The sequence below is a fragment of the Camellia sinensis genome, chromosome 12, assembly GCF_055761805.1.
Source record: "Camellia sinensis isolate YWXY chromosome 12, ASM5576180v1, whole genome shotgun sequence".
In the NCBI taxonomy this organism is placed as follows: domain Eukaryota; kingdom Viridiplantae; phylum Streptophyta; class Magnoliopsida; order Ericales; family Theaceae; genus Camellia; species Camellia sinensis.
In genome coordinates, this window is record NC_138972.1 from 51,123,295 (window position 1) to 51,195,383 (window position 72,089).

Here is a 72,089-nt window from a genome sequence, read left to right on the forward strand (position 1 = left end):
AAACACCGGGATACGTCCCTACGTTTCTCTCTCATTCTGAAACACCGGGATACGTCCTTACGTTTCTCTCTCATTCTGAAACACCGGGATACGTCCCTACGTTTCTCTCTTTTTGAAACATCGGGATACGTCCCTACGTTTCACACCTCCTTTTCCGAGACACTGGGATACGTCCTTATGTTTCTCTCCCTTTTCCGAAACACCGGGATATGTCCCTACGTTTCTTTCTCCTTTTCTGAAACACCGGGATACGTCCCTATGTTTCTTCTCCTTTTTCTAATCTTTGGGATACGTCCCTAACCTCTGGGATACGTCCCTAACTTTTGGGATACGTCCCTAATCTTTGGGATACGTCCCTAACTTTTGGGATACGTCCCTAACCTCTGGGATACGTCCCTAACCTCTGGGATACGTCCCTAACCTTTGGGATACGTCCCTAATCCTTGGGATACGTCCCTAACCTTTGGGATACGTCCCTAATCCTTGGGATACGTCCTTAATCCTCGAGACACGTCCCTATGTCTCTCCCTTTTCGGTTAAAAGCGTTCGGAATACGTTCCAAAGCTCACACCATTCCGAAGCACCGGGATATGTCCCTTTGTTTCTCCCTGTCCCATTTCCCCACACGATTTCAGTGTGTTTGGAATTCATCTTAGGTTGTATTGTCATGCACACCTCTTCACTTGCGTTGTCACGCACATTCCACTTGCATTGTTTTATCAAACCGGCTTCGCGAAAGCGTATAAGTCCAATTACAAACCGGCTTTGCGTAGCATATAAGTCCAACGTTCAAACCGGCTTCGCGTAGCGTATAAGTCCAATTATCAAAGTCTTCCTGCATATCATTTGCATCCTGCCCCTGAACTACGCTGGTTTGATTCCTTGCAAAGGGATACGTAGGCAGCCCGCGGGCACAACCATTCATTCATTTGTATTTTGTTTGTTTGTCCAAGTCTTCGGCCTCATCAAAAATGGGTCGTCTCTGGGCTTTGACCTTCACTCACGTCGTTTCATGACTCATGAGTTCTGTCAAAGAGGGGCAACTGTAGACACCCAATTTTTGACCGCCCTTAAGACTTTGGCGTTACTGATGGTTTACTTGGTGGAGAGAGGTGTGCAAGGTGAAGGTTCAGTTTCTTCGGCAAGAAGAGAGACAAATCTCAACTTCACATCCCATTTTGGACCAAAGTTATTTTGGATGGTTTTTAGACCTTAAAACCCTCTCTTTCAAAATATTTTTGAAATAAAGTTTCTACAATGTTCCGAGGCTCACATTTTGTCAAATGATGCGCTTTTCGATAAACCGAGTAAGGACAAAGTGGAAATGAATGAAAGAGAGATGAAATCTTTGAAAAATCTTTTAAAACACCTTGTTTAGGGGTTTAGAGTTGAAGAAAAGAGGAGAAGATGAGAAGAAACCAAGTTGGAGAAGAAGATAGGCAAGAATCGCTAAGAAAGGGACGAGCAGTGCTCGCTAAACCAAGCTTATCAGTCTATACACTTGGAGTTAATCTATGAGGCCACCACCGTTGGAAATAAGACTTCCGGGGCTTCATTTTTCATTCAAGAATCTCTTAAATCCGAGTCCGGAGGGCGGAGATATGATTGGTTGAAGTTGGGCATCATCCCGGTTGGACCGAAACTGAGCAGCTTTCACCCAAACACGCATAACTTTTTGCACAGTTGGAATTTTGATGCACGGCTGGTGCCATTGGAAAGATTACTTCCGGGGTTTCAATTTTGACACAAGATTGACCTAAAAATGATTCCATATGAAGAAGTTATGCCCATTTGAAGTTGGACCTGCAGAGCAGATTTTTCCTGCCGACCGACCAAATAGATGGCCGACCGGCCAGAACAGATGGCCGACCGGCAAAATAGATTGCCGACCAGCTAGTTAAAGTAGCCGACCGGCCAATTTTGCTAGCCGACGACCTTCCGGAGTATTCTACAGATTGAATGGATTCCAGCTGTATATCTGTTTTCCCCCCAAAAACCTGGATCCGGGGGACAACTTTTGGGGGGAAACTTGATCCATTTTCCCCCCACTTTTTCCCTCCATTTCTCCCCCATTTTTTGTCTATATAACAGAGCCTCCAGCTCTGTCTTGAGGGTTGGAAGATTTCCCTAAGAGCCTCTTGCATTATATCCCTCCATCTCTCTCATTTCCTTCAAAAAACCTTCAAACCCTACACCATTTTACACTACACCACCAAGCCTCACACCACCACTTCCATTTCCAGCAGCTTGGAGGTCTTTCCAGCAGCTAGGAGGCATCACTTCTCAAGCCAAGAAGCAACCAAGGGTTGGTCTTCAAGGGTAAGTGTCAATTCCCTCTTTTTGAGCTTAATTTTGCAACATTTTTCTAGCTAGTTTTCTTGCTGGTTTGAGCTCCGGCCAAAACTGAAAGTACCCTTTATTTGAGCTCTATTTCATGTTTCATTAAGGGACTTTTGTCATTTGAGGTCCCCATCTTGCACTTGCTTCATTATCCCCCTTGTATGCCATAATCTTGCATAGTATTTTTGGCCTGTGTGTGATCTGTTCTGGAGCATGATGTAAACTGTAAGTGAGCTTATTTTGAGCCCCTATTCAACATTGAAGAAGGGCTCATCACTGTTTGGGACCTCCATGTGCCACTTGTCATTATACCCCTCTTTGGTCCCCATTTTTGCATGATCTATTAGCCTATTATGCTTCTGTTTTTGGTCATTTTACAGAACTGAAAACAGTCTTATTTTGACCCCATATTCATGTTTCATTAAGGGTCTTTGGCTGTTTGATGAATTTTTTGTATACTTTGTGTTTTGACCTCTTTTGGGCCCTATCTTGCATGGCATTTTGAGCGTACTTGTATACTGATTTAGGCCTGGCCATCAACTGTAAAATATCATATTTTTGGTCTCTCTTCAGTTTTGTAGAAGAGCCTGTTTCTGTTTGGGCTTTGTATCTACCACTTGCTTCATTACCTCACATTTAGGGCCATGATTGCATGCTAGTTTCGCCCTATTTGTGTTTGCTGTTTGGCCATGCTTTGAACTGTAAAAATTCTTATTTTTGGGCTGCCTTGCTTCTTTCTTTTCATTCCATATACCAATTATGCATGCTTTGTATAGCTGTAAGCCATTTCATGTACCTAGTTTTGCATTTTGGGAGGAATTCCATGCATCGGGTGTCATTTCGCTTTGTTTCGGGGCTGTTTTCCCCCTCATTTTGCTACTGATTTTTACATATTTTCATATCATATTCCATGTCTTTGCCATGTCTCATTAGAGTGGCATTTCGGTGCCGTAGGCTCGGTCCTCGGTTTGCGTGCATATGTGCACGCATTTCGAGTGTCTCATTTTCATCTCATGGCCACTGATGTGGGTGTGGCTGAGGTCCACTCACATTGGTGTAAGTCCATCTTGCATTGTGTATGCCATGTTTCAATGCGTTGTGCATGTTATGTTGTTAGCATTGTGTGTGCCATGTAGTTGTATTGCATGTTTGTATGTTTGCTTGCATGCTTAGGTCGCATGTGCATTGTTGTGCCTTGCCTTGCCTCTTGACCAACCATGATTGAGGTTGGGTCCCTTGTATGTTTTGTGTGCATTGCATTTGATATTGAAATGCATACTTGACTCTTTGGCCATCATGCATTGAAGTGCGTGATTGGTGGCCCGAGGGTCGAGGGCCATGCTCCCTTGAGTCCATTACATGATAGGGAGTGTGTCCATGCATACATTTGCCTAAAAATTCCATGCCATACACTGCTTGCCCTCTGCTGCTGCCAATTGCAGGTTCTGCAGGAAGCTTTGGCCGGTCGGCTAAATACAGTGCCGGCCGACAATTTATCAATGACCGATAACTTCATCTGCGGCCGGTGGTCATCCTCCGAGGCCGATGGCCACCCCTCCCAGCCGGTGGTGTTCCACAGTGTGCAAAGAACATATCCTGAGACTTGTGCAGTTTTCAGAGGAGCTAGGCAGTGTAAACAGAGGCAGCAATGCTATGGCAGCGAGTTTCCGGGCAAGGCGGATCAAGCATGCATCACTCACGCATCCCAAGGCAGGGCTGCGGCCACCTTCTTGCTGCATTTATTTTGTTAATTAATTAAGGGTCTGTAATAATTAATTAGCTAGGATAGTCGATTTATTATTCGGACTATATTATTCTTTTGGTCCCTCCGAGCGAGGGCAAACTTGTAATAAGTGTGGGTGCGTGTGTGCATGTCTTCCAACCCCCACTTCTTTCTCCCTTTTATTTACCCGCTTATGATGGTAGACTAGGGCATATTTAAATTAGCATAACAGTATGATAGCATGCGTGCATCCATACATTTGTCTTATATGCACCGGGCTCGGCATATCATGCTAACTGCACTTGTATTTCAATCCCAAGTTGAGTACTTGTTAGTTGCAGCATTTCACATGCCATCTTTAGGATAGCCGAGCCTGTTTAGATTGCATCTTTGCATGTGTTGCATTAGCCATTTTTAACATGAACTAGGATCATGCATATGATTACTAACTAGTTTCTGTTTTGGCTCGGAGTACTAGGTAAGCTTTTATGCTTTAGCATATCGCATGCGTGTGAATGTTTCCATGATAGCATGATTACCATGAGGCTAGCTGCTTATGTGATATAACTGCTTGAATGCCTGTGGATGGAGGTCAAATTACCTAAATTGGAATAATGCATTAAAACTGTGAGTTTTAAGCCTACTAGATAGTGGAAAAACCATCTTTTCTAAAGCCCACTTGAGGGTGGCAAAACCTGCATTTTAGCCTACTTGCGAATAGCAAACCATTTTCAAAACAAACATGCTATGTTTCGTTCCAATTTAAGCGATTTGGTCTATACTTGTTTGCTGTGCGCATAACATAGTAATTCTAGGCTAAAAACCGGAATAAGAACACATAACGTTGTCAAAATTGGATATCATGGTTAGTAGAGGCCGATCTTCGGATCGGGCGAGAGGGGGTGCTCATAGCTGACCTTCCCCAATCGTACCCAAGTTCCCGAGCCGAGGCAACTTTGGTGATGACGGACACGTGGCCTTTGGCACCGAGTTAGGGTTTCCTAAATTCTCCCAAAATAAAATATTTAGGTGGCGACTCTGTATCTGGCAAAGCAGTCCATGTTTGGCACTTCTTTCAAAATCTGTTTTCTCAAAAACGATTTGCCGGATTTGGACTCTTTGGTTCAGATTTAGAACCGTGACAATTTGAGAGTCCGAACTGTAGTAGACCCGCAAAACGAACGGAACGGGACCTCACCCTCCCGGGGCGTTCGGGGACGTCTACAGGCGCACGCAGGCGTATGTAGATGCGCCCGTGGGCCTCATGCTACGGTTCGGACTTAAATAGTCACGATTCTGAATCTAGTCTTGTAAAGTGCAATACAAGATCGATAAATCACCAAAGAGTCCAAATCTGGCAAATCGTTTTGGAAAACAGATTTTTAGAAAGAAGTGCCAAACATGGACTCCTTTTCCAGATACAGAGTCGCCCCCTAAATGTTTTATTTTTGGGGAATTTAGGAAACCCTGACTCGTTGCCTAAGGCCACGTGTCCGTCATCACCAAAGTTGCCTCGGCTCGGGAACTTGGGTACGATTGGGGAAGGTCAGCTATAAGCACCCCCGCTCGTTCGATCAAAGATCGGCCTCTACTAACCATGATATCAATTTTTGAAAACATTATGTGCTCTTATTCCGGTTTATTAGCCTAGAATTACTACGTGATGCGCATAGAAAAACAAGTATAGACTGGATTGCCTAAGTTGGAACAAAGCATCATATATCCGTTTGCTTCGAAAAATGGATTGAAGTTTGCTACTCGCAAGTAGGCTAAAACACAGGTTTCGACGAATTATTCCAACTCAAGCAACCCAACCTTCACCCATAGGCATTCAGGCAGTTATATCGCATAAGCATATAGCCTCATGGTAAGCAAGCTATCATGGCAATCACTCACACACATGCAAGGATGCTAAAGCATGAACACTTACCGGGTACTCCGAGCCAAAACAAAAACTAGTTAGTAATCAAATGCATGATCCTAGTTTATGTTAAGATGGCTAATGCAACACATGCAAAATGCAACTAGAAATAGGCTCGGCTATTCTAAGATGTCATGTGAAATGCTACAACTAACACGTATTCAACTTGGAATTGAAATACAATGCAGTTAGTATGATACGCCGAGCCGGTGCATGCGAGACATATGAATGATGCAAACATGCATAGCATAAGGATGCTAATTGAAATATGCCCTAAATCTAACCATCGTAAGCGGTTAAATAAAAGGGAGAAAGAAATGGGGGTTGGAAGACATGCATCACACACACGCAAACTTATTACAACATCGCCCTCTCTTGGAGGGTCCGAAAGAATAATACAATTAACTAACTAACAAGCTAATTAAATATTACAAAATCGTAATTAATTAACAAATTAATTAAACTACTAAAGCAGTAAAGCTGCCTCGGTAAGAGGGTCAAATGCTTGCATGCTCGATTCGCCTCGCTCGAAAATCCATCACCATGCCACATGTTGCCTCTGTTTACACTGCTCTACGCCTCTGAAGACTACACAAGTCCTAAGGCTGCTTCTGGACCACCTTCTGAGCACTGTGGAAGGTCACCGGCCAAGAAGAATAGTCACCGACCATGGAAAAGTGGTCATCGACCAGTTGTATAGCTCTCGGTCAGAAATGAATAGCTGGCCGGCACTGAATGTGGTCAGTCGGCCAACTATTCCTGCAGAATCTTGTTTTGCAACAGCAGAGGGCAAACAGAGCATGGCAATGCATTTTCAAAGCAATGTGTGCACGACCACCCTCCTTATCATATTATGAACTCAAGGGAGGATGGTCCTCGACCCTCGGGCCACCAATCACGCATTTCCATGCATGATGGCCAAAGAGTCAAGTGTGCAACTCAATATGGAATGAAATGCACAAAACACATAAAGGGCCCCAACCTCTATCATGATTGATCAAGAGGCAAGAGATGCACACACAATGCAATGCAACCTAGGCAAGCAAGCAAGCAAGCATGCATGCAAATAATTCAAGTGTGCAACAAATCTAATGCAACATGAGCATGTTAACATGCAATAGGCAATAGGCATACAACCTAAACATGTGGACATGTATAGCATGCAACAACATGATAAGATGGACTTACACTAACATGGGTAGCTCTCAAGCATGCCAAAATCAGTGGCCAATAGTGTTGAAATGATGAAATCAAAGCAACAAGACATACACAAGCATGCACAATGCAAAGGCTCCAAGCCAAGGGCACAAGATACAACTCTCCAAGAGCATGGCAAGGACGAAACATGAGGCACAATGGCATACACTCCAGCTCTGAAATAGCATACAAAATGACTCCGAAATGATGCAACAACTTATGCAATGCATGTTGATAGGCTCAAGTATCGAAACTAGTGAAGCACATTACACTAGAGGTATGCAAAGCAATGCTCAAATGATGAAACCAACCCCAAACAGACTTGATGCAGGCCAAAATCAGTGGCAAAATGTGTTGGGATGGTGGTTCGGAATGAATTCAAATGAAGCTCATGCAATGGTCGGTAAATGAGGCATACAAGCACAACTCTCAATAGTACTTAAAGCATGGAAAACATGGGAGTATGGCACAAGTATAAGCTCTGAAATATCATACCCAATGATGCCAGAACATGTAAATAGCTCAAGTCAAGCATGCAAGGGACCCCGAAACTCAAAGCTATGCAAGGCTATTACACAACAAGTATGCATGGCAAGCATTTTTTGACCATGAGGCCACAAAACAGAGCCTAGGCAGCCTAAATCATGAACAAAATCAGTTTAAGACATGGCCAAAAAGTGCTTGAATCATAGGCTAAAATGGCATGCAATACAAGCTAGTGAAGGGGGTTTACACTACAAGTATATGAGGAAATTAAGAGGCCATCAAACCAACAAAATTCAGAGATATGACATGTCAAATAAAGCCCAAAAACCCACTGAAACATGGTCCATGCATGCAAGAATGATAGGCTCCTTCGATAGGCTATAAAGACGATTGTTCTACACATGCAAGATGGACACTTAAAATGGCAAAAAGGGCTTTGGAGAGAGCCTATGCAGGTCTTAAAACTCACTAAAAACAGCCTGAAATATGCTCAAGAAGTGTGCAAATAGGGGCTCCTTTGTAAGGCCAAAAATGCCAACAAACAAGACAACAAGGAGAGGGGATGGCCCTCTCCTTCTTAGGACCTCAAAACACCATCCCCACCACTGAAATCCATCTGGATTTCAGTGGTGAGAAGGCCAATACAAGGTGGTCCCGAAACTCACAAAAAAGGCACAAAAAAGAGGCCAAACAAGGCCTAAGAGGGGGAAAAGAACCCCGAACACAAAAGTGACCTTAAACAAAGATCAAAAGCATGCAAAATTAGAACTCTTATCAATTATACACTAAGCTCAAAACAGCATGGAAGATAGGCTAAAAGCTTGTGCAAAAATGGGGAATAAAATAGGGAAAATGAGTGTTACCCTTGTAGCCAAGAACTCCAGCAGCTCTGGACCCAAAAACCAGTCCCTTAGCCTCTGAAAATGGCCTCCAAGATGCTTAGACCGAAGGTGGAAGGGTTAGGCTAAGAGTTGTAGTGCAATGGGGCCAAGAACCTAACACTTTTGAGTTAAAATGGAGGAGATATAGAGAGAGATATATGTGTATGGAGCCTTGGCCAAAAATTTGAACCTTTTCTAATGAGGGAGAAGCTCCCTCTTATAGAGGAACAAAGGTCCAAGCTTCTCTTAGAAGCTTGGAGCAAAGGGCCAAGCTTCGTAAGGAAGCTAAAGCAAAAAGGGTCAAGCTTCTTGAGAAAGCTAGAGCAAAGGGGTCAAGCTTCCTCACGAAGCTAAGAAAGGTTCAAGCTTCTCATAGAAGCTTGGAGCAAAAGGTTCAAGCTTCTTGGAGAAGCTAGGCAAAGGTTCAAAAGGGTCAAGCCTCCCTCAAGAAGCTAAACCAAAGGTTCAAAAGGGTCAAGCCTCCTACAAGAAGCTAAACCAAAGGTTCAGAAGGGTCAAGCCTCTCCAAGAAAAGGTCTCGACCAGAAAAAGTGACCGATTGATCAAAACAATGGCCGACCGACCAAAAACAATGCCGACCAGCCAACACCTTTGGCCGGTAGCAAGAAAACAGGGCCGGTGGCCTCAGGCCATGGCCGGTGAGGTGTGGGGATGCCCAACAAGCCATTCCCTGCCCTTAGAAGCAATCACAAAAGTGTTTGGTCTACAACCAAGCACAAAACAAACAAGTCGAGAGGTCTCGAGGCAAGGTGTGCGGTCGAAACCTCTGAGAACTCAAGACGAACACGAACATGAATAATCATCGAGTGTTCAAACGATGACGTCCAAGTCTTGAGGACGGTCAAAAATGGGGTGTCTACAGCGTAAGACGACTTAAAGGCGCGTCACAAACACGATCCAGTAAGGGGAAAGCACGTGACCGAAACAGTTGAGTTATTGTGTATAACAACTCGTACGCGTGAAGGAGCTCGTGGAATTCTTGTTCTTTAAAGAGACTCATCGGCCTTAACAATGCTCTCGGCTGAGATACTTTGAGCCGGCGTACTGGAAGGAAGTACCGATATAGGTTCCGTTACCTTAGAATGCCGAGGTAATAGAACCTAGGGGGCAATTGTGGGGATATATTTTCTGAGTACCAACACGTGGCCAAGGTGACGCCGACGTGTCAGCCGAGGTGTCACGTGTCCTGGTCATGACGCCGAGGTTATCTCCGAAGATGTTGGAATCCGAGATAAGCGGATAAGGCACAAGAGTCCTAGAATGATGAGGGAACTCAGCCTGGATAAGGATAAAGCTCTTAGGGAGTTTATCTCTATCTATTGAAGAGTCCTGGATAAGCACTGAGCTAAAGTCCATTGAAGCTAGGCTTCTGTTAGGGCAAGAATTGAGTTAACTATAAAAGAAAGGCACCCCCGATGGGTCTAAGGTACGCAATTTATATTCAGAACAGTGAGTTTAGCAATTGATTATCTTTGAGAGATATACTGACTTGATCGTTGGAGTTCCCCCGGGTGGACGAACCACCGCCGGAATCTTCTCTTTCTATTGCAGGTCAGCCAGGTGTCATTTATTCTGCCAGTACTCTCCAGCTGAATACTGAGTTGGCAGTGTGGTCAGAAAATCACTCACACAGAAACAATGATGCTAATAATAATGGTGAATTTTAGTTGGTGGATTGAAATTTTGGAGTGAAAAAGAAAATAAAGAAAAAATATTTGAAACTTGAAGAAGAAGATGAAAACAGTTTAATATGAAGAATATGTATAACTAGTTTAGATATACCATAAGAAAAAAAAATATTTTATTTAAAGGTTTAATGTGTATTATCTTTGTTAATAAATTTACATTATCATACAATAAGAATTAAAATTTCAAAATTTTAAATAAATGTACAGAATTATTATTTGGGTCCTAGTAGAATCATTCTAATTCTTGTGAAAGGTTAAGCTAGACCTGAACATGTAGAATGGAGCCATATTATATTAGGCTAACTTACAATTTGCCCATATTATATTTAACTTTTTTTTTTTTTTTTTTTGAGTCTAACTACTAACATTCCATCAATTATTTTGGACACTCATTTTTTAGTTTTTTTTCTTCTTTTTTGTCTTACAAAAATAACCTCAAATGAAATTATTAAAAAAGATATCAATAATTTTGACATATCTCATCTCACAATTAAGCTCACACACCTACTACATCATAAGTTAGGGTTTATAAGAGTACCCACCTCCATCGTCATCTATCCATTTTTCCCAAATCCCACCTTCAAAACCTATCGACCCTCAAAACTTTGAAAACCCTTAGGCAAAAATATTATGGCGGTAACGATGACAACAATTTGATTACCTACACTTCTCTGGCAATGACAATAAGTGAAAGTTTTTTCGACAATCACAACTCCATGAGACAAGAGGAGTACAACAATAAAAGCTCAGAGGAGATTCGTAACTTTGATGGTGTTCTTAGCCCAGAGGAGATTGGCCTTGTAAGGGTAAGTTTTTTTAAAAAAAAATGACAAAAATAATAAAAATTGTTCGTCATTTTTTTAGGACTGAACTCTTGAACATATGACTGAAATTCAAGAACACAGACCCGAACATTGTTTAATTGTTTAGGAATAGGTAATCGAACATTTCTTATTTGTTCAAGAACAGATAACCGAAACTCGTGGAGATCGCAGAACCCACGAAAGGGGAATTTTGAATCAACAAAAAAAAAAAAAACTCTACATTTATTTTCTCAAGTCATGAACAAGTATGGGGAGATGAAGTAGAAATCACTTTCGCAGGTTTTGTTAGGGTTTTGGGAAGATAGGCTTTTTGGGATGTGAGGGTGTGCGTTCAATTGAATGGGTGAAATATTTTCACAAAGATAATTTTTGCATTATTTGAAGAGAGAAAAGAAATTTTAAGGGTTTTAGAATTTATAAGTGGAGATCCAAAGAAATGTGGTGTTCAAAATAATTAATGGGATACTAATAGCAGCACTCTTTTTTTTTTCTTTTTTTAATGTTTCAAGTGTTTTTTTAATTTACTCCTAATACTAATTTATGTTTAAAATTAGACCAAAAAAAAATATATATCACATGAATTGTCACATGACATAATATTTTCAGTGAGTTATATATTAGAATTTAGGTTTGTGTCAAATGTGTGAGTTATACATAATAAAGTTTTTATGTGACGTGGCTATAAATGTGTCATTTTTTATCTAATTTTGGACATAAGTTAGCTTTATGAATAAATTGAGAAAAACTTGAAACATAAAGGGCCAAAGTGGAAAAAAAAAATTTGATTAGGCTTCTCGCATGTTCACATCTCAACATGAGAGAATTTAAGGGGCCCGTGGAGCTCATACGGGTCCCGTTTCGATTAATTGTTCATTTTATAAAGCCCTCAATGTATATTATCTATAAAAAAAAATTACGTCATTCCGATAACCGTAACCTTTTCCATTTATTGCGTTTGTCACCAAAAAAATATATGATTTATTTTTAAAAACACAATTATCATTCATTTTTTTGGTGACAAATGAGGTAATTTAAATATGTTAAGATCGACTTAATTTTTTGTGCGAATAAAATATACAAAGTATTCGACAAAATGAACAGTTCGAATAATCGAATATGGGCCGTAGTATAGACCCAAACAGCACTCTCCACAGATTTTGGATTGAAAGGGATATGCCTAAATTCTTGAAAGATCTAGAGAATTTCAAATAATCTAAAATTCTATATACACATATTGTTCAGTGGTGGTAATGACTTTGTGGATTGTTAGATCTATTTGACTACTGAAAAAAATTACAGAAAAATATTTACAAAATATATTTAATGGCTGAAATTAATTTTATATGTAGACTATATTATACAAAAAATAAATCTCAATCATGTTTTATTTTTCTAATTCAATTCATAATCCATAATTCTGAATCCATATACTTTCCCATTTGAGTATGAGACTTACATCTGCATAGATTTAGCTCATGTTTGTGGTCCATGGTCTAGTCTACTAAAAAATTACTTGACAAATATAAATAGAAGCATACCATACATACTTAAAGAAAAAGGGAAATTCTAATATATACATTTAAAAAAAAAAGGTGTACCATATGCATTTTTAGTTATGTCATTTTCTTTTTTAATTATAACTAATTTTCTTTTTTAGTAATGACATTTTTTTAGTTATGACTCATAAGTTCTTTAGTTATACCTTATGCTATGCTTAGTTATGATATATTTTTTTTGTTTTTTAGTTATGACTCAAAAAATTAAAATTATGTCATTTTTCTTTTTAGTTAAAAGATACATATGTGCATCCTGGTGTTTGCCAAGGAAAAATACACCAAAAATTTATATATAATTCAGCATAAAATTAACTACATCCAATATCAAAAAAAAATTGACACCAAAACTCTAAAAACGATCCTTGTTATTTGCCATTGGAATTTTTCTATCTCCCCTACATCTTCATAAACTCTCTCAATCTCACACAAACCTTGTTACTTACTATGGGGATATATTTTTAGTGTCATCCACATCGTGCCACGTGGACGGGCCATGTTGCCAAGGTTGTTGAGATATTGTCGAGGTGTCATGCGATTTTATCGGGGTCCGAGATAAACGGATGGAGGACAAGAGTCCTAGATTAATTAGGGCACTCTATTTGGATAGAGATCATCCTTATCTAGTTGAGAGTCCAGGATAAGTATTATTCTTGAGTCCTATGAAGTAAGACTTCTAGGGGACGAGGTCACTACTTGGCTATAAAAGTAAGGTACCCCCATGGGTCTAAGGTATGTGATTTATTGTGAGCCCTTGACATAAGTTTATATCTTGTGGGATAAGATTACTGACTCGATCATCGGAGTGCCCCCAGCTGGACGAGCTACTGTGGTATCTTTTGTCTTTTTGTGCACAGGTGCTGGCTTAATCTATTCTTCCGTGTGCTGAAGAGCTAAGTTCCCTAAATATCGACAGAGAGATCTAATTGGTTGTGAGGTTGAAAATCAACACCCATAATTTGACGCTATTTGTGGGAACTTAGTAAGGATAGATGGCCAACGCGGGACAAGAAATAAGAGTCAGGGATGACATGTATAGTGAGAACGAAGAGCACGTTGATCCAAACATCAGAGGAGATGACAATGATGATGAGCAGGAAATGGATCCGAAAACAAACAATGTTGCCAAGGGCCGCAACGGCCCAAAGAAGTGAAACTAGGAGGAGTATTACAATGAGCGTGATTTCTAGGTCTGGAAGGACCGATGCATACGAAGGAATGATGAGGTAAAAGACCTAGCGAGTAAGTTGATAGACCTACAAACTATGGTAAACTTCATGATGCAAAGCAAGGTGATACAGCCGGCGTTACCATTACTGACAAAGCCACCGGCAGTTGTAAACACTGGCGACAATGCGACTTACATTGTTCCAGCAACTCGAGTGCTAATGTGGCTTTTTTCATCTTCATTAAGCCTAGCCAATCTGAAGTCAGAAATTTTAGGGTCTAGGTTTTCATCAAGCAACACATTAGTAGCTTTAATGTCTCTGTGAACAATCTGGAGTCTTGATTCCTCATGTAGAGCTAAACCTACAGCAATCCCAATACATATATTAAGCCTTGTTGGCCAATCAAGTATCAATTGGCTGTCATCTGGATTTGAACATTACACAACATTCCAAACATTGCTACAAAACTATATAATTAAGGCTAATAAAAGCATTGTCAGCAATTCTCATATTAAGTGTTTGGCAATTAAGAAAACAATAGAACTTACCGAATAAACTACGGGCGAGGCTATTGTTTTCCATGTATTAATACACCAATAACAATTGGTCCACTTCAATACAACATCCATGAAGCTTAACAAGATTTGGGTGTTGTAAGCAGGAAATCATGCCCATTTCATTAAAAAAATCACGATTTCCTTGATTTGATTTAGAGAAGAGTTGCTTCACTGCAATTACAGTACCATCAAACAATCGACCCTGCATCCAACATTTACTCAGAATCTACAAAGACATGGCATTCAAATATAAACCAACATGAAAGTTAGGTTCAGACTTACCATCACACACTTTAAACCTCAACATAGAATACCTATTTGGCGCTTCAAATGCATCTGCCTCCATCGAGAATGGTGACTTCGGCTGCGCGATTGACGTAACCTCAACACTATTCTTCTTTCTCTAGAGATAATCTTGCAAGTCCTTCTTTGACCATCCAGGTGCTCGGCTATCAATAGACTTCAGCCTTTTTGGTGTGTTGTTTCCCTTGTTGGGATGCGCTCTCTTGGACTTCTCAAAATCCACCATCTTTTCAGGATAGTGACCTTGTTCGTTCTCTTGCCAAGATCCCTTGATCTGTGTCCCTTCTATTCTCTAATAATCTACTCTTTGTGTTTCTACTCGTCTAGTGTGTTAAGATCGTCGAGGCGAGTTCGCAAGTCTTTTTCCATGCCGAGAGACGGTTGGCACCGATGTCTGCCCTGGTGATTCTTAGAGAGAGCTTGACGTCTCAACATAGGATTTGGTACTAGATTTATGCTTTAAAAAGCAATACCAAACTAGAAAAGATAGTAAGCATCGTGGAACTAGATGGTGGGACCTAAAAGGGGATAAACTAGACACATTTAAAAATGGAATGGATAAAGAAGGTACTTGGGACTTGGACAATAATGTTAACACTATGTGGAACTCGATAGCCAATCGTATGAGGAGAATCTTAAGGGAAGTTCTTGGAGAGTCGAAAGGAAAGGGACCCAACTTTAGGGAACCTTAGTGGTGGAGGAAGGTGGTCCAAGCGGTAATAAAGATGAAAAAAGAGAGCTTTAAAAAGTGGCAAAATGATAGAACTGAGGAAAACCTTAAGTGCTACAGATTGGCCAATAAGGACGTCAAAAGAGTAGCGAGGGAGACTAAGTTGAAAGCCTATGATGACTTTTATACTAGACTAGTAGTAAGGAGGGATAGAAGAGGATATACAAACTTGCTAAAGAGAGGAAAACAAGAGATTTTAATCAGGTTAAGTGCATCAAGGGTGAGGACTCTAAGGTATTGGTAAAGGATGAAGAGATTAAGGAGAGGTTGAAGAACTATTTTGAGAAGTTGTTAAACGAGGAATATGGAGGTAGGTCAAAAGGGGAGGAGGTAGGCAGTAATAAGAAAAACCAGGACTATAGGTTATATTGTAGGATTAGGGACTTTCAAGTAGAGTGTGCACTTAAGAAGATGAAATTGAATAAGGCTTTAGGACCCGATGATATACTTATAGAAGCATAGAAATGTTTGGGTAAGAAGGGGGTTGTTTGGTTGACTATGTTACTTAGTAAGATTTTGTTGACTAGGAAGATGCCAAAGGAGTGGAAGAAGAGTATTTTAGTGCCAATTTATAAGAATGAATGAGATATTCAGAATTGTAACAACTATAGAGGAATCAAGTTAATGTGTCACACAATGAAAGTGTGGGAGAGAGTGATAGAACGTCGATTGCGAAAAATAACAGAGGTGTTAGAGAATCAATTTGGGTTTATGCTTGGTAGGTCAACAATGGAAGCAATTTATCTTTTAAGGAGAGTAATAGAAAAGTATAGAGAAAAGGAAAGAGACATTCATATGGTTTTTATGGTTCTCGAGAAAGCATATGACAGAGTGCCTTGGGGTATAATCTGGTGGGTGTTAGAGAAGAAAGGGGTGACAAATGGTTACATTGATGTGATTAGGGATATGTATGAAGGTGTGGTGACCACTATTAGATCGCTTGTTGCAGAGACGAGTGAATTTCCAATTTCTGTAGGGTTACACCAAGGATCAACCTTAAGTCCTTATCTTTTTGCATTTGTTATGGATGAGTTAACGCGCGATATTCAAGATGGTGTGCCATGGTGCATGCTTTTTGCAGATGATATCGTGTTAGTGGATGAGACTAGAGAATGAGTTAACACAAAGTTGGAGATTTGGAGAAAAGTACTGGAATCTAAATGATTTAGGATAAGCAGAATTAAGACAAAGTATATGAAGTGTAATTTTCGTAACAATCACAATGGAAGCAAAAGAGAAGTGAAGATTGAGAACCAAGAACTACCTTAGAGTGAACAATTTCATTATTTATGATCGATTATCACAACGACTGTGGAGATTGGAGCGGATGTGATCCATAGAATTAAGGCGGGGTGGCATAAGTGAAGGAGTGCGTCTGGAGTACTGTGCGATAAACAAGTACCCATTAGACTAAAAGGAAAGTTCTATAGAACAACTATTAGACTAGCGATGTTGTATGGGACAAAATATTGGGCAACTAAGAAACAACATATGGAGAAGATGATGATGCTACGATAGATATGTGGTAAGACTAGAAAAGAAGGAGTTATGAATAAGTATATTCGAGAATGGGCAGGAGTAATACCGATAGAAGATAAGTTGAGAGAGAATAGATTGAGATGGTTTGGTCATAAACAACGAAGATCCACAGAGGCAGTAGTGAAGAGATGCGATACAGTGACAGTAAATGATAGTGTTAAGGGAAGGGATAGACCTAGTTTGACGTGGACTACTGTAGTAATAGAGATATAAATTTCCTTAATTTGACTAACGATATGGCCTTGGATAGAGTCAAGTGGAAAATAAGGATTCTTGCAGCTGACCCCATTTGATGAGACTTAAGACTTTATTTGGTTTGGTTTGGTTAGTATCAATATCTAACAGTACTATTATAAGTGAAATTTAGACTTGGTGTCCAAGCCTTCACGTGATGCCACGTGGCAGTTTTGGGACACTTACCAATCAGTCTTATTAACTAAACTTATTTACTTACAGCCCTGGCTAATAAATTTATCACTATAAATTTATTTATAAAAATAAGAGAGATTGATAAATTTATCAATAAGACAGTGGGTAATAAGTCCAAAAGTAGGACCTATTGGTAATTTACCTGCAAGCTTTTTCTAACCTAAAATAAAAAGTTACTAGCGGGTGGTACATGCGATGCGTGTACAATTCAAATAAATATTAATAAAAATTAATATTACAATATGTATGTTACTCAAGTGGTAAGAGTGTTCTTAATAAAAATCAAGACTTTGGATTCAAACCTTATGCATCACTTTTGCCCATACATACTATGACATTAATTTCTTTATTATTTGTTTTTCTTGTTACTTATTCCATTAGTGACTAGTATATATAAGGGAAATTTAGTCAAAACCCCTCCATTGGACCCTTGTTTGGTGAAAAAGACAGACTAATTTATTTTTCTTCATAAACCCCCTTAAGAGAAAACACATAATTAAGGACAAAGTAATTTTTTTTTTCCTTGGACAATATTCCCAAAGTAACATGTTACTATGAACCAGAATACCATGTTACTATGAGACAGAGTAACATGTTACTGTCAAACAGAGTAATTGTCAAACAGAGTAACATGTTACTGTCAAACAAAGTAACATTTTACTGTTATTGTTTACATCAATTTCAATGATAATATATATATATATATATATATATTTAAAAAAATTTATAGTCAATATGGATATTATTTGATTGATCTTGATGAAAGAATGCTAAAAATATTAATTTTATTAAAAACCGACATTTATATCAAAAGTTATATTATTTTAAAGTTTAATATTTTGATAATAGTGATATTTATTAAACTTTTCAAAAAAAAATATTTTGGGCTTGTCCTTAATATATTAAAAGTTTATTATGATGGGATTTTGACCAAATCTCCTTATATAAAAAGCCATTACCCAACAAGGCTATGGATTCTATATTTTGCTTTTTGAAAATAAGAAACTAAAATTAATATGTATTTTTAATTTTAGTAGGCGGGTTAACTTTTGTTTCTTAATTACTTTAAATAAAGGTGAATCAATATGTATTTTTTATAAATTTTTCTATTATGTGATTAATCTAAAATTATATAAATCATATGAGATACTCCTTATGTCCTAAAATAATATCCATTTGTTTTGGGGTATAAGGAGAGGATTGGGATTAGGATAGCTATGGGCCCTATTTAATGTGCTGTTTGTTTACAGAGTTGAGGAAGGGACTGATAAGCCGAACGGCTTAAGATAGGCCTTGTAGATGGGACTCGGATAGGCCTCCAGGACTTGGTATTAGAAAAATAGTCCGACGGACTAGAAATTTTTTTTTTTTATTTATTTTTTATTTTATTTTTTACATGTCGGGCTTTTTTTGTGAACATTAATGCTTAATTTTTTGTATTTTTTGTTAAGTAAAAATCATTATTTTATTTATTTTATTTTTTTTTGAAATTTTTTTATTTTATTTTTATTTTTTAAAATTTTTTTACATGTTGGGCATTTTTTTTAAAACATTAATGTTTAATGTTCTTGTATTTTTTTTATTTGTTTTATTATTTTATATAAAAATAATTTAACAATCCCTACACTAACAACTATCATCAAAACAAACACAATTTTTCTTAATCCTCTCACTATCAATCTCCTCACTAACAATCCCCCCCATTATTAATCCCTCACTATCAAGCCCCTCCATTCTACCTTTGAAAACAAACGGGGGAATCCAACTTTTTATTATAGTACAATAACTGCACTTTAAAAAGATTAATTTTTCCAAATTATCCTTTGATAGTACATTTTTTTAGAAATATCAATTGTCATAATTGTACTTTTTGTATTGTTAATGAATTTAAAAGAATGGCAAAATAGGAAATTTATAGTATTTGAGTTCTTAATTTTTGAAAAGAGACTAATATTTTAGAATAATGAAAAATTAAATAAGAAACTAATATTTTAACACAGAATGAGTAATATTTTAAAATTACTTGATATTATATCCTAGGAGGATATTGAATTGGTAGGTTGGCGTGGGATGGTAGATTTTGGGGACTGGTGGCTACCAAAAAGTAAAAAATATATACATACATACTCAATTGTAAATATTATCTTTAGAGGCTTTGTAGTTCGAGCTTGAGTCACAAAAACAAACATTTTCAAAGAAGTAATGTTGTGTACACTTTGTTCCTCTCATATTATGTTTTAGCCTAAATTGTGTATTTGACTGTTTTTTATTTAAACCATAAATACTTTAATAGCCCAGAAAAATATTAAAAAAAAAAGTGTTTAATATTGAATTATAACACAGATTTAACCTTGATGTAGTGTGCATTATGTACAAAAAATTTGAGTTCTTAAATAGGCAACATAATTGTGTGTGTGTGGTTTTTTTCTCTCTCTCTCTTAATATTATCCCAAATATATATGTCATATATATGTCAATCCTAAATAGGGGTAGCTAATGGATTTGCTTGACCAATCAAGGGTTGTAATGAAGCCTTCAATCCCTGAGGGACCTAATTTTCCAGGTGGGGTCATACATTATGTATTTATAATGTTTTTCATATGCAAGACCGGTCCTGAGGTTGAGGGGCCTAAGGCGAACTTTGAAAATGGGGGCCCATCTTACATTGAAAAAAAAAAATCATGAATAAACGATAAGTTATAACTTTTTTATTTATTTGTAGCCACAAAAAAATTTACTTGCACATATAATCATTAAAGTTATAAACAAAACAATTTAATGAAACAAAATTAGGGCAAAAAAATAAGGAAAAAATTATTCAATTAAAACTGATAAAGGCCTAGGTAAAAAAATTTGGGCAAAATTATTTATTGTACTAAAATCTAATAGATAAAGAAGGTTAAAAAAAAAAATAGGACCCATATATTGTATGTATTGTTTTTCTTGGGCCCAAACATTTATATATATATATATATATTCATTTTAATAAATATAAGCAAAAAAACTACACTTATAAATAAGTATGGGCTAAACCATACATGGACCCAATAAATATTTTGAGGCCCTTTAAATTGATCCTAAAACTAAAAAAAAAAAAAAAAAACATTGAGCCTATAATATTTTACCAAATTTGGGGGCCCTATTTTTGGGCCAAAATTTTGGGGCCTAAGGCCCAGGCCTTACTGGCCTTAGGCCAGGGCCGGCCCTGTTCATATGCACCACTTTTCAAAGATATATGTTTTCCTTTCCTATTAGATTTCATCCAAACAAGTTTTAAAACAATAATGCTATATATACAGAAAAGAAATTTTTTTTTATAGTCCCTAGTATTAAGATTTTATAACATCAATGACATTTAATATTTTAGGAGTCGTTTGCCAATGTTGACTTTTTGACTTTTTTAGTCTGGGACTTTTTTGTTTGTTTGGTTTTCATGTTTGGCTTTTTTGACTTTTTGCATTGAAATGACAAAATTACCCTTAACTTGGAAATGATACTTTTTTGACTTTTTGTTTGTATATGGGTTAGTTTGGTAATTTTGCATTCTAAATTAAGTGTTTTGTCATTTTGTGATTTTGTGACTTTTTTTTTTTTTGTCCATATGTGCTTTTTTAGTCCCAACATGAAAACCAAACCAAGGCTTAATAATGTCTAAGGTCCCTCGAATTGATCTACAGAAAATTGATCCAAGACTTTCTTGAGAATTCTCTGACCTTCCCTAGACTTCCCACTGTAAATTTCTCTGGCCTTTCCTTCTCTCTAGAGAAATTTCTCTTAATTTTTTTCTCTGGCCTTCCTTATACTTCCCACTCTCTAGAGAAATTTAAAATTTCTCTGGCCTGCCCAGCCTTCCCTGAACTTCCCACAAAATTACCTCTCTAGAGAAATTTTTCTCTAGCCTCCCTAGACTCGATGTGTTGCAGGTAATCTAGTCTCTCTTCCTCATTTCCACCACCAAATCTTTGTTTCCATCGTAATTCAACACTGTTGCATTGCATTAGAGAGAGATTTTGGAATCAATAGAAACAGACACAGACACAGAGACAAATTAAGAATGGAAATGAAGATGACGGATTGAATTATAGAAAGAAACGCCAATATGAGGAAGCGAGAGTTTTGAGCCCATAGATTAAGAGACTCAGATTCAGACGAAGGAGATGACCAAAGCTCGAACTCACCCATCAATGGCGTAAGTAGACCACGCTTTCTCAATTTTCGATGAAGACATCATGATGGACTCCTCTTAAAGCTTAAACAACGCCCTCGGATTAAAGAGATCACTTTCACTGTCTCTCTCCTCATTTTCGGAACCCAGAAGGAGAGAGGAAGATGAAAGGGACGGCGGTGATGGTGGTTAGTCAGTGGCACTGTGGCGACGAGAAGAGAGAGAGAGAGAGAGAGAGAGGGTGTGAGGGACCTTAGACATCATAAAATAATATTGTAGGTCTCTTCCATTTCTAAAAATGGAAGAGAGACCTTAGACTAATTTTCCCTATAGAAAACCCGTGCACAAAAATTCTCATGTGAAGGAGGACCCATACATGTGGGACTTACATGGGATCTACTTTCATACAAGAGTTTTTATATATTTGGTACGTTAATTTTCTATGTAAAAATAGTATTTCTCTAAAAACATATTCATTGAATGGAGGAAATATTTCAGCTACTTAAAATGACAACAAAAACTTTAATTAGATTCTTGGAGTTCATCTAATTAAACCAAAAATCATTAAATGAAGGTGATTGTTGTAGCCACTTTTAATAACTACACTAATTGAAAATGCAACAGAAACATTTAATTGAAATAAAAAATTGAACAATGCAACAGAATAAATATAGAACATTATGCGAGGATAACAAGATTTGAACCTATGACTTTTTACAATCAAAACTATTTATGTCATGTTAGATCATCAATTTTTTTAAACCTATATTTATCAAGAAATGCCTTTAACAGTGTAAATCTGGCTAGGGGTGTATGGGGATTGGATTGATCCAGTTTTAGAGTAATCTAGGAACATAACCGTCTTTTACGATTCCAGAAAAACTGGAACCGTAACCAAACCGTCAACCTGTGGAAGAGGACCAAAACCGAGCCATAAAAACTGATTCCGTTCGGTGCGGTTCGGTTTATGGTTTTAAGAGTTTTATATAATAATAAATATGATATGTATTTTATGTTAGTAAACAAATTAATAGTAATTAGTTTGGTTAAGTTTGTTAGTTTATCAATTTTACAATGATAGCTAGTGTTCAAATCTTATAAGAAACATTTTATATTTTAAATTTTTTATATAAAAAATAATAAACAAATATGTCACGGTCTGGTCCGGTTCGGAATTTTAACCAAAACTTTGGAACCGAGAACTAGATCGATTTGAATGGTTTCATCATTTTCACAACCACAACTGTTGGAAAATTAGTTTTATAAAGGCTTATTTTGGGCCAACTTTGAGCCTAAAATTGAGTGGCCCCCAAACGTCTTTTGGGGTGGATCCGAAAAGGTGACGTGCTCCTTGCCGTGTGGCAAGTCACACGGTGAAGATGGTTCATCAAAACCAATTATGAGCAAATGGGAACTTGATGTCGTTTTCGGGTTCGTAGAATTAAACATTTAAAGAATTAAATGTGGATTTCCTTAAAAGGTTTGTCCCACATTGAAACTTGAAGAGAACTTACGTGTGTATATAAGTTCAAGGTGGTAACACTTGGGTTAGGCCTCAAGAGGCACCCCAAGTTTGTAGAAGGGAGGAGTTATGGACAAATTGAACCTTAGCCCAAACCACCACACACGCGCAAGCCGCCGCCGTTCGTCCTTCCGACCATGCTGGGCGCGGTTGTGGGTCGGGTCGGTTCTAACATGAATTTTTTGAACAAAATTCATTTGAATTTTTTTGAAAATTATTGCGGGAATTTAATTCAAAATTGAATTCAAGTTTTCTGTCCATTTCCAGTCCGAAATTCAAATAAACTAAACAGTCCAAAACTGTTTGCACCCAAACAGATTGAATCTGCCTAGATAGATTTAAATTTGTCCAGCAGTTACAACAGATAGAAACTGTTGCAGTTATCTGTCCATAGTTTGAATTGCATTTGTTCATTTGATTCCACAACAGATTTATTTTTGAACAGATTTAAACTGTTTTTTAACAGTATGAAAAACTGCCCAACAGTTACAGATCTGAAACTGACAGTTACAGATCCAAAATTGCCAACAGATCTGTTTAGTTCAAACCGTATTTGTTCAATTCAAATTTACACCTGTTCACCTCTTGTATGGACCTGTTCAATTTGTCACCAATTGCCTATAAATTTAGATTTGTTCCAGCATTTTTCATTATCCGAAAATTGACAGAAAAATTCATTTTGCTATCCTATTTTCCTTCTTTGCATTATTTATTCTTCATTCTAGTTTTAGAGAAAATTAAAGAGAGTATAGAACACAAGGTTCTAGTTCGCCAAACAAATTTGTTTGGAGTGCTACTACAAATTTGTGAGGATCATTGTATCCTGGAAGATAGACGCCACATAACTGTAAGCACTGTAGCGGGGCGAATCTGTCTTAAGGACAGAGTGTCACACACTCAACTTGGCCTTTAAATATTCATTCGGTTCGGTAAAAATATATTCGGTACATTCTTTATTTTATTTGTTTGATTTTGTTTCAATTTATTTATTGTACACAGAAGATTGTTCCAACAAACTGTTACTAAAAAAATCAGATCAAACCGACGATTTGGACCAGATTGGATCAATTTACCGATTCCACTGATTTTTTTGAATATCCCTAAATCTAGCTAACAAAAATAGGGAGGCCAAATATATACAAAATAATATGGAAAATTTGTATCGATTCATTTTCAACCAAAAGATCAATCAAAATGGTTTATTATTTTATAAAACATTACTATCATATCATTCTGAGATTTTTTTTGTTTATAATATTTATGGTTGCAATTCGTTTCCATTAATTTGATTAGAAGAATGGAAAAACAGAAAGTACAACTAGAAACAACATGAATGAACTGGAATGCTATTATAGAAGATTGCAAAACCTTTTACATATTCTCACTTCTTTGTCTTTCCAATATTGGAATGGAATATTATAGCTCTATTTTCTTCTAATTTTGACCTCAAAAAGGCTTCATGGGCCTGGTTTGCCCAAATAAAGTAGTTAATTAATCCAATTTTTGCATCCCACACCCTTGTGAATATTGTAAAAAAATTATAAATTTTTTTTTAAAAAAAAATTGATAATTTAATTTGTATCTCGATGTTTCCTGCAATCAGAGGTCAGTGAGTGGTAAAAGCTACCCTACTGTCATTGGCGTTTCTGAGCCCCCAACTAACCGTATGACTCTTTTACCTAAACATTGTAAAATCCCAGTTCAAATTTTTATATTGGTTTCAGAGATGGCTATGAAGGTTCACATGACCATGAACAAATGGAGCACATTTGTGGGTGCCCATTGGGCCTCCGGTTCGACCAAAGGTTCGGCCATCTCTACATCGCCGATGCATATATGGGCCTTGCCGTCGTGGGCCCTGAGGGTGGCTTGGCAACCAAGGTTGCAATAGAGGCACAAGGGATTCCTTTTGGGCTCACCAATGGTTGGGACATTGATCAGAGAAGTGGAGTTGTGTATTTTACCGACAGCAGTTGGCGTTACAGGAGGAGGTACATTCCTGTCAATTTTATTTTAGTTAATGATTTATTCACGTAATTTTTTCCATCTGAATCCTTGAATGAGGGAAGGGGGATTCAAGAGGAAAAAATTATGTGGACGAATTATTACTGTTTATTTTATTTGTTTTTGTTTTTATTTTTTTGTTGAGAGTGGTCAGTAGATGGGACTAAGCCCATTTCTGAATTGCTACATCTTCAAAATTAGAATTGCAACTCAAGCGGGTTGAGTGGTTATTTACACCCAATCAAAGTTGTGTTGAGAGCTGCCTTGGCTCACCCAAGTTCGAATTGTAATCCAAGGTCGTTTGCTCAAACTCGACACGAGTTAGGCCTGAATCGTACAAGTTGCCTAAATTGTTCAAATTGCATATAAATTTTATTTATTTTTCTTTTTTTTAGTGTAGCCAAGTTAATTAATTTGTTAAAATTAAATTCTATTTATATTTTTTTAATAAAATCATTAATAATATTAAAACAAATAATTTATATAATGTGAGAAAGATAAGAATTGAATAACCATTATATTGTTACAGTGGTTTTTATAATTTCAGAATGAGAAAATAAAAATATACGATTTTATGTTGCGAAACTTGTATATATTGTATATATTCAATATGATTTAACAATCTAAATTACTTTCACATTATCAAATCAATAATAATTATATGTATATTTAATAAGGGAGTCGTTATTCTCACTTCACTTTACTCTAAATACATTTGCTTCTTTTTCGTTTGTTATATATAGTTACATTAATATCCTTTTATACAAAATACACTATCTAAAAAAATCAAAATTCTAAGGGTATTAATGTAATTATGTATAATAAGGACAAAGAATGAAATATATTTGAAAAAAAATGAAATGAAAAAAACAGCGCCCTTTAATATATATATATATATATACTAGTATATGGCCATGCCTAAAGGCACGGTATAAATATTGTTGGGATTAAAATATAATTGTAATTTATATGTATAATGTTAAAATTTATGGAGTCTGTAATATTTTTTGATGCAAATATTAAAAAAATATAAAGATATATTATTTTGGTTATAAAGAAATAAAATTTATCTAATTTGTTATAAAAATAAAATAAAATTGAGGTCAAATGAATTTTATAATTAGAATTTGGTTGTATATTTTAAAAATAATTTTTATAAATTTGAAATTCAAAACTTATTTAGTTTTAGAGTTTTCGAAAAGAATTTTTTAACTTTTAAATTTGTATTTTATTATTTTTTAGTAAACTTTTTAAATATTTTAATAAGCATTTTTTATTTTGCAAATCTATTCAATCTGAATACACTTAAGAATGATAAAATTTAGAGTAATGCTATAAAATTTACATTTAAAATTTTAAAAATAATATTAACGATTTTAAAATAAAATTGTATAAGTGGTCGTTTAAGATGTGCTATATAAGTACACTTTTTGACTTTTTAGTTAAAAAAATAGAGAAAAAAATATGTATGTTTAGGATAATTTTTTAATTTTTTACGAAAATATGTGTAATAAAATATTGTAGTAAAAGAAAAATGACCACTCTGCCCTTTTGACTTTTTGACTTGATTTTTGGATTGTTGAATTCAAAGAGTAAAATAATAATTTTGTCGTCTAGGCTTTTCCCACAAACTTCTTCCAATTAGTATAATTTTTTTGACTTTTTTAATAATTTTTTTAACTTTTATAATTTATGCTAAACCAAACTTGAATAATACATTTTTCCTGCAAGAGAGTGAGATGGCAATCAACAAAACACATTTTGCACCTAAGAGCCATGCACACATAAAATTAAAAATAAATAATTAAATAAACCTAAAACTCCGCACCCCACCAGCCCACCCACTGTCCTTTCTCACCCACCTCACTTTTTCAAATTTTAAATTTCAAAACACACACACTCTCTCTCTCTCTCTCTCTCTCTCTCTCTCTCTCTCTCTCTCTCTCTCTCTCTCTCTCTCTCTCTCTCTCTCTCTCTCTCTCTCTCCTCAAAACACACTTTGCTACCCCAAGAAGAGGAGGGCAGAATTTATAGCAGAATTTTTGTCTTCAAGTTTTTAATTTAGATTTATGTAAATCTGTCTTACTTAACTGTTTCATCGTTTATAATTATGTAAGTGAGGATGACTATCTTAAGTCTATCTAAAATTTACTTAACTGTTTCATCATTTATAATTATGTAAGTGATGATGACTATCTTAAATCTATCTAAAATATTATGTAGTTTAATCTCAATTAATTAAAATATATTCCATTTAGAATCACTTTATTATTATTAAATTCAATTGATTAAATTATTAAATTTCATTCCTTTTAAACTCAATTGATTAAATTCCATTCTTAATTACCTAATATTGTTATTATGAGAGAGTTATTTATTGTTATTATGAGAGAGTTACCACCCAACAAAATATATATTTGTAATGAAAACGTATTATATCATTTTAATATTTATAATTTTAGAGTGATATTACAATATACTTTGAGTGGTTTTGATAAATTGATTAAATATTGACTTTTAACTTTGTTTGACTTTATTGAAAAAACTAATAAAAAAAATAAAGAGATAATATCACTCAAAATAAATTAAAAAACTGATTTTTAACTTTTAACCAAATTCCAATAGCCTCTTAGTATAAAGTTGGTGAGCATCCATAAGAAACAAATCCACGTGGGGTTGCCTCTCACTTTTTCCCTTATCTCATCAATCTTCTCTTTCCCTTTCCTTTTTATTTGTTTTTCTTGGGAAGAGATTTCCCCTCCCATGCCTCTCTGTGCGTCTCTCAAATTTCACCATTGTTGCTCAAGTTTGAGGTTAGAATAGGAAGGGATTTTGCAAAACTTTCTCTTCAAAACAAAACTCACAAAAAGAAAGGTACCAGTATGGTATAAATAATATTGAGATCAAAATATAATCTTAATTTCTACGTATCATATTAAAAAGAAAGTGAAGTGTGTAGTATTTTTTTAATAAAAATGATGATACTTTCGTTATTGGATGCTCCAAATGGAACGGGTCGGAATGATCCACGCTTCCCAAGCCGTTATCCGAGGGTTGAACCCACAGAGAATACCTACAAAATAGTTCAACGGGGAACGGGGAGTCCCCCAGCGAACTCTCCGATGAGCAAGTTAGAGAGGTGAGGGAGATGAAGATGTAGGAAGAGGATGGTGATAGATAACTTAACATTCTCTTTGTCTTAGAAACCTGCTTATATCCTTTGCTTATCATTTCCTCGCCTGCCCCAACCTGTCACGTTGGCCGAAAGTCTATGTTTTAGCTCGCCTTGTTCATGGTGAAGCTGCTCTGCCCCGACATGAATGGGTTATCTCATTAAATGCCGAAGTGAAACTCATAAATGGTTGATGTGTGGTGTAATAACTTTGCAGGATCTTTATCTGCTTATGTGGCTGGTTCTTCTCTTGACAAGTGTTCTGATGCCATTGGTCTTGGGTGTAACGTTGGGCCCCAGCAATATTGAGCTTTAATATTTGAATTATGTATTGGGCCCTAAGTGGTAGGTCAATAATCCTTATAGGCCCACCTACGTCAAAAAACACTAAAAAAATGTTATTTTTCTTAAAGAACTTTAATAATTTTATTTATATAACTCTCCTTAGCCTTGATATAAATTAAGAAATAAACATACAAAATTTATAATGTTTTCTAAAAAACAAAAAAAAGAAAAAGAAAAAGAAAAGTCCTATATTTTATTTCACCAACAAAAATAAAATAGTGAAATAAAAAAATATATATAAAAGAAATACTCCAAATAATATTATTTTAATTTGAAGGTGATAACATTAATTTTTTTTATTTTTTTTTTGTCTATCTTTGAAAGTCTCCTATTCTATTGCATGCTTGTATTGCTCTCTTTACTCCATAAATAATATATTCTTTTACACTCACAAAGCCCCATCCAAGAAAAACCATATACAGCCAAAAATAAAAAAACAAACTGAGAGATATCACAAAGGCAACTCATGTTGCCACATCTCTCTCTCTTTCTCTCACAGATCAATGTACAGCAAAGTCTACTTTTTTTTATAGCTTTTTCTTTACCAAAGAAGACTAACCTTGGTCTCCTTCGCTGCCACTACTCCGGCACAAACAGAACACACACGCACACACACACACACAAAAAAACCAAAACTCATTCTCTCTCCCCTCCATCTTCCACCACTCATTCTCTCTATCTATGAGATACATCTTCCCTACTCTCTCTGTCTCATTTCTCCTCTCTCCAGAAACCTTGGTCTCTTAGTCTCATTTCCCCGTTGGTCTTTATCTACTCTCTCTGTCTCACTTTCTTTTTTATTGGATACTACACGTGTCTTTAATATAAATAAAAAATATATTGAAAAAACAAACACTCATCTCTGATACATTTGCACAAAAAAAAAAAAAAAAAAAAACTATGCACATCAATTTTTAGAAAGACAAAACCCATGGATACATCAGAGCATTATCTCTGAGAAACATCATTTGCCCAACCCTCTCTCTCTCTCTCTCATCTCTCCTCTCTCCAGAAACGTTGGTCTCTCTCTTCTCATCCTCTCTTAGATCAAATAAGTAGCAGCGGTATGTCGATCCATCCATGGCAACGACGATGATGAGCGGTGGCAACGGTGATGAGCAACAGCGGTGCCCTATGAGGTACATCTGCCCTACTTTCTCTCTCTCTCTCTCCAGAAACATTGGTCTCTTTCCTCTCTTAGATCAAATAAGAAGCAACGGTATGCCGATCCATCCATGGCGACGGCGATGATGAGCGGCGGCAGTGGTGATGAGCAGCATCGGTGGAGATGACTGGAGGAAGTGGCGTTGTACGTTGGTGATGATTGGAGGAAGTGATGAGCAACACCATGGCTAGGTCGCGAGAGAGTCATCGAAAATAGAAATTCGATGAGCGTGGGTGGGAAGTAAGGGAGAGAGAGCGAGAGAGAGAGTGGATAGGCGTTTTGAAATTTGAAAATTTGGAAGTGAGACTGAAAGGCAAAGAGAGAAAAGTTTATAGAGAGAATTGGAAGAGCGTGGGTCTCTCTTCTATATAGAGAGTGGGTGGGTGGATAGGTGGGTGGGTGAGACCGATAAGGATACATGGGTGAGTTTGAAGTGTGGCTCTTGAGCGAGAAGTTGAGGATGAATGAGAAAGAAAGTTTCATCTCTATGGTCCATCTTCAAGCAGAAATGAATCATGACCGTTAAAATGTCTTAGTAGGACAATTGTTTCTAGAATAAATTCAAAAACCCTCTTCCCATATTATTTTGATTTTGAAAGATGATTTTATTTAAAAGTTTAGAATTTTGAATGATTTGCTTGTGTTACGAATTGATTTTGTTGAGTTTTTAATTTTACAAGTTTTAATTCATTAATTATTAATGTTGAGCATTTTAGAAAATGGAGAAAAAATGACCCAAAATAAATATTTACAAAACGGGAAAAAAAGGCCCAAATTTTTTTTTTAAAGAAAAAAGTCCAATTCGCAAACCGCCCGCACATCTGCAAACCCTATTCGCACAAATCGCAACCCACACTACGAGCGGGTCCAAACCACAAACAAAATCATCCAAAACTGAACCGCGAACCCCCAAGTTGCTGTTACTTAATTTAGCACATTCCAAGTGTTTGGCTGTAGCCAAAAATAAAAGGACAGTGTGTTAGGCTTCTGAAAAAGTTCTTTTCAAACATTGCTAGTTTTCGAAAGTCCAGTTCAAGGGGGCTCACTCAAGCCCATTTTAATTATCAAATTGTTTATCTTGTAAGCAGATTTTTATACAAAAAATATATATATATATATCGAATATTAATAACCATATGATTGGATTACATATGTGTTTCAAAAAAAAAAAAAATAGACCGTGTATTGTTAAAATCAAAATTTTAATTTATTTTTTGTAAAAAAAAAAAAGTGATATAATCACGTAACTACTGATATCTACTCCACTTAATTTTTTACATAAATAATTTTCTTGAGGAATATTAAATATAAATAGTTTAAGTCTCAAAAATGGACCAGATATTAGTAGCTACATGATTAGATTGCATTTCTTTTACAAAAAAAAAAAAAAAATCAAAAATTTGATTTGGACAATACATGATCTATTTATTTTTTTAAAACACAAATATAATTAAATCATATGGCTATCAATATCCGATCAACTTATTTTTTGCATAAATAATTTTTTTGAGAAATATTAAATGTAAATAATTTTACCCTTCAATTAGTCCTCCAGTTCAATTAGCAGACTAGAGCGATGCTTCGTACTCTATGTGCAAAAAAAAAATATGGAAAACCTTGTATCCTTCTAGGAAAATTGAGACTAGAGCAACACTGTTGGAGCAATGATAAAATCACACGTTTTTCACTACATGTTAGAATCATGCAATCAAAATCATGAAATTTTTTTCCTTAAGTTGGAAAGAAAATGGACTTCAATCACTCATGTGTTTCTAGAATTTAATTAAAATTAGCATTCATAGGAGCTTCAATAAAAATAGAAATGAATAAATGTAATTCTATCACCCAATCTGGTGATCTCAAGAACCATAACATGTTCCTTTGGAGGGCATGTGGTAAGCTATGTAATGTTTAATTATCGAACTCTTCTCCTTCAGTTTAGTGTAAAAATTTATCTGTGATTTTCACATTAACATTAAGAAATTGTACATGCCAATTTGCAGAAACTACATCTCTGTGATAGTTAGCGGCGACAAAACAGGAAGGCTAATGAAATATGATCCACAAAGTAAGGAAACAACAGTTCTTCTTGAAAACCTCACATTTCCAAACGAAGTAGCACTAAGCAAAGATGGCGATTTCATTCTCGTTGCAGACACCACAAATTGCAAAATCATGAGATTGTGGCTCAAATCATCAAAATCTTGGATAGTGTTGAAGATTTTGCCCATCTCTTGGGATTTCCAGACAACATTAGGAGGAACCTCAAGGGAGAGTTTTGGGTCGCAATTCATGCGAAGAGAGGGAAGATTTTGAAATGGCTTCTCTCATATCATTGGGTAGGAAATACTTTAACTAAATTTCCTTTTGACCTTACAAAATTATATTCATATCTTCCAAAATGGAGAGTGTGTGGATTGGCAGTGAGGTTAAGTGAGGATGGTGAAGTGTTGGAAATGTTGGGAGATAAAAGAAGAAATGGATGGAAATTTGTTAGTGAAGTTGAAGAGATAAATGGAGGTTTGTGGATTGGATCTATAAGGATGCCTTTTGTAGGCATACATGAAAGAGTGTCTCTATGAACAGATGAATTATTTGTACTAATGGTCCAATATTGTAAAGGGAAGATAAGGAGGAAGTAGAAATTAAAACTCTACTACTACCACCTCTAAGTATAAGTTGAGAAATTGGTGGAAAGAATCATGAATGTATTTATGATATATAGTAAAAATGGCAAATTATACCAGTAGTGCCTATATTTTGTCCTTTGTTTCGTTTTGATTCTTATATTTTCTATTAACTCAAATTTGACCTTTGATGTTACATTTTAATTCAAGTTGGTCCAATTAAATAATATCATCAAGATTTTTGAAGGAAAATGATCACTGAGTTGGTTGAACTTAATTCATTGAATTGATCAAGTTTATAATTTTATTCTTAAAAGTATGATACATACCACTTATGTGTACATTTTTCATAATTAAAAAAAAAAAAAAAACTAACAATTGTAATCAATTAAATAAAATTGAGATAAAGTTATAAATTGAAAGTCAAAATATTGAGCTGATTAAAATTACAAAGATTAAATTGATACAAAGACCAAAATATAAACTATCAATGTAATTTGCAAAATTAATCCATGCAAGTGGGTTACACAATGAACTTGAGATAATCGTATTCAACAGTGTTATGACCGCACAATGTATAGGATGTGAAATTTTACAGTTAGCTTTTAAAAAAAATATTTGGTGCATTACACTAACAGTCTCTATAATTTGGGATTCGTATCACTTTAATCCTTGACTTTTTAATTATAATACATTTGACCCTGAATTTTGAATCTTGTTCCAAATAAGAACAATTTCAGATACTATTGCTCAATTTTAATGGAAGTCGTTAATTTGATAAAATATAAATTAATTTGACAAAAATAAATGTCAAAAAAATATTTTTAAATTTTAAAAAACTATTTCTATCCACCAGAGATAAAATTATGTAAAATTGATAAATTTTTTACACGTTTATTTTTTTGTTTACCAAACTAATTTTTATTATGTGTTTGGATAATGATCATGTAATGGGTGGTTGTCAGACTTTTAATATGTAGTCGATATATTTAATATATGAAATATTTTTAGTTTTAGATTTTTTTGATTTAATGGATTGGTTTAATAATAATATCAAAGTTGTCACCATATTTAAATTTTTGGAAAAATAGAAACTAATTTAATGAAAATAAAAATAATCACCCATTACATGATCATCATCTAAACACATAATAAAAATTAATTTGGTAAAATAAATAAATAAATAAATGTGTAAAAGATTTATCAATTTTACATAATTTTATTTTTGGTGGGTATAAATAATTTTTAAAAATTCAAAAATATTTTTTTGACATTTATTTTTGTCAAATTAGTTTATATTTTATCAAATTGACGACTTTGCCCTTGAAATTGAGCAATGTTATCTTCAATTGTCCTTATTTGGAACAAAATTCAAAATTTAAGGTCAAATGTGTCATAATTGAAAAGGCAGAAACCAAAATAACATAAGCCCCAAACTACATTAGTGTAATTTGCCAAAAAATATTTTCAAATCTATAAGGCCATGTTTGTTTCGCGGCTTGAGTGACCGGATTGGACTACCATGGTTGTACGTCCCATACACAACATGTTTTGTAGTGATATGGGAGGATGGATTGACACTCCAAGGGGCTTAGTAATCCCCCTCAGTAGAGGGATTAATTTGGCTAGATTTTGGGTAGGATTAGAAAAATAGTGAGGGGATTGAGTCTATTTTATATAATTTTTTTTTTTACCAAGTGCACCTGTTTGTTTTAATATTTGTCTAAATTTTTTTAATATAAAAATAATTTATTTATTTATTTTAAGGTGATGCACCAATAAATCATAGATTGTGGACTTATGCACTGTTTGGTCCTAAAAGATTTCTTGTAGACGGGAAGGTCCTATTATACACAATATTACCAATAAGGGTTTTTGTAATGTGGGCCTATGTTACAAAGTAATGGACAACGGTATTTTATAGAGGGCGAAATTATGAAATTGGGTAATATTCATTTCCTTCTAGGTCGGTGTTGAAGCTATGGAAATGGAAAGATTTTGGGGATCAACGTTCAGTCTGTGAACGTCGGATTTTTCATAATGGCAGTTTGAGTGTAACGTTTACCTCCTCGAAAATGAAGGGTGCAAACCCTAGATGTGGGAAACCCTAAAACATTAGTTAAGTCATTGATTCTATAGCTGTGTATACGATTTGCGAAGCGTAAAGGGCGAATCGAACGGTGCTTGGTGAACGGCATTTGAAATACCTTGTTTTGGTGCGAAAACATTGCGTCAAAGTGTGTAGTGTTGGGACATTAGAACACGATGAAAAATCAATTAGGTATCTATTTTGTTATGTTGTTTGATTTCTAAGATTGTAGTGTTGTGTGTTATCCTTTTTTGGTACGCATATGGTGACTGTTGTTTTGGTGCGTTATGGTTTCTCACGGTGGTGTCTTGTTACTATGATTTTCAGTACGAAGTGATGTTTGGGTAGTTTGACGTGTAATGTAGTTTGATATAGACAGATTGTATGCACCGAAACGAAGATAATTTTGAAAATGAAAGAGTAGTTGCCATTTTATGGGTGATGACCGGTTTGAAAACCGCCTTGTTTCTCTTGAGGTGTGTCGGAAAGTTGGTGTTTAGTTTTTTTTTCCCTTCTTAAATTGCTTCCTATTGTGGTTGTTTTAATTCTGAGTTTTTCACTCGTTTCGGAGGGTGCGAGATCGGCTCCGGAGTGCCGAGAGTGAAGTCGAAGTTTTCCGAGCTGGTAGGGCTAGGGCCGCACATGCGGAGAGCTGGGTTGAGCTGTTGTGTGCACACTGCCTAAAAGGCACGTGCGCGAGAGGAGGTGCAAGAGGACCGCACGTGCGGGGGTGAGAGCCGCACGTGCAGCTAGACGCGTGTTTGCTCTGTTTTTCGTGCATTTCATCTATATTTTACTCTTTTGGTCCCTTTTCTCTCATTTTCAGATTGTATCTCTCTCACTCTACAATATTTCCTCTCTTTTCTCTCATCTCTGTCTACCCAAACCCTCAAAGTTTTATATTTCTTTTGATCTTAAGAAATCCATAGAGATCTTGATACTAGTTCCTTATACCAAAATGACGAGCATGTCGGGGGCTTCGTATCGACTGGTGGAGATCGTTTTCCGGTGAGGTTGATTTTTGGGCTTTTTCTCCTCTTCTCTCTTGAGGTAGGGAATTCTTGAGTTATATATACAAGTTTTTCTCTTTTGTTGGTGATTTAAGAGTTTCCTTCTAGTTTTGGTAATTTCAACATTGTGATTTTAAAAATGTAGAGACTTTTTCAAAAAAGGGTTTTAAACTTTCAAAATTTTTGGTCAATCTTTGAGGGTTTCATCTTATTAATCTAAGAAAGGTGTTTTTGATTGGGATTCTTACCAAGAAATGAAAAAATATATATATATATATATATATATTTTGTATGTGATGAAGAACCCTAGAATTTGGGGATTTTGGCAAATAAGAAAAATACCTATGAAATTCCTTATTCTTCTATGTAAAAAGGGTGAATGAAAGTAAATTTCATTAATGTTTAGAGAAATGAACATCTATGTGAGGTAAGAGAAATGAGATGTTATTTTTATATAATTGTTAAACACTAGAACATGGATTGTTGGAAATGAAAAATGGTTGAATGTGTCTTGAATTGTAAGAAATGTAAAATCTTGGAGAGTTATGTTGAGAACATAATAGATATATTCTTGAAGAGGCTAACTTGCTATGAATTGTGCATGGCGAGTATTTGTGGTTGTTACTATGAATGGAAGGCATGTGGTTATGTTGTGAAATAACATTGCAAGAGAAGAAATGAGAAATGGAAATTTATGGATCTTGTTATAGAGATATTTGAAAATGAAGAAATGTTATGAAATATTAATTATTGCGTCGCATTCTCATTTGATATATTATCCTTAATGTGCATGAAATGTTAGATGGGTATGAATGTCTACATATATACATAGATGTAACCCTTTTATTGATGGAGAAACACCTTATACTACAAAAGATTTTGAGAGTAGAGATTAGCATCTACATGTTGCATTGGCTTAAATGGAAGTGAGTGTTGAAAAAGCATGGATTGTGGTTATATAGTTGCACATGGTCAAATGTTAATAAACTCTTGACTATTGGTTGGAAGACATGGAAATGGTGAATGGAATTGTTTGGTAATGTTGTTGGAATGACTTGATTATTTTCCATGAGACATGGAGAAATGGTTGCATTGCATATTCATTTGATTTACTATCATGCATGGTGCATTTAGATTGAGATCATTTACTTCATGAAAGGAAAATGTATTGTAATAAGAACTATGGAAATGTGGCATGGGGTAAATACGTGGTAAGTCCTGATAGGGGGTGTAATGAATCTTGATAAGTTGGCCTGAGTGTCCATGGTGAAAGACCAGAAAACTGAGCGGATAGGTGTCGAGCCTTCCAGTTAATACCGGTAAAAATGACGGTTTGGTCGTATTTGTAGAGTCTACTTGCAGACACCAGCCTCGGGATTACCAGTGTCGTATTCACCGCCCCTATTGATGAAAAGATTGGAAGTTTGAATATGTGTTGGGATTGCAAGTTTTTTTATTGGAAGATGGTAATCTTTAAAAAGAGCATGAAATAGAATTTTCTTTAATAGGTGTATGGCATGACATTGACGTTTGCATGTTCATTGAAGTGTTTGCATAACTGTATACACTTTGTTAGAATTCTCTACTGGGCGTTATGCTCACCCCTATGGGATTTGGTGTAGGTAAAGATGTGGTGATCCTGCCAAACTAAGGGCGTGGATATTTCTTTTGTGAAGAGTAAACGGTTCTCTTATTTTGTTGTGAACTTTGTAAAGCCAAGGGCTAAACGTGTATGGGTCCGAGAGACCATTTTGTGTAATCGGGCTATTGCCTTAGAAGATGTAAGCCTGCGGGCAATTTATTTAATTATAATTCATGTTGCATTCATTTTATGTTCGTATGAGAGAACCCTTATTGTTGTATTTCTTGTCATTATAATGAGCTTCTGTATGCTAGCTCTGTAATTAAGTCCATTGTTAATGGCTTTGGTAATAAATTCCAAGTAATAAAAAGTGGGGCGTGACAACTTGGTATCAGAGCGAGCTGGGTTTGAATACCTTGGGCTCGTGGGAAGTGGTTTTTACCACAAGGGGGTTTGCTATGCTTAGTGAGGACGTTGCATATAGTTAGGACACAGGTTAGGATTTATGTGTTGCATTTATGTGAGCATGGGATTAAGTTTCTTGGATAGTACTTGTGGCCGGAGAACTTACTTTGAGGTCCTCTTGGAAACACGGCTGATCACCGTGGTTTCCAATGGGAATTCTTGGAACAAGTGGCTATCTTTGTGGACTTGATTCGGTTATGTGTTTGGATGTTTAAACTATTTATATGCTTTGGGAATTCTATGTTTTGGGAGTTAAGTGTGTCTTGTTACTTAGTGGTGGTGAGTACGTGCCTTAGGGAGACTGTTGCGTTGTACACTAAGCTTGATTTGTTTTGGAATTTTGTAGGATGACTACACGAGGGAATGGAGGACGGATGAGTAGTAGGGGTGTCGGTAGGGGCATGGCGGTTTCCCTAACACTCGTCGTTACAGCAACGGCTATCAGAGAGGAAGTTGCACGCGAGGTTGTGAGAGCGTGCAAGATGCTCTAGCTCGCAATGAAGGGGACAACGGGCGCACCCTTAAGCTTATTAAGGAGTTTCTTCGCTCCAACCCACCGGAGTTTTTGGGGGAGGCAAAACCGCTGGAGGCGGAGAGTTGGTTGGAAGAGATTACCAAGACTCTTGATATGCTCAGAGTCGAGGATGAGGGGTTGAGGGTTTCCTTGGCGACCTTCCAATTGAAAGGAGATGCGAATTATTGGTGGAAGTATGTGAAGGGTACCGTAGGTGCCACGTAGGTTGCATTTACCGAGGCCTTCTTGGCCAAGTATTTCCCTAATTCTTCTCGAGAAAGGTTGAGGGAACAGTTTGTTGAGTTACACCAAGGTGTCATTCCTTTGGCTCAGTTTGAGATGAGGTTCACTAGTTTGTCGAGGTTTGCTCCAGAGTTAGTGGCAACTGAGGAGCGTCGTTGTTATGAGTTTGAAAGGCGATTACGTGATGATATCTATGAGAAGGTGGTTGGATCTATGTGGAAGAATTATCTTACTTTAGTTGAGGCGGCGGCCCATGGGGAGGCCATGGTTAGCAGTGTTGGTCGGGTGAGAGATGAGGCCACTTCGGTAACTCCTACAATTCATAAGCACTCTAGGCTTAGTAAGAGGTGGAGGCGAGCACATGCTCACTCTCAAACCCAGTCCTTGTCTTCGTCGGGGGTTTCAGACTCATTTGTTGGAGGACCCAGTGAGGTTCGGGCTCCAAGTCAGGTTCAGAATTGGCAGACTGCTGTTTGTTTTGATTGTGGTCAGCAGGGCCATGTTAGACGTTTTTACCCTTTGCGTGGGAATTCTCCGAGTGTCCTAGGATCTAGTCGGACTCTATCCTATCAGTCCAATTGGGGATGTTATCGGTATTAGACCCGAAGAGGCCAGGTTTTGAGAGCTTCGCGAGGGTCGGCGTTTCAACCAGCACGGTAGTATCACCCTTGAGGGGGAACTTATGTTTTAAAGATCTATGTTGTTAGCTGTGAAGCTTTTGTTATTGGTCGGTGTGCTGTAGGGTGCTAGGGCACCATGGGTATGTATTGTATATGTATATGTATTGTTGTTTGTATACCCTCATGTGTTGGGCATGCATTGAGCCTTGAATACTCTCTTCTGTATGTGTACTGAAAGGTTGTTAAGGATATGGATGATCCTAGTGTTGTTGTCTAACGGATGTTAAATTTTGTGTTGGTCGTGTGATGGCCTTTAAATTCTTAATTAGTTTGGAACTTGTTTGTGGAAAATGAGAGATTCACAGAAAAATCCTTGTGACTAGCGTAATGTTGGGATGAGGGCCAAAACTTTATTTTAAAGCTTTTTATTTTGTGAAGTTTGAGGAAATGTGAAACCTTAGAGTCTAGTGAAGATTGGTTGAAGTGATGTGGGAATGTCTAAGGAAGTGTGAGATCTATATCTTGGTATAGTGAGAAGAGCACTTGTGTGTGTTGCTTAGTGTGTCGAGTTGTTGATTAGTGAGTTGGTGGTGGTCTTGTCGACCGTGAGTGGGGTCAGGGTCATGCCATGGTCCATTGTGAGTTGGAGGCATCGTTAGATTGTAAGGAATTTCATGAGTATATGCTTGATGTATTGCTAGATTGACGGATGGTTTGTGTTCTCAAGTGATGTGGGTACCATTGGTGAGGATTGTCTTGGGTGACCGGGATCGTGTGATCGCCTTTGACCTAATCGGTCTCGTGTTAAATGTAAGAGTGTGTTTACCATCTAGGCGTATGAGTAGAATTTCTATGGGAACAGTAGTGGAGTAGTCTATTTTGGGGAGGCCGAAAAGACCCTGAAAATAAGTGGAACGGTGTTTGAAAACCTGTCTCTAGGTGAATGGAGTGGGAGTGGAAAATTCTCGGGTGATTAGTTAAGTAGATCGGCGTCAAGGTGGGTGACACATAGTCACTTTAGAATGGTTTGGATGTGGGTTGTAAGGTGGAACCTTTGGAAAATTTAGCACAGAATTAGCTAGAAAGCAGTGTTGTACAGTGGGTTATGTTTGGGGACATTGAGCCTTGCTTGTGCGGGTAGTAGTCGATGTGCGCTTCCTGATGTGAGTTTTGAAACCCGAGAGTCGGGGTAAAATGTTAGCCTCTTGGTTGGGAACGTTTGTAAGTCCTCGTGTATCGATGGTCTTCTTGGTTAGTGTTTGTGTTGGTATGAAACCTTCAAAGTTTAGAAAGTTATGCGTGTTGCATAGTTCTTTTTGGCACCATGTTTATTTCTAACTTTTGTTGTCATGGAAATGTAATTATTGCATTGTGGAAATCACTGTAAGTGTGATGGATGTGATTGGGTGATGGTCGGGATTCACCAGTTATTTACTGAGAAAATAAAATGAGAGGTGATTTCCAGCTTTTGAAAACTTTCATGACAATTCTATTTTAACTAAAACCCTTGGGGTGAGATTTTAAGACTTGTTTTGAGAAAATGTTTACAAAATAAGTGAGTTTTACTCCAAATTTATGACATGAAATTTTGTTGGAAAACGATATGAATTTAAACAAATTTTGAGAAAACGTATAAATAAGGAAAAGAGTTTTCATTCAAGATGATGTAAGCAATTTTCGTTGAAACTAGTTTATGTGCCCTTTCGCTATCTTGTGTGGATGATAAATTGCATGGTAAATATGATGATATTGGCTGAACGGAATGGTATGATTGCGGTAATCTATGTTATGGCACAATATTTGTATTTGTTAATTACCATTGTGGTAGTGTTATGTTGATGTGGCTGTGGCATCACCGTGTGGGCGATGGGCTTTATTGGGTGACGGTAGAGGTTCACCGGTCGTATGTTGGAAAGGAATTTGAAACAAATGAATTTTGGAATTTTCTTTGAAAGGCAGAAAATGTACTTTGACTTGAAATTGGTGTGAGTTTTGACACCTTTGAAAAAATGTTTTATATGTAAAGAAAAGATTTTTACGAAGAATTGAGAAAAATGATGGAATTTTCTTTTGGGATTGAGTTGTTAATTATTGTACCCTTATGGTTGTGAAGGTGTGACCACTTTAATCAAATTGCTAGATCTTGAATTGTGTATATTTCGTTAGGTGGATTGATTGGAATTGTTGGGGCATGTTAGGCCGGGGTCTTGTCTTGGATCGGGTTTTGTTGTAATTCCTTCCTTATCAACGAACAACCAAGGATCTTATGGCGAGAGCTTTACTCTTTTCCTCGTTAGAGTGTTAAGCATTGGGGAGTGATTAGGCATGTGGTAGTGGATGCCTTGGGTAGGTGTGTTGTGGCTTTGGTTGTTGTTGTTCTTGTCTCGTAGGTCTAGTGAGTGTTATGAATCGAGGGGAAACTCTATTCAGGTGTCCTTGGCGTTCCTAAAGTCGGGAAAATATTTAAAGTTTGATTGAGGCCGGGAGTTGTTGTGGTGTTTTCTTGTTGGTTGGGGAGGTCCTCCTGAGTACCGTATCTCTTTCTTGAAGTGCTATTTTTGTTTCAGCGGTGTTAAATTTCGGGGACGAAATTTAACAAGGTGGGGAAGTTATGATGACCGATTTGAAAAACGCCTTGTTTCTCTTGAGTTGTGTCAGAAAGTTGTTGAGTTTTTTTTCCCTTCTTAAATTATTTCCTATTGTGGTTGTTTTAATTCTAAGTTTTTCACTCGTTTCGGAGGGTGCGGGATCGGCTCTGGAGTGTCGGGAGTGAAGCCGAAGTTTTTCGGGCTGGTAGGGCCAGGCCCGCACGTGTGGGGGCCTTGGGCTGCACCTGCGGGGAGTCAAGACGCACCTGCGGGGAGCTGGATTGAGCTGTTGTGTGCACACTGCCTAAAAGGCACGTGCGTGAGAGGAGATGCGAGAGGACTGCACGTGCGGGAGTGAGAGACGCACGTGCGGGAGGGGCCGCTCCGCACGTGCGGCTAGACTCGTGTTTGCTCCGTTTTTCGTGCATTTCAGCTATATTTTACTCTTTTGGTCCCTTTTCTCTCATTTTCAGATTGTATCTCTCTCACTCTACAATATTTCCTCTCTTTTCTTTCATCTCTGTCTACCCAAACCCTCAAAGTTTTATATTTCTTTTGATCTTAAGAAATCCATAGAGATCTTGATACTAGTTCCTTATACCAAAATGACGAGCATGTCGAGGGCTTTGTATTGACCGATGGAGATCGTTTTCCGACGAGGTTGATTTTTGGGCTTTTTCTCCTCTTCTCTCTTGAGGTAGTGAATTCTTGAGTTATATATACAAGTTTTGCTCTTTTGTTGGTGATTTAAGAGTTTCCTTCTAGTTTTGGTGATTTCAACCTTGTGATATTAAAAATGTAGAGACTTTTTCAAAAAGGGGTTTTAAACTTTCAAAATTTTTGGTCAATCTTTGAGGGTTTCATCTTTTTAATCTAAGAAAGGTGTTTTTGATTGGGATTCTTACCAAGAAATGAAAAAATATATATATATTTTGTATGTGATGAAGAACCCTAGAATTTGGGGATTTTGGCAAATAAGAAAAATACCTATGAAATTCCTTATTCTTCTATGTAAAAAGGGTGAATGAAAGTAAATTTCATTAATGTTTAGAGAAATGACCATCTATGTGAGGTAAGAGAAATGAGATGTTATTTTTATGTAATTGTTAAACACTAGAACATGGATTGTTGGGAAATGAAAAATGGTTGAATGTGTCTTGAATTGTAAGAAATGTAAAATCTTGGAGAGTTATGTTGAGAACATAATAGATATATTCTTGAAGAGGCTAACCTGCTATGAAATGTGCATGGCGAGTATTTGTGGTTGTTACTATGAATGGAAGGCATGTGGTTATGTTGTGAAATAACATTGCAAGAGAAGAAATGAGAAATGGAAATTTATGGATCTTGTTATAGAGATATTTGAAAATGAAGAAATGTTATGAAATATTAATTATTGCGTCGCATTCTCATTTGATATATTATCCTTAATGTGCATGAAATGTTAGATGGGTATGAATGTCTACATATATACATAGATGTAACCCTTTTATTGATGGAGAAACACCTTATACTACAAAAGATTTTGAGAGTAGAGATTAGCATCTACATGTTGCATTGGCTTAAATGGAAGTGAGTGTTGAAAAAGCATGGATTGTGGTTATATAGTTGCACATGGTCAAATGTTAATAAACTCTTGACTATTGGTTGGAAGGCATGGAAATGGTGAATGGAATTGTTTGGTAATGTTGTTGGAATGACTTGAGAATTTTCCATGAGACATGAAGAAATGGTTGCATTGCATATTCATTTGATTTACTATCATGCATGGTGTAGTTAGATTGAAATCATTTACTTCATGAAAGGAAAATGTATTGTAATAAGAACTATGGAAATGTGGCATAAATACGTGGTAAGTCCTGATAGGGGGTGTAGTGAATCTTGATAAGTTGGCCTGAGTGTCCATGGTGAAAGACCAGAAAATCGCGTGGATAGGTGTCGAGCCTTCCAGTTAATACCGGTAAAAATGACAGTTTGGTCGTATTTGTAGAGTGTACTTGCAGACACCAGCCTAGTGATTACCAGTGTCGTATTTACCGCCCCTATTGATGAAAAGATTGGAAGTTTGAATATGTGTTGGGATTGCAAGTTTTTTTTTATTGGAAGATGGTAATCTTTAAAAAGAGCATGAAATAGAATTTTCTTTAATAGGTGTATGGCATGACATTGACGTTTTGCATGTTCATTGAAGTGTTTGCATAACTGTATACACTTTGTTAGAATTCTCTACTGGGTGTTATGCTCACCCCTATGGGATTTGGTGCAAGTAAAGATGTGGTGATCCCGCCAAACTGAGGGCGTGGATATTTCTTTTGTGAAGAGTAAACGGCTCTCTTATTTTTGTTGTGAACTGTGTAAAGCCAAGGGCTAAACGTGTATGGGTCCGAGATACCATTTTGTGTAATCGGGCTATTGCCTTAGAAGATGTAAGCCTGCGGGCAATTTATTTAATTATAATTCATGTTGCATTCATTTTATGTCTGTATGAGAGAACCCTTATTGTTGTATTTCTTGTCATTATAATGAGCTTCTGTATACTAGCTTTGTAATTAAGTCCATTGTTAATGGCTTTGGTAATAAATTCCGAGTAATAAAAAGTGGGGCGTGACATTATGGGTGTAAGAATATACGATCTGGTTGTTGATGTTTTTTTTCCAATTTTGATTCGTGTTGTAATGTGGCTAATGTTATGTTAATTTTGACTCCTTGTAGTGTAGGTAATGTTATGTTCAGGGTGCAGGGTTACTCATGTATGTGCATTGAAGTTGGAGAATTGGTTATAGGATTACGTATGTGTGTGTCGTAAATGTGGGCGTGTTGACGTAGTGTGCGATGTATGAGCATTGTTTGGGGGATGTCAATCTGAGTTGGTTTCCAACTCATTGTAATAGGAATATATGTGTTTTAGTTTTCGAGATGTATGTTTAACATTGTTGACGATGGGTCTGTAGTTACGATCATGTCGGTCATATGTAATAAAATTATAGTACGTACGTTTCCAATATGATAGTGTCATTTTGCGAGGCGGTGGGTGAGGTGTAATGTTTACCTGTATGATGGGTGGAGGGTCATGTTTCTTGATGGTGACAGTGGAGTGTAATTGGTTTCGTGGTTACATTTACTTTGCATGTTGTGTTACATCGCAATGTGACTGAGGTTGACTGTGCGATTGATGGGGGTCGGTTAGCAGTGTGTTGACCGTTGTATACATCAGACCAACCAAATAAAAATACACAAATGAAACTCTACATACCGCATGCCATTAACGCTTCCCTCCCCCCTCCCAAAAAAATAAAATAAAAATAACAGACGACCAAAAGCACAGGCAAACACATACCAATCCATTAACACACACACACACACACCAAAAAAAAAAAAAAGGTGTAAATCACCTGTTATAATCCAGCAGTCCACCAGAAAACAAAATCAATACCCAGTGCCAAAACGCCACGATGTTCACATCAATTGTTACAACAGCAGCCAAATGACAAACACCCCAAACCCTTGCAGACGTTGGCCCTTACACCCAGCCAATGTTACAAACGTAAAACCCTTGCACACGTTACCATACCAACACAAAAAATGAATCAGCCACAATAGGGAAATAATATCACAAAAGGGGTATTAATGTAACCTAGCAATCAGCTAATAAACTTTACCCAAAAAAAAAAAAAAAACATAGGACTAATTGGTGCATAAAAAAATTCTTAGGATTAAATAGTACAACTTTCTCTAACATAGGATTTATGGGTAAATTTTCCTTTATTTTATATAAAAATAATTTAACATCCCATCACCAACCATCTCTTATACTATCATCAAAATCAATACATTTTTACTTAATCCCCTTACAAACAATCTTCACATTAACAATCTTTTCACTAGTCATTCTCTTACTAACAATCTCATCTAATCAAATCTGTCAAATAAACGTGACCTAAAATATTAGAATTTTATGTTTATGAAAAACAAAAGATTAATAACAAGTTATTTCAATTTTTAGGTCAATCTTTAAGAGTCTTTCATTATTGTTAAAACGTGTGAAATGTCCCATAAAAAACAAAATAAAGCAAAATAAAATAAAATAAAATAAAACATGTGAAATGAGAATTTTATTGTATAGTTTTCACCATCTTAATTTAGGAGGAACTCAATACTTAAAGGCCAATGATTCTTTAGGCCCAAATTTTTGTATTCTTTTATCCGTCTGTCTAAAAGGTTAACAACCATTAAATTTTTAACAATCTCGAGTTGCTGTTTAATTGATGTAAATGTTTTAGAATAGAGAGACATTGATATTTGGGGAGAGAGATCTCATGTCAATCTTTAAGATTAGTATTGTGTCAGATTGCATGGAAATCATTACAAAAAGTTACATATATCATTTAGAGCTAAAACTAATTTAATACTACCAAATTCTCAATTTTTCCAAACAATTAAAAAAAAACCTTGTGCCTCGTAAAGGTTTGCTTGAAAGAGGAGGAAAACATAAATGGAAATACAATTTGAAGTGATCATTAAAAAGGGGTAATTACGAACCGCAAAGATAGGAGATAATTATTGAATAATACTGAAATATCATATGACATTATTTATGTAGTATCTAAAATCAATCATGGGTGAAACATATTAACTCATTTTTATTAAGTAGTTAAGAAACAAAAATTCATCCAATTAATGTGTATTACGTCTATTTATTCTGCGAGATATCATGTAAATAGTGCCATATAGTAATTTTAAAAAGTTGGTTTTATTATTGGAAAAGTTGAGTGAATTCGTTTTTTTTTTTTTCTTTCAGTGTTAATATTTTTAGTCAAATACAAACAAAGTTAGATTTTTATTTATTTTTCTTTTTTTATTCTTTTGGTTATTTGATTAGCTAAAAAGTAATTAAAAAGGCGATAGCTTACTTATGGTAGAAATTTTTGACATGATACTATAATACGACTCGAAACGTATACGAAATCACCCGGATAGAGTTGACTGTTTTCCATCACAAACAAGTATATGACACAGTCCGATGACACGAATGTTAAACAGGTTATGGTATTGTTAAATTTGCATAACACAAAATTGATACAAATAATCCGTTTAATAAATAATTAGTTATATATTTTAATATTATTAAATTATTTATACTAAGGTGTGCATAAAAATTTTGAATCTCCTATGTAAGTCCATTTATCTCATTAAAAGGTATGTAAAAAAAAGTTTTTGTCTATATTTTAGAGTTAATCTATAAAAAACAATTACAATAAGATCTAAGTTTATTAAATTAGGAAAATAAAATTGAGTTAAAATCAAATATTCTAATGAATAATTTTATTCAGTTGAAATTAGTTTCATTAAATTTAACTTTTAGAGAAATTTTTTAATTTTTTCATACACTCGATAATTTTAACTACAGATGAAATGTTTTGACATGACACATTAATACGATACAAACTATACACAAACTAAAAATGACACCATACAATTACACGAAATAATAAATGAACTGAGTTACTGTTGAGGTAATTCAAACATGAATTCAAAATGACACAGCATAAACATGACTGGATATGACGTGGTGCTCACCCCTATTTTCTACAAGACTTATTTTCTTTTTCTTGTATTAATTTGTTTGATATATATAAATGTTTGTTGAGTAGAACATATGTGACAGTTTGTTTCAAGTGACCGATCGAGCGGTGAAAAGACCGCCGAGCGGAGATCAAGTGCTCCCAATAGTTTTGTTTTGCAGGCCTAGGGACCGCTCAAGTGAACAAGTGATCGTTCGAGGGAAGACTGCGAGCTCCCAGTATCTCGTTTTGCAAACAGAGATATTGAAAGGTATCGTTCACCGCTAGAGCGATGAAAAGTCCGCTCAAGGGGTCTGCGCGAATTCAACATTTTAAAAAGACACTTTTTAGATCATTTCTTCTACTCTTTTTTTTCTCTCTTCCTTCATCTCTCTCTCTCTTTCTAAGTCCAAAAACCCTACATATCTCTCATTTCACTAAGATTCAAGCCAAAATCACTTGCTAGCAATGGAGACTACCTAAGGATCTTCCTTTTTACCGATGGGCATTGGATTCTACGAAGGATTTTTTTTTGAAATAGTCTAGTCTTCTTGCTCTTCCTTGAGGTAGGGTTACTTTTAACTTAGTATGTAACGCCCCAAAATAAATACATAAATCCATCACTTTAGATATGCATTGATACAAAAGAAATTAACCATTTCAATTCATCCGAGTAGTTCTTACAACAGTATTACATATTAACAACAAAAGCAAATGCCCTATAGGCTTACAGCTTTCCAAGTCAACACTTGGTTACACAAAAGAAGAGTACTAACTCTATACAAAATAAGCCCTTAGCTTGATATCCATGTAATACAAATAAAACAATCAAAAAGAGTTTTCAACTCTCATCATCATCCAAGCTATGTCCTTGGAGGTGGCATGCTACCTGTACCTAAAAATAATGTCCCATATAGGGTGAGCCAACGCCCAGTAGAGATATGCTAAACACAGTATAAGCAATAACTAAGGCATTAACAATTGATAAATGTTCAATTTCCGCCAATCAGTTCATAATCCATTTCCATTTCATATTTCATGTCATAACAAATTTCACAATTTACACCAATGGCTCAGAACCTGGCCACCCACTTGTATGAGACAGTGACTCATATTAAACATTTCCCATTTTACAATAGATAAACATATTAGTTGTATCAACATCTCAACCGATAAGCATACAAGCTGTATCCACATCTCAACATATAAGCATATTAGCTATATCAACACTTCCATAGATAAGCATATGAGTTGTATCAACACTTCCATAGATAAGCATATGAGCTGTATCGACACATTATCTGACAAGCATATGAGCTGTATCAGTGGAGTCCATCCCCTATCTCCTCCCAAACAATATCCGGTTTAGAGGTCCATCCCCTATCTTCTCCTAAACCGTGGAGTACATCCCCTATCTCCTCCCACACACACAACGTATATACACATAGGTCATATACACAATCAATCAATACATAAAGTTAATGTATTCTATCAACCGTCATACTCTATGACATAACCAATTGATTAGTTTCAGTTTGCCTAATCATCATGCATTGTCTACAATAATCAAAACTACCCTCCACCGGTAGCCCAAGCAATTATTTCTAAACAGATAATAAAAGCTTCAACAGATAAAATATCAATGTTTTCAAGAGTGAGCGATTAATAAATCCAACTCCACCATTCCATCACATAATGAACCAATTCCATTATTTACAACTCAATTTCATAAATCCGTAACTTTCCCAAATTAATTATACCAATTAATTTATATACAAATTAGGGCATTCTTCCCCATTTTCCAATAATGACCCAATGGTCCATATTTCATCAAACAACAACCATACCACTATTTTGAAACCCAAAATACTCATTTTAGAATCAAAATAATAAAACCCCCTTTTAACATTTTCAAACCCTAAGTCCCAAAATTTCCCAACTTCAACACTTTATCAAAATCACCAAAAATCTATGTCAAAGACCATAGGAGTGAGTAGGAATCTCTACCTCAAATCCGGAGCTCAAGGGAAGAAGATGACGAAACTCAACGTGCTCCAAAACTCGAAATTTTCGGATCAAAGGAAAGCCCTCGACGATCAACCCAACTTTTGTAAAGACCAAAGGTGAGGAAAACACCCTAGCTAGATCAATACTTAGAGAGAAGTACAGGTTCTAGTGAGAGAAACTCTCTAATGGGGTTTTGGAAAAGTAAGAGAGAGAAATGAGTGTGAAAAAAGTGATCCAAAAAGTCGGATCTCGGTTTTAAATAAAAGTCGCCCCGCTCGAGCGTGGAAACCCCCGCTCGAGCGTCACTCACAGACTCCCACTCGAGCGTCAACTCTCCCGCTCGAGCGTCACACACAACATCCCGCTCGAGCGTCAAAATCGCCACTCGAGCGTACAACACTGTAGAGTAGATACTGGGAGATGGAGAAATACGCTCGAGCGCCGAAACTCCCGCTCGAGCGGACAAACAAGAACGAAGGGCCCGCTCGAGCGTCAAAATCTCCGCTCGAGCGTGAAGGCCAAAATCTGGGCAACTACTCTTGGTTTCTAAGTTCAACCAACCTGTTTCAAACCTGCCCAACACAACCCAAGACTCGAATGCAAGGAGTAAATGATGTAAACAAGATATATACAACGACCAACTCCACGGAACTTAAGTTCGAATACAACGATTCAAGAAAAGGGAAACCGGGATCGCCATAACCTCCCCCCCTTAAAGAATTTTGTCCTCGAAATTTAAACACAAGTTTTTCAAAAACAAGTTTTTTCCCCATTCCCAACAATGCTACAACAATTATAATACAACATTCCGACCCATTACCGGTCATCTCATCTCTTTTTAAGAGGCAAATCACAATATTTTTCCACAACATGCATTAATAACATGCATTTCCTGGAATTCCACAAATTTCAACACATTTTCCACCATTTTACAACACCTGCAACATTTATACCATGCTTGCATTTCTACAATACATTTAACATATTCAATGTTAAAATAAACTTCCATTAACCACAACATATACAATGTTCCAGAACTTAAGACATATTTAATGCTCTTAAGGTTCAACAGTTTTACAAAATTACAATATAACACATCAACAAACATGTCCGGATACTTTTCATGGACTTCCAACTCACGTTCCCAAGTGGCTTCCTCTACTCCGTAATGTTTCCACAAAACTTTTACCAATGGGATAGTCTTGCCACGCAGGACCTGATCCCGCCTATCTAAGACCCAAACCGGTCTCTCCTCATACGAGGCATCCTCATCTACCTCTAAGTCGGTCTAATCCAACACATGGGGCGGATCCGGTTCGTACTTTCGAAGCATACTAACATGGAATACGTCATGCACCCTGGACAACTGCGGTGGCAAAGCCAAACGATAAGCAACTTCTCCAATCCTCTCAAGGATCTCAAAGGGACCGATAAACCGAGAGGATAACTTCCCACTCTTCACAAACCTCATCAAACCTCGCCTAGGTGATATTTTCAAGAAAACATGATCACCTATCTGAAACACCAAAGGTCTCCTCCTACGGTCGGCATAACTCTTTTGGCGGCTCTGGGCTGTAACAAGCCTCCTACGGATAAGCTCAACTTTCTCCATCGTCTCCCTAACCAACTCCGGACCCAACAAAGGTGCATCACCCACCTCGGCCCAACAAACTGGAGACCTACACGGTCGGCCATACAAGGCCTCAAACGGTGCCATACCGATGCTGGACTGAAAACTGTTGTTGTAGGCAAACTCCACCAAAGGCAAGTGCCTCTCCCACGTCCCACTAAAGTCAAGGGCACAACCTCGAAGCATATCCTCAAGGATCTGAATAGTACGCTCGGACTGTCCGTCAGTCTGAGGATGATAAGCCGTACTAAAGGTCAACTCAGTACCCAAGGCACTCTGCAAACTCTGCCACAACCTAGCAGTAAAACGAGGATCTCTATCTGAGACAATCGTCACTGGGACCCCGTGCAATCTCACTATGTCCCGAATGTACAAGTCGGCAAGATGATCTACCGAATCTCTCACGCGCATGGGAATAAAGTGCGTCGACTTAGTCAACCGGTCTACAACCACCCAAATAGCATCACTACCCCGCTGAGTCCTCGGAAGACCTACAACGAAGTCCATTGTGACATGCTCCCACTTCCACTCGGCAATAGGCAAGGGTTGCAACAAACCCACTGGCCTCTGATGTTCAGCCTTCACTTACTGGCAAGTAAGGCACTTGGACACAAAAACCGCGACATCTCTTTTCATACCCCGCCACCAAAACTGGCGACCCAAGTCACGATACATCTTAGTGCCTCCCGGATGCACCGCAAGGCGTGAATGATGAAACTCTCGGAGTACTTCCTCTCGGCAAAACTCCGGCACAAACAAACGGTCTCGGTATCTCACACTCAGGTCGGGATACACCGTCAAACCCTTCTCAACCTTCCCACTGGAGATCGTTTCCCGGAGGGATTCTATCTCAAGGTCACCTCTCTGTGCCTCTAACACTCGAGTCACAAGTGTAGGCTGCGCAACAATAGAAAACAAGGCCGCAGCCTCAACAGATTCGCCCAAAAGCAAATCAAACTCGCCAAGTGCACCCAACATCTCCCACTCCTGGATAGCTATACAAGCTACATCACTAATGGATTTCCTACTAAGGGCATCGGCCACAACATTGGCCTTCCCCGGGTGATAGTGCAACTCAAAATCGTAGTCCTCAATGAATTCCATCCACCTTCTCTGCCTCAAATTCAAGTCTCTCTGTGTAAACAGATACTTCAAACTTTTATGGTCCGAGAACACCTCGAACCTCTCACCATAAAGGTAGTGCCTCCAAATCTTCAAGGCAAAAATCACTGCGGCTAACTCTAAGTCGTGTGTAGGGTAATTCTTCTCGTGAATTTTTAACTGACGTGAGCCATAAGCTACCACTTTCCCCTCTTGCATCAACACACAACCCAAACCTTCTCGTGAGGCATCACAATAAACCGCATAACCTAACCCTCTCTCCGGAATAATCAAAACCGGAGCGGTGGTCAATCTAACCTTCAACTCTTGAAACGACTTTTCACAAGTCTCACTCCACACAAACTTGACTCCTTTCCGCGTCAATCTAGTCAACGACGAAGCTAACTTGGAGAAATCCTTCACAAACCGATGGTAATACCCAGCCAATCCCAGAAAACTGCGGATCTCAAACACACTCTTAGGCTGTGCCCAATCTTGCGCTGCCTCAACCTTGGATGCATCGACAGACACCCCTTCCCCGGATACCACATGGCCTAAGAACTTGACTTCTTCTAGCCAGAACTCACACTTCCCAAATTTGGCATACAATCTATGGGCTCTAAGTAATTCAAGCACCACTCTCAAGTGTTCCTCGTGCTCCTCCTCAGATGGCGAATAGATAAGAATGTCGTCCACGAAAACGACTACAAAGCGATCTAAGAATTCCCGGAAGATCCAGTTCATCAAGTCCATAAAGACTGCCGGTGCATTGGTAAGCCCAAATGGCATCACCAGAAACTCATAATAGCCATACCGCGTACGGAATGCCGTCTTCGGGATGTCCTCCTCCCTAACCCTCAACTGGTGGTAACCCGATCTCAAGTCTATTTTAGAGAAACAATGGGAACCCTTCAACTGGTCAAACAAATCATCTATACGGGGCATAAGGTACTTATTCTTGACTGTAGCCTGATTCAACTTCCGGTAGTCGATACACAATCTCAAGGCACCATCTTTCTTTTTAGCAAAGAGGGCCGGTGCTCCCCACGGTGAAACACTAGGGCAAACAAAACCCTTATCTAGCAACTCCTGGAGCTGAATCTTCAACTCACTCAACTTGGCTGGGGCAAAACGATAAGGTGCCATAGAAATCGGCACCGTGCCGGGCACTAAATCAATAGAGAACTCTATCTCTCGGTGAGGTGGCAAACTAACAAGGTCCTCGGGAAAAACATCCGAATACTCACAAACCACCCTCGGTAACACAATCTGGGTCTCATCACACTCACCACTCATGAAGCTAGCAAATAGACCACTAAGCTCACTCCGTCCTCGCGGATCATACATCGGTGGCAATACACTACCAACCCGATCCCCCAAGAAATGGAAACACTCCCCGCTCAAGGTACAAACTGTGGCCCTCTGGCGGTAGCAATCAATAACAGCCCGGTATGACGATAGCCAGTCCATACCCAAAATAACATCAAAGCCCTTCATGGGCATAACAACAAAGGGAAAAAGAAGCCTACAGTCGGCGACCTCTATATCACAACCTCTACATCCGTGTTTCAAAATCAATTCACCCCCAACAGGTGATACTACACAAATAGGAGATGCTAATAGTGCCAACTCCAACTCCAACATAGATGCAAATGCAGCAGATACAAAAGAATGAGACGCACCCGTATCAATCAATACACTAGCAACCGAGTTGCAAAACAGAAAGGTACCTCTCACTACTGATGGAGCCGGTACTAGGTCCTGCGCGGTAACAGCATACACGCGCCCTGTAGGCCCCTGGTTCACCTGCTCACCTCTAGGAGCAAAAGACTCTGCACTGACTGGGATGACGAAGCTCCCCGATTGGCCCTCAAGGCCTGCACAGACTGAGCTGGCTGATAACCCTGCGTCTGCCTAGAACCAGACGGGCAATACCTCTTCAGGTGCCCAGGCTGACCACACTGATAGCAAGACAAAGGCTGGCCCCTGCCCTGACTCTGGCCCTGAGGTCTAGCTAAAGAAGAAGCAGCTCGCTGACCCCCTCCCTTCTGTGGGCAAACCGAAGACTTGTGACCCAGCTGGCCACACGCAAAACAAGTCAGGCCTCCCTGACTGCCTCTCCCAGAGCCTGCACTTGGCACTGGAAAGGTCGATCTAGCCAAACCACTCTGAGACTGCTGAGGGTTAGCACCCCTCTGTCTTCTGCCCTCACTCTGACCATCTTAACTCCTCTTGGAGCCTCTCTGTCCCTCATCCTCCTCCTGCATCATGAGCTCCATGTGAGCTGCAGCATCAACCAAACGTCTATACTCCCGGATAAACGACCCTTCAATCCTCAACTTGAGCCCACGCCTCAGCTTCCGCTCAAACTCAAAACAACGGCGTTCCTCGGACGTCACAAGTTCAGGTGCAAACCTGGGCAGACTAGTAAAAGTAGCCTCAAACTCGGCCACTAACAAGCCCTGCTGTTTAAGCTGGCAAAACTGCTCCCTCAGCTTCTCCCTAGTAGCTGAAGACAAAAACTTCTCCTGGAAGGTGTTCACAAAAGCCTCCCACACACCACCAACACGACCCTTCTCGTACTTCCACCACTGACCCGCATCTCCCTTCAGTTGGAAGGATGCCAGGGTCACCTTTAAAGCCCCGTCCTCGATGCCAATCATCTCGAACATCTTCTCCATCTGTTCCAACCATTCGTCAGCCTTAAGTGGCTCCTTCGGATCCCCAACAAATTCGTCCGGGTTAGACCGGAAGAATTCCCTCTTCAAGAAAGAAGGTCCTGCCTCAGTAACTTGATTCTCAGCTCTGAGAATACCCAGAGCTCCCGCTATCTCTTGGGCCAAGGCATCCATAGCCTGCTGACCCGTTGGCTCGGCCACGTTGGCCTGACCAACTCCCTCCTGCACTGCCGGAATGTCATCCGGTAAAGGCATCTCCCGCCTACCATGCCTGCCACGCCTACCACGCCCTCGTCCTGACATCCTAATAAAGGTAACCAAGACTATTAGCACATTCACAAATGTGCCGAAGCTATAACACTCGCGTCCTAATGCATGGACAACTGTAATTCACTCCACGTAAGCACATAATCACGTAAGCAATTACAAATTTCATTTTCGGATAATAATAGTCCCGAGGCATTACTAGAGTTCCAGTTAGAAACAGCATTGATCAAGTGCCTTTCCAACAAGACTCCCGGAAACCCAAGGATCCAATCAACATCCTAGAAACTACGTTCCATACCCACATAGTCACATAAGCATGTTATCAATTTAAACACATAGCATATGATACTACATCTAAGTCTCTATCAAGCGAGACAGACCCATTGTGATACTAATCACTTCCCACGTACCCAAAGTATTCGAACCCGGCTTGCTCTGATACCAAGTTGTAACGCCCCAAAATAAATACATAAATCCATCACTTTAGATATGCATTGATACAAAAGAAATTAACCATTTCTATTCATCCGAGTAGTTCTTACAACAGTATTACATGTTAACAACAAAAGCAAATGCCCTATAGGCTTACAGTTTTCCAAGTCAACACTTGGTCACACAAAAGAAGAGTACTAACTCTATACAAAATAAGCCCTTCGCTTGATATACATGTAATACAAATAAAACAATCAAAAAGAGTCTTCAACTCTCATCATCATCCAAGCTATGTCCTTGGAGGTGGCATGCTACCTGTACCTGAAAATAATGTCCCATATAGGGTGAGACAACGCCCAGTAGAGATATGCTAAACACAGTATGAGCAATAACTAAGGCATTAGCAATTGATAAATGTTCAATTTCCGCCAATCAATTCATAATCCATTTCCATTTCATATTTCATGTCATAACAAATTTCACAATTTACACCAACGGCTCAGAACCTGGCCACCCACTTGTATGAAACAATGACTCATATTAAACATTTCCCATTTTACAATAGATAAGCATATTAGTTGTATCAACATCTCAATCAATAAGCATACAAGCTGTATCCACATCTCAACAGATAAGCATATTAGCTATATCAACACTTCCATAGATAAGCATATGAGCTGTATCAACACTTCCATAGATAAACATATGAGCTGTATCAACACATTATCTGACAAGCATATGAGCTGTATCAGTGGAGTCCATCCCCTATCTCCTCCCAAATAATATCCGGTTTAGAGGTCCATCCCTTATCTTCCCCTAAACCGTGGAGTACATCCCCTATCTCCTCCCACACACACAACGTATATACACATAGGTCATATACACAATCAATCAATACATAATGTTAATGTATTCTATCAACCGTCATACTCTATGACATAACCAATTGATTAGTTTTAGTTTGCCTAATCATCATGCATTGTCTACAACAATCAAAACTACCCTCCACTGGTAGCCCAAGCAATTATTTCTAAACAGATAATAAAAGCTTCAACAGATAAAATATCAATGTTTTCAAGAGTGAGCGATTAATAAATCCAACTCCACCATTTCATCACATAATGAACCAATTCCATTATTTACAACCTAATTTCATAAATCCGTAACTTTTCCAAATTAATTATACCAATTAATTTATATACAAATTAGGGCATTCTTCCCCATTTTCCAATAATGACCCAATGGTCCATATTTCATCAAACAACAACCATACCACTATTTTGAAACCCAAAATACTCATTTTAGAATCAAAATAATAAAACCCTCTTTTAACATTTTGAAACCCTAAGTCCCAAAATTTCCCAACTTCAACACTTTATCAAAATCACCAAAAATCTATGTCAAAGTCCATAGGAGTGAGTAAGAATCCCTACCTCAAATCCGGAGCTCAAGGGAAGAAGATGACGAAACTCAACGTGCTCCAAAACTCAAAATTTTCGGATCAAAGGAAAGCCCTCGACGATCAACCCAACTTTTGTAAAGACCAAAGGTTAGGAAAACACCCTAGCTAGATCAATACTTAGAGAGAAGTAGAGGTTCTAGTGAGAGAAGCTCTCTAATGGGGTTTTGGAAAAGTAAGAGAGAGAAATGAGTGTGAAAAAGTAATCCAAAAAGTCGGATCTCGGTTTTAAATAAAAGTCGCCCCGCTCGAGCGTGGAAACCCCCGCTCGAGCGTTACTCACAGACTCCCGCTCGAGCGTCAACAATCCCGCTCGAGCGGCGGATACACACTTCCAGAACTTTTTACTGAACCAGGTCTCTGCTCGAGCGTCAACTCTCCCGCTCGAGCGTCACACACAACATCCCGCTCGAGCGTCAAAATCCCCGCTCGAGCGTACAACACTGCAGAGTAGATACTGGGAGATGGAGAAATACGCTCGAGCGTTGAAACTCCCGCTCGAGCGAACAAACAACAACGAAGGGCCCGCTCAAGCGTCAAAATCTCCGCTCGAGCGTGAAGGCCAAAATCTGGGCAACTACTCTTAGTTTCTTAGTTCAACCAACCTATTTCAAACCTGCCCAACACAACCCAAGACTCGAATGCAAGGAGTAAAGGATGTAAACAAGATATATACAATGACCAACTCCACGGAACTTAAGTCTAAATACAACGATTCAAGAAAAGGGAAACCGGGATCGCTATATAGTATCTCATTATTTTGATGATGATTATGTGGTATTGTTGTGACTATAATACTTTATTTGATGATTGAGCCAAAATCAAGTTTTATGCTTAACACAAAAGGGAATTTTAACCAACATTTATTAAAATTTCAAATCAAGCCTTATGGATTAGAAGTATTGGTGTTGAGAATTATCACATATATGAAGAGACGATAAAAGCCCCAAATTTGTTTAAACCCTAAATTTGATTTGGTACCTTTAATTTTCAGCTAGGGCTGAGTAAGGAATCCGTGAAATCCATAATCCGATCCAGTCCAGTCCAGTCCCATCTAGTAGGTTTGGATTGGTTTTTTAAATCCGTAGTTCGGTTTCGAATTGAAGAATTAAAAATCAATAGTCCACGGATTGGTTTCAGATCGAACCCCACGGTTTCGGATTGGAACCGGTCTGGACCGTATACAAATAGTCTATATTTTTATTATACACCCTCCCATATAGTATCTTCTCTTATTCCATATAAAACCTAAACTCAAACCTACACCCGCATAATATCTTCTTTTATTACTTTTATTTGTTAGTTTTTAGTTTTAATTTGTAATGGTCTAAATACTTATGGTGGAACCAATTTTCTTATGGTTGTTTAAATTTTAGAACAGTATGTCGCTATTATAGAAAGACATGTTACTATTGTCGAACTAATATAATGCTATGTTTATGTTTTTATGAAATTAAAGTGTTATATATATATATATATGTTATTTAATTATGTGAATCTGTGGTCCTAAACCGATCCAATCTGTGTTTAAATGGATAGGTTCTAATTGGTTCCACGATTTAAACGGATTGGATTGATTCTAATTTTTCAGGAATCGTAGATAACAGATTGGTCTTGGTTTTACTCCAATCCGATCCAATCTGAACCATGCTCACCTCTATTTTCAGCGTAGTATACGTTACCAAACATGACAACATGTTAAAAACATAATTACACAAGTATAATACATACACATAATCTATTCAACATGACAATGTCATCCTCCACCAATGAGCAAGGACAAAACCTCCAAACATTTGTATTTAGTACACATAATATCATACTCCAATTCTCATGAGACTTTAAGTCTAACAACAACAACAACAAATAATAAATGAAGTGTTCATAATCCAACCTCATGTTCATTTCTAAAATTCACGAAGTGTTATGATTTCCTTCTCTTTTCAAAAATCAATTCTTTTATTTTCCAAGTTATCATACTTCAATTTTTATCCAAAATCCATTCTTTTCATTTTACAAAACTACATCCATGGATATCAAAGGCACAACCCAACTCAACTTAATATGATCAATCCAAAATAATTCTATTACTATAATTAATTCTCTCTTTTAGCTATTAACACATTTACACAATCCATATTAAGAAAATGCAAACATTATTCAACTTTACCCCTTTTTAATTCACCACGTCAAAATATTAAATTATAATATTTTCTTCCTTTCAACATAAAAATGTTAGACTGTTCCCCAATCAACCCAAACAACAATCAATTTAACAATCTCATTCACAAATATCAAACCCCTAGATCTCCTTTCATGACTTTCAAAAAAATTCATAATGGATATGATTTTTATGCAATGAAATCTACCACATATCTATCTATAGATAGGATATTGAAAAGAAGCAAAAAAATCCCTACCTCAAGCAATGAAGAGAAGAAGGCCAGATAAACCAACTTCAACGAAAACACAATCCGCTTAGATTAAATGGAAGTCCTTGTCAAGCTCTACGTTTTGGTATACGGAACTAAGGGTCAAAGATGTATAGCAATAGATGAAATCAAGGCTAAAAATCTTGAAAACTCAAAAATGATGGAAGGAGAGAGAATGTCACGCCCCACTTTTTATTACTTGGAATCCATTACCAAATTCATTAAGTTATTCAATTTCAAAGATAACATGCGGAAACTCTTTACATCAATTGTAAGAATAAACAAAGATTCTCTCATCCAAAAATGCAGCATGTACACAACTAAATAAATCACCCCCAGGCTTACATCTTTAAGAGCAAAAGAAAGGGTTTAACCCTTTTACATCAATGGCATTCCGCCTACAAATAAAAGGCCCATGGCCAACAGGTAAAGAAGATCCTCGATCTTGAAACACTTCTCGATGTTCACCTGAAAAAGGATTAGCAACGTGGGATGAACATAAAGTCCAGTAGGGATCTCAACATGATCCTAAACAATAGCAGCTTACAAATAGCTATGATCATGAATGCGTAGTCTCATACTATATAAATAATGTGACGGTTTATACAGAAATATATGTATATAAGAACTTTTCTCAAAAACATTCATTTCATTCAATAACATAAACAATTCATTTTTCTTTCTTCTTGTTACCTTTCTCCAAAAATTCATATGATTATAACAAATTTCAGAAGAAACAATTTCACCAAGCCCATTACATTTTCTTTCACTTTCCAGACTTACACCTATTGGCCTTTTCAAAACATGGTCACAAGTATTCAAAGCCTTCCACATTTTTCACAATCTCAACACAATACTTACGTCCGTTTCCAACACATTCATGACTATACAAGTATGCTTTTAATACAAAAGGAAAACAACAAGCCATCAATACCTATCCGCTTCAACAATTGAGGCAACACAACCTTCTAGATCAATATCATCATAACCCATGATATACCCAGATACACTGAGACAATAATGATAAATAAATTCTGCTTTACCTGCCTTAAGCACTGTAAGCCAAGGATGCACCTTTAGTCAATTTAGTCTTACTTCATTCCACGACAATTCATTTCAAGTTAATTTATTTCATCTCAATTCATGAGCCAATTCATTACATTTCAGGCACCCAACTGAGGCTACAACTCAGGGGTTTTCAATCAACACAATTATCACACAAACACTTCAATTTTCTTGCCATTTTACAGAACTACATCCGAGGGAACCGACACCCATATATGCATATGAACTCATGTTTTGCCATTTTACAGAATTTTCATCTGAGGGAATCGGCACCCATATATGCAAGGTTTCATGATTTGCCATTTTACAGAATTTTCATCCGAGGGAATCGGCACCCATATATGCAAGGTTTCGAGACTTTCACCCTGGACACTCCAGCCAACTTAATTATAAATGAAGTCCATCCCCTATCTCCTCCCAAACAATGATACATATACAACGTATTTAAAAGCATGCAATATGCAATGACTACCACAATTCACACATTTCACAGTTTAATCAAACCGTCATATTCAATGACATAGTTCACATGATTAATTCCAATTTACCTAGCCCTCATGCAGTTTCTACAACAATCATAATTATCCTCCACCGATAGCCCAACACATATATTTCTAAACAAATATATAGTTTCCAAAATAGACAAACTATCCATCTCTACATCTAATACGTAAGGAAAAACAAAATCCAATTCTCACAAAACTTTCAGTCCAATAACAGTGAGAAGATGTAAAGGTTCCAAAATCTAACCTCAAGTTCATTATCAATTTACAAAGGGTGATGATTTCATTTTCTTTTAAAAGAACACCTTTCTTTGTTTTCCAATCCACACAACTCTAACCATTTTTCTAAGAATTCATTCTCGTCATTTTATAAAATCAAAGCCAAATCCATCCTCTTTATTTTACAAAACCAATTCCATTGGCATCAAAACCATAACTCAACTCAACTTCACACAATTAGTTTAAAACAAACCAACACCATGGTCACTTCTCTTTTTATTTTCTTTTGATATAAATACAATTATCCAACCCATATAAGCAAAATATAAAGATTATTCAGCTCCCTCCCTTTTAAACCCATTATATCAATAATATCAAATTAAGGCCTTCCTCCCTTTCTGCATGAACATAGTAAATCATTTCCCAAATTACTCAACAACAAACAATTTAACAACACCATTCTCAAATATCAAACCCTAGATCCCTTTTCATGGCTTTCAAGAAAATCCATAATGAATATGGTTTTTTCGCAATAAAAACTACCACATGTCTATCGATAAATGAAGTATTGGAAAGGAGCAAAGAAATCCCTACCTCTTGAAGCAAAGAGATGACGACCCAAAAATCATTGGCAACGAAACCACAAACCATTCGAACTAAAAGGAAGCCCTTGACAAGATCTACAATCTTTCTGAAAGGAGCATGGCGGAAAGATCACTCTAGGTGAGTAGATCTAGAGATCTTAGAGTAAAAAGTGATTTTGGAGAAGAAGAGAGTGTCTCACGGTTTGGAGGGAGAAAAGAGAAGAAATAAAGAAAAGGGTTAAGTAAGAGCCTATTTATAGCACTAGATAAAATTAAAAATAAGCCCCAAAGTCATCCCAAAATATCTAGTCAAAACCCCCAAATAGTAGGCCCAAACTGACAAAAAAAAAATCTGGAAAAACGTCGCAAGTGTCGACCTCCAAGAAGAAAAGCTTGGACGCTAAGTTTGATTGTACAGCAGGTGTCGACCCTTCCCAGGCTGGTGTCGACACCAAAATGCAGTGAGCAAATTCAGAACAAGGGTCGACCCTTCCCAAATTGGTGTCGACCCTTGTGGCCAACAAAAAAGAAGGTGTCGACACCACCAAGACCAGTGTCAACCCCAGAACAAGATTTTTAAACTTCCAAACAACTTTTCAACGTAAACAAGCATGAACTAGCAATCCCAACAAGTTTAAATCAATTTTCGCTCATCCCAAAACCAAGATACAACAACACCAAAGATTCTCAAAACATAATAAATGATTCAAATACACTTCCCAAAAGTTTTAAAAGGGTACAAGTGCTACAGAGAAAATGGAGTGAAAAGTGAAGAGATTTGACCCAAAAAGTGACTTTTAAAGATATGATTCTAGACTGTTCGCTTGAGTGGTCAAAAGTGCTCTCGAGCGATGAATCGAGACTTCCAGTACCTCAGAAAATTTTGAAAAACAGAGATACAAGGGTCTATGGACCACTCGAGCGGTGAAAGTTGCACTCGAGCGAACCATGCTCACAACACATATTCACAAATTTCAAATAGGCATAACTCTCTCGTCTGGACTTCGTTTAGGGTCGTTCTTGTGTCCAAATTGAAGCCCCGGAAGTAAGACTTCCAATGATTCTAGCCTCACATCAAGATTCAAGTGTGGAGAGAGAAAATGATGAAATATTGAAAACTACTCTATAATAACTATTCAAATCCAGAGTTTCTGATTCAATCGCACCCAACCACTATGGTTACACCTCAACCAAGGCTCAAATATCGACTAAGAGGGTTCTCAATCAAGATAATCAAATAGTCAAATATAATTCCATTATAACAGCAAGTACAGAATGCTACAAAGCTTATTTGTTTGGACTGTGAGTCCATTTTTGTTATAACAAGGCACTGCCTTGAATTGTTGTAAGCCTTTAAGGCTATGCATTTTTTCCTCTAGCTTATTGAACTATGTTATATCTATAAGTGTAATTATTATGTTAAATATGGAATTGTAAAGGAAAAAATTGTAGTTCAATGAAGAAGAGGATCTTCTGAAGTTAACTGTGTTTTGATGGATGTATTTATTTTATGTCTTTTGGGGTTGTTACAAATTGGTATCAGAGCTAACCAGGTTTGAATACCTTGAGCTCATAGGATGTGGCCTTACCACAATGGGTTTATTATGGTAGAAAGGGACATTAGGTTACTTGGTATGTTATATGTGTTTACGTGACTATATTGGTATGGGATCAAACTTCTAGGATACAATTTGGATCCACTACACTCATCAAAGTCCTTTTGGAAAGGCACCTAATCAATTCTTTTTCCAATTGGAAGTCTTTAAGCACCGTGGGGCATATTGGTATCTTAGAAGGGTGGTTCGTATGTGCTCTATGTGACAAGGTGCTTATGTGATTGCCAAATGTGAATTGAATATATGTATGTTCTCATGATAGTGCGTGTGGGACGGGTGAGACTAAATGTAGAAAGACGAGTTACGAATTTAATATTCTCTATGATTCTTATAGGATGTCAGGATATGGTAAAGGCCGCGGCAAACCTCGCCGGGATGGTAGGAATATTCTAGCCCAACTGGAGATCCCTCTACAAGAAGGAGTAGGTTGGAACAATGTAGCCACTCCACCAGCCCAAGACGCAGTTGGGGCTTTGGCCAGGGAGATAGCAAGGGCTCTTAGAGAGTCCATGGGCATATTGAGAGAAGAACAAGCATCTAGGACTGTGGGAGGGGAGACTAGAACTTCTTCCTGAAAAATGAATTCTTTCGTTCAAATCTCGTCTGGTTCAGTGGCAGGGCTAATCCTATGAAAGTGGATGAGTGGTTAAAGCAAATTGTCAAATCTTTAGAGATTTTAGACATTTGTGAGGATGAATTACGGGTGGCATTGGCAACCTATTAACTGAAGGGAGAGGCTGGGCAATAGTGGAAATATGCCAAAAATCGTGTTGAGCACACTTGGGAGGCATTTACACATGCCTTTCAAGAGAAGTTCCTCCCTTTCACTACTAGGGAATGGTTGAGGAGGCAGTTTGAAGAGCTATTGTAGCTCGACACCCCTATGGCCAAATTTGAAGTCGCATTTACTAGTCTTTCTCGCTTTGCACCAGAACTTATGAGTACGGAAGAGCACCAATGTTTAGAATTTGAGAAGCGATTAAGAGCAAAAATCTTAATGAAGGTGGTTGGAAATATGATCGATTAGTGGAGGCTATGGCACATGTAGAAACTATGGTAGAGGTAGAAGAAGAAGGCAGAAGTTGAAGAGGATGGGCCACTCAGAATCCTGAGGTGATTCGGGATCTTCCAAGAAGTCTAGGGGTTTATCATCATCATTTCAATCACCACCATAGCAGACCAAGTCTTTTAGTTCTGTGACAGGTGGAAATTTTGGGAACACGGGTCAAATCCGTAGTGCATGTTACCGATGTGGCCAATTGGGTCACAAAGCTTCAAAGTGTGGACAAAAGAGTGAGCCATAGTCTCAGTCTGTCCATTCTCAGGGCCAGTCTCAGCATAAAGGTCAAGCTCCATCATGTTACCAGTGTGGCCAACCAGGACATTTAAAGAAGTTCTATCCATAGAGAGCAAGGTCGGCTACTGTATTGGGATCTCGTCAATCATGAGGTTTTCAAACAAGTCAGGGGGTTTTCAAACAAGTCAGGGGCAGAGACAATCTCATCAACCAACCTAGTCAAGTCAAGCACCTAGGGCAGTACACGGGGCTACATCTGCACAATCTGTATAGCTGGCTTATGTTCCAAGAGATGATTTAGGGGAGCAGAGGTTACAGGGAAGGGTGTATGCTATCACTATATCAGAGTAGTCTTTAGGACCATCTGTTATGAGAGGTACGTATCTTATTTTTAATACTTAGGCCAGTGTATTTATAGATATCGAGGTATCCTACTCATTCATAGCATCTATATTTGCATCCTTATTGGAGTTAGAAAGTGAGCAACTAGAGTCTCCCCTTGTGGTAAAGTCACCCGTTAGGGGTAAGACTGTTTTGAATCGAGGATGTCATGGGTGTGTAATTGAGGTCGCCAAACGTTGACTTCCCTTCAGTTTTGTGTTGTTATAAATGTCCGGTTTTGATGTCATTCTCGACATAGATTAGTTGTCATCCTACCATGCCATCATAGACTGCTACCGTAAAAGGGTTATTGTGTGTACGTCAGGTGGTGATTGTTTCTCTTTTCTAGGGGATAGAACCGACAGATTGTTGCCTCCATTATATAACCCACATGTTCGAGGTGAACTTAACTCTCTCTTGACAACCTTCTTAGATGATAAAAGTGGTGGGGTTCGAGATGCGTTTCCTAGAGTGGTTTGTGAATATTCAGATGTCTTTCCTCAAGATCTCATTGAAGTACCACCTCACCAGGAGGTTAGTTTTCCATAGACTTAGTACCGGGTATGGCACCTATTTCTACATCCTCGTGTAGAAATAGTCCGACTGTTTAACGCTCATGGGTACCCCGCGCATGTTACAGATACCAATTTCAATTGTTGAGATTTATTTTTTAGTTTGCGGATATTGCGAATTTAATTTAAAATTAACTCTTGCAAAAAAATTCATTGGTAATCTATGCTGGCCTTTTCTAAAGATATTTTATTTTTAATACTAGCAATTCTCTGGTTATAATTTATTAGAGATTGTTCAGAAGAAATGGCCAAAATATAATTTAATTTATTTAACTCACTTTCTAATTTATAAATATAATCTAAACTATCTTTTATTTTAACTCTAAGTGCTATAATTAAACGCATATAATTATTAGCTATAAGATTCTACAAAATATAATTTTATCTTATTTATTAATTTTATATTTTTGAAACTTTTTTCTCAAATTGTTAGACTTACTTTATAATTTTAAAAATGGCCAACTTGTCTTAAGTTGGAAATTAAGACTGGACTGTCCAGTTCGCTCCGTGAGCACACTTTTGGGCCCTGTTTCAATAATCCAAACCATTCATATTTTAGGATTCGTCGAGTAAATTATCCCTGTAAAAAAAATCAAGTCTATCAGATAACAACAATTACATGTTCAAATCAATTTTGTATAAAAAAATGGATGGTGAAAAAATAAACGATTCATATAAAACTAATTCAAATACATAGTTACCATTATCCGATCGACTTGATTTTTTACAAGGATAATGTACTCGACGAACCCTAAAATATAAACGGTTCAAATTATTGAAGCAGGATCCAAAAGTGAGCCCACAGAATAAATTAGACGATCTAATCTTGATCTCTAATTGGAGATAAGCTGAATCATTTTAAAAATTCTTGATGATTAGGCTCTTGATGATGTGACTTGAGTTGATAAGGGTTACACCTAGATTCGAGCTCCTCTCAAGCCAGCCGAATTCGGTGTACCAAGACTTATCCTTATTCTACAACACTTAGATCATGAATGATATCCAAAAGATGACAAATCATGGATAAGAATGGGAATTGGTGAAAGATTAGGACTATCTTCCCTAAATGAAAGTCATGGGGAAAAGAAATGTAGCTAGCACAATATCCAATTGGATAGAATATGACCACTTGTGGCTTAACTAAAGTGAAGAAGTCCAGTTATTTGATAGATGTTGCAATCTTCTATCTACTTTTCTTACATAAATTATTATGTCTCTAATCCCAATTTATTCACGTATATTTTTTTATTGTGAGATTTTGATGTGATTTAATTATATCAATGGCTTCGTTTTGAATAACTTATAAAAGTTAAAAAATAAAAAAAAAATATTAAAAAATTCAAAAAAAATCATACTATTTGAGAGAAGCTTGTGGGGAGCCTGGGGGGCAAAATTATTATTTTACCCTTTGAATTCAACTACCCAAAAGTCAAAAAAGTCAACAAGAGTAGAATGGTCATTTTGATTTTACTACAATATTTTATTACATATCTTTTTGTAAAAAGCCAAAAAGTTCTTCCAAATATACATATTTTTTTCTCTACTTTTTTAACCAAAAAGTCAAAAAGTGCACTTATATAGCACATCCCAAACAATCCCTTAAATTGAGACACAAACAATTTTTAAGACAAAAGATGCTGGCTGGATTTCTACCAAAAAACTTATTAACAGTGGTATTACATGTATAAATTGGTTTATCAATTAGTGTGCCAATATATGTTATAACATTATCACTTCAAAACTATGATTCCACCCATTATACAAACTATAAAGACTCAAAACCTCTAAATTATGTCACATTATCCGTTATTACACTAATTAATATATCAATTGATGGATATAGCTTTAATCTTAAGCAAAATATGATGTCTTGTTCATTGATTACATATTAATTATTTGCGACATTAATATGAGTTGATTATTTTGAACTTTTAAGAGGAAATATCATTTTGCCCCTCAAATGGTTATGCGTTTTTCAATTCGACCCCCCATACTTCGATTTATTTCAATTTAGTACCTGAACTTTTAGAAAATTGATCAATTTAACCCCTGTGTCACATTCCATTTACAATTGGACGAAACGTGTTGATGTGGCATCAAAGTTCATTTTACCCCCCAAACTATACCTTAAAAATCAATTTGCTCCCCAAATATAAAAAAATTAAATTTAAATATTTAATAAATAATTTTTTTTTATCTCAATAATGAAAATTTTAAATTTTAAATAATATATACTTTGCAAAAAAAAAAAACACATAAAAAAATTCTCATTCTGAATTATTTTGAGACTATGAAGTATGGATAATTCGACAAACATGTCATACCCGTACCGAGTACACAAAATATGTACTCAAATTTTTCTTTCTTAATTTTTGGCCTATCTAGACATCCAAGTTGTGTCGTACCTCAGTCAAAAATAATATTTTTCTTCTACTACAATATAGCGATCCAGGTTTTACCCCGACCTTTATTTTGTTCCAAACTTGGGTTCCGTGGTGTTATGTTGTTGTCTATGTCTTGTTTCCTCCCTTTAATTCTTTGAATTTGAGTTTTGGGTCTTGTTGGGCATGTTTGGAACATGTTAGTTGTCTTTTGGTGCAAATGGTTGCTACCCAGGTTTTGGCTTCTTTGCTCGAGTGAGGCTTTTAGCACTCGAGCGAGCCTTGGGTATTTGCTTCTTCGCTCGAGCAAGGGTTCTTGCGCTCGAGCAAGGATTGAGAGTCCTCAGGTTTCTTTCTTAGATGTAGCTTTCGCTTAAGCGAGAACTTTTGCGCTCGAGCGAGACGTGTGTTCTTTGTTCCTTCGCTCGAGCGAGAACTCTTGCACTCGAGCGTGCGTCTGCGTTGATGGCAGACCTGAAGCTTTGCATTGTGCACTCAAGCGACGCTTCTTGCGCTCGAGTGAGGCCACTCATTGTGTCTGGTTGCTCGAGCGACAACTCCTTCGCTCGAGCGAGCTTCACATATATCAGTTCACAGCAGCGTGATTTTATATCACCTTTTGACATTTTCTTTGCTCAAAACCCTAATCCGACTGCCTCTTTCTCTAAAACACCCTTTCTCTCTTCAAATACTCCATGATTTAGGGTCTTTCTACCCTACTCACTTTGTTAAAAAGCTAGAGTTTGGCTTGGGCTTCCTTTTGATCCAAAAAAGTTCAAGTTTGGAGAATCTTCAAGTTTCTCTTTCTTCCACTTTGAGCTTCTCCATTTGAGGTAGGGATGTTCTATTCTTTATTATGAGTTTTAACCTAGATATGTGTCATCTTTGCATAAATGGTGGAGTTGGGAAGTATAGCGATCCCGATTTTCCCTCCATTGTCTGTTGTATTCCGGACTCAGTCCGTGGTTGAGTGCTACTGTTATCTATGTTATATTTTCGTCCTTTGATTCTTTGTATTTGGGTGTTAGGATGTGTTGAGCAGGTTTGAAACAGGTTGGTTGTGTTTAGAAACATGGAGTTGATGCCTAGATTTTGGCCTTCACGCTCGAGCGGGACCTTTGGCTTTTGCTCCTCCGCTCGAGCAGGCAGTCTGACGCTCGAGCGGGATTATTCAACCTTCAGTACTTTTCCTGCATGTCATCGGACGCTCGAGCGTCCACTTTCACGCTCGAGCGGGGACCTTCGTCTACAGAACCTGTGGAAGTGTTCATTCGATGCTCGAGCGTCACTTTTCACGCTCGAGGGGGAGTCTATGTCTGACGCTCGAGCGGGGCGTTCCACGCTCGAGCGAACTGTGATATATATCAGTCCAAGAGAAGCCATTTTTGAACCACTTTTTTGACTTTCTCTCTCTCTCAAGCTTTTCAAAACCCTCATTGGAGAGCTTCTCTCTCTAGAATACATCTTCTCTCTACGAAATCATCTAGCTCTAGTGATCTTCCACCCTAGTCCCTTTGTAAAAAAGTGTGGAGCTTGGCGTGGCCTTCGTTTTGATCCGAAAAAGTTGGTGATCAGAGCATCTTGAGTTTTGTCTTTCTTCTCCTTTGAGCTCCAAAATTTGAAGTAGAGATAACTACTTATATTTATGGTCTTTGACATAAATATGTGGTCTTTTTGATTTAATGTTGAAGTTGGGAAATTTTGGGTGTTAGGGTTTCAAAACTTAAAATGTATAAAGAGGGTTTTTGTTCCTTTTGAACTACACACGTGTACATGGGGCTTAAAATGAAGTTATTGATGTTTATTGATGATATTTGGAACTTTGGGTCAATGTTGAAAAAGGGGGGAAATGCCTTACCTGGGTTAAATCGGGTCATTGATGTAATTAATTAAATTAATTATGCGAATGTGAAATTGGTTTGGAAATAATAAAATTGGGAAGTTATGAGATGGAATGGTGTAGTTGGATTGATAAATCACTCACCTTTGCAAATGTTGATAATCTATCTGTTTGATGAATTTATTATCTGTTTAGAAATAATTGTTTTGGGCTATCAGTGGAGGATAGTCTTGATTGTGGTAGACTTTGCATAATGACTAGGTGAATTAAAACTAATCAATTGAGTATGTCATTGAATATGACGGATGAAATAACACATTGAATATGTGCTTGCTTGATCATTGTACATGAAAAATGTTTAAATATATTACATATGTATCTTATTTGGGAGGAGATAGGGGATGTACTCCAAGGTTTGAGAGGAGATAGGGAATGTACTTTCAAACCTGTTTGGGAGGAGATAGGGGATGTACTCCAAGGTTTGAGAGGAGATAGGGGATGTACTTTCAAACCTGTTTGGGAGGAGATAGGGGATGAACTCCATTGATAATTAAGTTGGCCGGAGTGTCCATGGTGAAAGTCCTAAAATCTTGATTACGTTTGCATAACATAGATGAATTGAAGTGTTGAAGTATTATTAATATGAATTGTAGTCTCGTTATAAACTGTCTGGGTGAATTGAGAACCATATCAATGAATTGGTTTGGATAATGAAACGGAAAAGGAATGATATATATATGTATATATATATATCTATGAGTATGGATTGGTTATGAAAAGAGACGTACGTCTGTTTATTTGAGTTACACATTTATCAAAAGCTAATGTTTTAGTTATCGTTCATATTATGTTTAGCATATCTCTACTGGGCGTTGGCTCACCCTATATGGGACATCATTTTCAGGTTCAAGTGATATGCCACGTCCAAGGACATAGCTTGGGAGGCTTAGAGGCTGGAAGATCTTTTTGCTAATATCTCTTTGAATTACATGTAAATTAAGCCAAGGGCTTATTTTGTATGAAGAGTTAGAACTCTTCTTTTATTGAACCCAAGTGTTGACTTGGAAAGTTATAAGCCCGTAGGGCATTTACTTTTGTTGTCAACATGTAATATTTTTGTACTTGATACTCTGATATATGGAATATGATATCTCTTTCTTGTATCATGAATGTATGATTTATGGGTTTATTTTGAAGGCGTTACAACTTGGTATCAGAGCGTACCGGGTTTGAATACTTTGGGTACGTGGGAAGTGGTTAGTACCACAATGGGTTTGTCTCGCTTGTTAGAGACTTAGATGAAATGTTATGTGCTTATGTGATAACATGTTTATGTGACTATATGGGTATGGAATTTAGTTTCTAGGATGTTGATTGGATCCTTGTGTAGGCACCCCATTTTTGACCGTCCTCAAGACTTGGACGTCACCGTTTGAACACTCGGTGATCATCCATGATTGTGTTCGTTTGGAGTTCCCGGAGGTCTCGGCTCGCGCGCCCTACCTCAGGATCTCCGAACTTGACCGTGTGGTGTCCGGTTTTGCACCGAACACTTTTGTTTTGCCTTAGAAGGGCAGGGAATGTCTTGTGAGACACCCCCATACACCACCGGCAGTGGCTGGAGGCCACCGGCCGGTCTTTTTCTTCCATCGGCACTTTTGTTTGCCGGTCGGCACACTTTATTGCCGGTCGGCATAATATGTTGCCGGTCGGCACTTTTTTTTGCCAAAATAGCTTTTTTGGGCAGCCGACCACTGTTCCTCCACTTTATGGAGATATTTTGTGCCAGCTGTGATAGCTGGCACCAACTCCTTTCCCCTCCATACACGTGTATGGAGGGATTTCCCTCTAGCCAAGCTTGTTGAATAAGCTTTGCAAGAGGGATCCTTATAAGAGGGAGGCTTTCCTCTTGGTTCTAGGTTAGACTCTTAGAAGCAAAAACCAGCCCTTAACAATATAGATACACTCTATCTCTATATCTCCCTCTTCCCCCTCCTTTGTGTGTGTTTCTTGGCCCAAAAGGTGTGTTTTACCTTACTTTTGCACCATTACACACACTATCACACCTTAGTCCGAGATTGAGGGACTTGGGGGAGTTGTTTCTTGAGTTTTGGACTGGTTTTGATCCAAAGAAGGAGGCTAGACCACTTGCTTTTCAAGGGTTCTTCAAGGGTGAGCATTTTCCTCTTTATTCCCCAAACTTGCATCGGTTTTCTACCTATTTTGTTTACTGTTTTAGCTCTTGTGTATAACATAAAAAAGGTTCATATTTTCCTGCTCTAACACTTTCATTGAGGTCTCTTTGTGGTTAGATCGCAAACTCACCCTCATAGGCCTTGTTTGGCCTATTTTGGTGCCTTTTTGATAAGGTTTCGTTCATCTCAGCATTTTGATCTTTTGATCACCAAAAATCAATGTATTTTAGTGTCAAAAAAGTTGGTTTGAAGTCTTGCATAGGGGAGGGACACCCCTCTCCCTTTATGGTTTTGTTTCCTTGCTTTTTGAGCTCAAAAGGATAGCATGCGTGCTTGTTGTTTCTTGGCTTCATTTCAGTACTTTTTTAGGCATCTTAGGTCTTACATAATCTCTGTT

At 37.3% G+C, this 72,089-nt stretch overlaps 2 pseudogenes; one reads left to right on the plus strand and one right to left on the minus strand.

Annotated features, from left to right (window-relative positions):
* Nucleotides 1-13,994: 13,994 nt before the first annotated feature.
* LOC114299591 (putative LRR receptor-like serine/threonine-protein kinase At1g53420 pseudogene) lies at nt 13,995-14,706 on the minus strand (annotated as a pseudogene).
* A 10,075-nt stretch (nt 14,707-24,781) lies between these two features.
* On the plus strand, nt 24,782-32,483 carry LOC145803561 (protein STRICTOSIDINE SYNTHASE-LIKE 10 pseudogene; annotated as a pseudogene).
* Nucleotides 32,484-72,089: the final 39,606 nt, after the last annotated feature.